Below are 72,089 nucleotides of genomic sequence, written 5' to 3'. Positions count from 1 at the left end.
ACAGGCCTTCTGGACTACGATAGGGAGGCTGCCACCCCGGTGGTGGGGTAGCAGGGAGTAGGGGGACCACTGGACTCCACTGGGTCCCAGCCCAGGGCAATAACAGTGACAGAGTGTTCTGCCACTGGGGTTAGCAGGGAATCTAGCCTCAACACACCGCCCTATCTGCAGGCAGCACTGCAGCCAGACTACAGTCAGCTGTCCCTGTGCTATTTCTTCCCCTTGGGGTATACTTACATCCAGGGGTCATCCTCCATCACCCCAGACTACACCACCAATGGTAGTCCCAGCAGCTCCTCTGTATCTGGAGTGGCTGTGAACTCTGGAAGCTCAGGCAGGTCCTTGGACAGCAGGGAAGAAGCATCTGTCTTCCTCGGCAGCTCCAGCCCAGCTGAGTTGCAGGACTCGCCTTTTATACTTCTGCTTCCTGTCCTGCCTCCTCCACTTCTGTCGTGGTAGGTCTGGTTTCCCTGGCTCTATAACCCATGAGGGGCAGGCTGTGGTCCCTCATGGTCTATCTCTGAGGGAGGCTAAGCTTCCTTGCTACAACTGTCAACAACTCCACCCATATAGCCTGCCACACAACTTTTCTATGCACATATATTTACCCTCTCTGTTACATAAACTATTCATCCAAGGACTGAGGATCTCTGAAGCACAGGAGGAAGCATAATCCTGAAACTGTATAATCTTCTTCTTGTGATGTCATACATTCATAATTCTTTCCGATAGTTGTGTCATGAACCATTTTATGACACAGATAGGGACTGAGCATCAGAATCTGATAAACTCTTACAAAACAAAGATTATGATTTCTTGTAAATATCACTTAATAGAAATCCACTGAAGAAAAAAAGAAGTGAGATATTTCTATAAATTCATAGAGTTTAAAGCGAGAAGGGACCATTTGATCATTTACTCTGACCTCTTATATATCACAGGCTATTGCTGTTATTAAGCCCAATAACTTATCTTTGACTAAAACAAAACCTGTATTTAGCTAAAGCATATCTTCCAGAAAGGCATCCAGTCTTGATCTGAAGACATCAAGAGATGCAGAATCCACCACTTCTCTCAGTAGTTTGTTCCAATAGTTAATCACCCTCAGTGTTAAAAAAAATTATGCCTAATTTCTAAATAGAATTTGTTTGGTATCAGCTTGCAGACACTAGTTCTTATTATGCTTTTCACCACTAGGTTAAAGGGTCCTTTATTACATGATAATTTCTCCCTATGAAAGAACTTACATACTGTAATAAAGTCACCCTTCAATCTTCTTTTTGATAAACTAAACATATTGAGCTCTATAAGTCTGTCACAGTAAGGTATTTTCTCCAGCTCTCAAATAATTTTGTGTCTCTTTTTTGCACCCTCTCCAATTTTTCAATATCTTTTAAAAATGAGGACAGCAGAACTGCACATGATGTTACACTATCTGCCTCACCGATGCTGTATGTAGAGGTAAAAATCACCTCCCTCCTCCTACTCCTTACTCTCCTGTTTCTGCATCCAAGGAGCACATCAGCGCTTCCCAGTGTTGTATTAGCAGTTCAAGTTGGCTTCCTTGCCCGCTACGTCCTTTCAGGGTCACTGAATGTGAACATCTGTCTCCAAAAAGGGCATTTTTCAGTGTTTTTATGACATATGAGTGGGTCTTCAAGTATGTCTGGAGATGTTTATATCATATTAATACTAGTCTGGAGTTCCTTTTGGTCATTAATTGTGGACATATTCTTCTGAAGGGGAAAATATAATTCAAAAATTCGACAGTTTAACCGGGAAGTCTGAAAACCAGCTTTCTCCCCTTTGGAAAGAGGTGAAATAGAGGAAAAAGGGCCAACCTTTGGGAACAGACTGGTGTCAGTCTGTTTATGATTGGTGGAGAAACCACATTTCAGTGAATTCTGTTTTATCTGCTATACGAGATTATGAGAACTGGGGTAGGCTTGTATTTAATGTGCGGGTAAACAACTAAGCAAGTCCATGACATACATCTATCTGCCAAATAAAATACCTAGTACTACCCCCCAGTTCTGTGTAGGTCACTTGTCACTAACAAACACTGGGAGCTAAATCAAATACAGTGTGGGAAAATGTTGCAGACAAACTGATTAGTCCAGCACAAGTTATTTCATACAAATAGTGTGACAGTGAAGAGGTCATAGGTCAAAGAGATAAAACTGCAATGAAATCATACAGAAAAAGTCACAGTGTTTTTCCCACTCTCCAACACAGCCATACCTTTGGGAACAATGAAATTACTCCAGCATTAAACCTCTGTAACTGAGATCAGAATCTAGCCTTAAGTAAATCGAAATTGATATAACTTATAACTTCTCTGGATCTACAGTGTTCATAGTACACAAACTTTCCCTTGGATTCATTTAACAATGTAAATTTATACCACCTTTCATATCAACTTTGAATAGGGCCTTCTCAGCTTTGTTTTTCCATCTGTGAAGTGGGGATGATGATGATAAGGAATAAATTGAGAGAGAAGGTATGAAGTTTCACTTCGGTGACTCTAAGTTTTTACATGGTAATATCTGAAAGAAGGTATAAGCTTTTCTTAAACTCACCTCTGCTATGAATGTTTGCATAGTGCTTTATTATTAAGTTCTCGCACAACAATTGAAAGCAGACTTTGAAAGAGATATTACAAGCTGTAACCTTTATGGTAAACTGCATGTATTTTTTTAAAAAATCAGTCAGTACTTCATGATTTATAAACTCAATTCCTGCATAGTTTCATAAATCATTTACAATTTTGTATATACATGTTATGTAAGAGACAACCCAAGCATTTCTGCAAAGCATTTCTTCTCAGCTCCCTGCTCCTTGGTGGGAACCAGGCAGCCGCTCCGGGCTTCTTGGCTCCCTTCTCCCTGCTGAGAATGGGGCAGCTGACTGGATGCCATGTGTGGATCTCCCTGCCATAAGCCTGGTTGCATCCCTGGGCTGTCAACTCCTCGCTTCCCATTGGAGCATGGCTTTGCCTGGCAGGGAGCTCCGTGCCCTGAGTCCACTCAGCTCCTAGTGGCAAGTGGGGAGCCAAGAGGCCAGGGGTGCAGCCAGGCTCCCGGCAAGGAGAGCCACGCCCGGTGTCCAGTCGGCTGCCCTGTTCCGAACGGGAAGTGGGGAGCCCAGAATCCTGGTGTGGCTGCCCCATTCCTGGTGGGGGAGCGGGGAACCAAGGGAGGGAGACTGGCTCTCAGCCCCCACACTCCCCCTCTTAAGGCAGTGGATGCACTCCTGATGAGGACAGCACCACTATCAGAAGAAGGATAGTATGAACATGAACTGCTGCAGTAATTACTGCAGTGGCTGTAAGTCGACCCAACATAGGTCAACTTAGGTTTATAGTGTACACATGCTCTAAGAAATAATCAACGTTAGTGTTTAACAAAAACAGACAAAAGTAAGATTGAATCTCTGGATGTGCTAGGTCCAACTGGGATAAAGGTTGGGATAACTCAACACAGATCTTATCCCTGTGTGGATTTAGAGTCATATTTTCTCACATAAAGTAACAGAACTAGACAGAGACACGACATCTCTTCATGGGGTTCTCAGGCATTCTGAGTAGCTTTGGTTTGAAATTAACCCATTCTGTGAAACTTTCCATGAGACTTTTACAGACATTTTAAAACCAGGTTTTGGTAAATGGAAAAAAAATCATACATTTTAAATGATTTTGATACAAATTTCACTAAAATATTATTGTAGAAAGTTTAATTAAAATTGAATTTTTATAGCCATTTTTCAACCAAAAAACATTACATGTGAAAATGTCCTACCAATTTTCAATCAGAATGATTTTGGGGGAAAGGTTTTATAAAGAATAAAAATAGTATACAATAAATGTGCCTATACTATGGGGGCTACGAAAGGAAAACTAACCTTGGAATAAAAAGGCAATTAAGAGAAGATTGGTTCAGAAATTGTTTGGAAAAGGAAAAGAGCTTTTTATTTATTTATTTATTATTTATTGCTGCAGGAAAATGGCTTTTATCCATTTCCTCCTCTTCAATCTTTTCCCATTTCAGTGTTTAATCCTGCACACCTGGCTGAAAGATGGACAGAGAGGAGGATCAGGGACAAGTGTCAATTATTATATTTTGAGGTTGTCCAATAACCTAAGATTTCTGATACCTTTTAACTATTATCATGTTAACTATTATTTGAAGTAATTGCACTGGACTTGAACATTCTGTTGCTGAACTGGACAGAAAGTTGTCCATTCTTATATATGGTCCACACAGCCTGACACATGGCCATCTTCATTATGATCAATGGTACTGAAGGCTTTTCACTGGATATAGTATGTAATTACTGCCTTGTGCATTTTGTTATTCAGCCCTTTCTGTGACCAGAGTGATTTTAATCAGCTATCTTGTAACACTGCTTTAGAAGAAAGATCACAGTTTCACTACAGTTATGACCAGGGTGCACAGTCAGATATGCCTTCATCTTTTTCTGCTTTCTCTGAGGTCAGAGTTCAGGTTTTCTCCAAGTATGCCAGTCAGCAACAGCCCTAGACAGCAGCTAGGTAGCAAGTTCAGTATAGTTTAATAGAATACATTTTTATTGGCAAAGTTACTCTGACCTTGTTTGCAGCAGAAAGAATTGAGTTGAACATAAGAACAAAGTCCACTGCTAACTTACGAAAAAGGCACTCCTCACGTTTGCTGAATGTCATGTGCTTTTGATATTTCACCAATTCAGGCAATAGATTGTGTGATACAATTCATTGGTAGAATAGCTATGTTCTGTATTCCTATTAATTCTTGGTACCATGCATTTTGCTTAGGGTAATTACTCTATAATCTGGTGAACTCATAGAATTTTAGGTAAAACTTTGTGTATTGTGATGAGAATGTTCTTTATGCTTGTGCCAGATGGTTCATCAACATTTGTACATGAAATTTCAGAAAACAGATGGGAAAAAATGTACTTGAGAGAATGAAACAGTATAAGCAAAATCATTTTAAAACAGCTGATAGCTCATAGTAAAATAGGGCATCTGATTCTACTTTTACCAATCACTGAAGTTCTAATTGCTTTGATGTAATGTGAGTTTTTAATTCTTATTGTTAAGGCAGGATGTTCACTGAGGATTAGATCTGTGACTATGCCCAAAGAGCACTTTGCAGTCCGGGGGAGGGATTCAAAGGTGCATTGAGTCTCACCTTTGCACTCCCTTGATCCTATGTCTATTGTATGGTGCACATGTTGCGAGGATCAATTAGTAGAACCCTGCAAATCTGAGAATATCCACTTTATATCTGCAGATGTGGATATCCATGGACCATGTTTGCAGATTGTGGCTCAGATGCGGATACAAATGTTGTATCTGCGCAGGGCTCTATCAGTTAGAACAGCCTAAATGCTATCCTAAATTAGGTACTGCCAATGACCTTAATGAGATGTTATGCTAGCTCTGCGTCCCCCTAAGCTTGAGTGATCTTCCTAGGGCCCCAGGTATGCCATCTCTATGGCCCGATTATTCTGTCAGCGTGGAGCAAAACAACCACACAGCACCCAAGAATCTGACCCTGAGAGTTAGCAGAAAAGAAACATATGGATTCTCTTTGACAGGACTTTAGCTAAAAGCCATCTGGACTGAATTTATATTTTCCAATTCTATTATACAGGAAATATCTTTGATGTTTCCTTTAACCAGATTTGTTTAGAGAACTAAATATGAGCTATATGGGGAAACAAAATACATTTCTGATTCAATCATAACTACTAGTGCTTGTTGTTAGAGATCCTTTTTCCATCTTTGGCTCCTTCATATAACATATAACAAGGCTTATCATCAATTGACAATATGTCTATCTCAGTTTTATCTCTTCATTTACAAGGACTTTCTTGTTACTCTCTTGTAGCCACATTTCTTGGACAGACTCAATGCAAGATTTTGTTACTATGGATGTGTCAAACTTGTAGCAAAAAATAGCAAATATGGTCAAAACCCCAGTGGTTTAATTCCAATCCATTGACTCCAATAGGAGTTTTACCGTTGGTTTCAATGGGAGCAGGATTGGGCTGCATGAATATACACAAAGGCAATAGAGAATTTACACTGTTACATGTGGTTTCTGCTGAGCCCCTAATAGGAAATCAAAAAGAACAGAATATACTGTACCTCACAGGGAGAAAACATGTTTTCTCTCTTGAGTTTTAAATGTTGCATTTGATTACAGAACTCATTGTGATGGCTTTCTCTTTTGGTCCCATCTTTAAAAAGGGACTGCTGAGGGGTAAGAAAAGCAAAGGCCACTTTGAAAATGTGCTGTTGTGCTAGTTTATTGCTTCATATGTCATTGGTTCATTTAAACACAAGTTTATTTACTTTTCCCATTGCTGTTTACAGAGCTCAAGGTTTCAGCAAATCCAGGGATACACAAAGAGGCATAACTGATAGATAACGCACTACTCTCTCTCCCTCTCCCCCCCCCCATCCTCTCAGTTAAGCATTATAGACTCAGACCACACATCTAGGCGAAGATAAGAGCTAAGTGTAAGTAACAGGCCTTTTAAATCCTATGTAGCAGCCCCAAGTAAGTTACAGTCCTGATAAACAAGTTTAAGGTTGATCTTGCTGCCATTGAATTCTATAGCAAAACTCCCATTGACCTCAACAAGAGCAGGGTCCTTCATATAAACATTTGTTCCTTCACTTGAATATTTAGTTTTAGGAGTATTAAGAGATGTCAAATCAAGTTAACACAAATATTCCAGGGATACTTTTCAGTAGAGAAATTTGTCTCCCTTCATCACCTCCAAAATTTTCCAATTCCTGTTAGAGAAATAAAGGAGCATATTTTAACATCATTGATATTTATTTTGTTGATATTGATATTGATATTTATTCAGTATCTTATCACTGCAATATTTTTAGACAGTAAACATTCAAAGCCGTAGGGTTTGATCCTGCACTGCTAAAGACGATGAGAGATTTGCTATTGACTTAAATGGAAGTAAGATCGGACCCCAGGAGAACTTTCTGGAAAATTAGAGGATGAAAGAAACTAACACAAGGAAAATTCTGAGGTTTGAGAATAACACTGTTAAACAGACTAAGATGTATGAACTAAAAGTAAGGATAATTAGTGAGAAGTACAATAGTGAAAAAAAAATCTGAAATGTAATCACTGCAATTATAAAGTGCTTTTCATCTGTAGATTCTTAGTTTGTGAGCAATTTGTGTCTTACCTGTGTTTGGATGATGCTGAGCACATAGGGAGTGCTAAATTAATACAAACATTAAACAGTAGGGCTCAAATAACTTTAAAAAAGGTGGATCCATATTATTATCCACTTTTTACAGAAGGCTGAACTGAGGAGTAACTTACACAAGATCATACAGGAAATCAGTGGCCAAGCCAGATCAGGGACAGAATTCAGATTTTCTCCTCCCAGCTGTTTCCACTATCCCCTGTGAGCTACTCTCTCAAAATGTAGGTGGCATCTAAAATATCATGAGATAATTTGGTTTGGACACACTTTCTCCAAAATCTCAATTCTGAAATAACACCTTAACCTAACATAGATAAGTGCTTTGTTGATTTACTCCCTTCATTTCTCAAAGTTAGTTATTGGTCTCCTGCACCAATCAGACAACTTCTTAGTAATGTACTAAGACTCAGCCTAGTGAAAGTACTAACCTGAGCATGCGTATCTGAGCAGCAATCTCTTAACTGACATTTATTCTCTTGAATTTATCTGTTTATCATCTGTTTCAGGATTTCATACTGTCACCCATCACTGTAGTATCTGAGCACCTTCCACACAAAAATTGGTAGCAATAACAAAGTGTAGGGGCCCATGGATTCCCAGGCAGCCCTCACACCCTGGCCACCACTGGGCAGCTCATCCCGAGCTACTAGAAGTGAGCTACTCTGACCCCTGGAGATAATGACCATGAAGATCCGGATTCGGGGACGATGACTGACCCCGCTGGTTGGCCGCATCTGACTGTTTAAGCCGGAAGGAGGCACAGGAAATTGTTGAGAACCCGAGAGGCTTCTTGCCTGGTTGCTGCACTGGACCCGACTTTCACTGATCCCTGGACTCTAATTCTGGCTTTAGCCCTGGCTTGGATGCTGGCTTTGACCACTAGACCTGACCATTAGATCAGACTGCCCACATACTGGTCCTGACATAAAGCTCCTATTAGTGGATAACAGGGCAGTGGCATTTTTAGGACTTAGCATTTTGTGTTGTAGATAGACAGGTGGGGAATTGTGTTATTTACTGTGGCAAGCCAGAGCTACAGTCTTTCCTCCTCCACCTGCGGGAATTTCAGTTGAAAGATGATGTATTCTGTTGATTAATTATCACCTGAGTAGATTAAACTGGTAAAGCTAGAGACAGATATATGCTGAGTAGCAGATAAACATGGTGCAAAAAGGAACAACATGTTCTGTCTTCCCACGGAAAGCTATTACTTAAAATGTCTGTGGGGGAGGCAAACTAACATTGGATGGCTTATGTGCCCCTCCTATACGCTGCACCAGAGGACATGCCCCTGATTGAAGGCTGGGCGCTGTCCTTCAAAGTAGGCAGGCCACTTTTTTGTGGCTGGATATTCCCGTCACTCTCATTAGTCTTGGTAGTTGGAAAGCTCTGTCTTTGCAAGCAGGTCTTCCAGAAAGTCCACAGGGGGTTAATCCAATGGGTGGATGGTTCCCACTCTGCCTATGCTTTCATTATATTATACAGGATTCCAAAAGACAGTTGTGTGCTGTTTGAAGCCATATCCAGAGCACAGCCATGCACATTTGAGGGTAAAGAATAATGATGCTCTCACTTGCACCTTGCTCTGATATTTCTAACTGTTATCTCTATTGGCCTCAACATTAATATTTCACATTCACAAGTTCTTTCACATTGGGGATTCCAGACTTATTTTAGCCTTGATATTTCAATTATTTGCAGGCACACTATAAATCCAAATGACATAATATTTGCTAATTTAATACCTACCTAAGTTATGTGCATCAGCTAGGACTAATAGATCACTGATTTAGGGGATCAGACACATCATCAGACTGCATATTCTGATTCTTATTTTCAAGTTTTTAAAAATACCATATAGTCCATTATCCTAACGTATGGACACTTCACAAAGGATTTTTCAAAAGTCACTTCTTTTTCACTTAGTGCTGAAGCTCTGAATTAGCCCCCAAGAAAATGTCTAGGAAACTATTTTAAATTAGAAATCCCTATTTTAGAATGACTACTAAACACGATTAAAAAGTCAGTGTTTGCCAGCAGGAAACAAACAGTTGCTAACAGTTATCCCGGTTACTTCCTGTTATAATTACAGCGAATGCTATGATTTCTCAGATATCATTTAATGATAACTGTTGGCACATGATAATTTTTGGAATGATGACCATTATTTCTTCATGACTGTCCTCGATAGGGCCCCTCCTAACATTTCATGAGACTGAACTTCTGGTATAGAAAACACTGGACTGTGCCAATTGCTTTATAGCTCTGGAGTCTTACAGGGGAGCAGTGCAAAATAATATGGGCATTGCAAAGGAACTTATACTCTTACCATGGCCTTAGGTACAATGGGCTATAGAGTCATGCCACCTGAAAATCTATCCCTGTAAATGGAATATGGGGAAATGCAGGTCCAAAACGAGATTTGGTGGTAAGAAAAGAGCATTTAAAAAGCAGCAAGTCAAGCAAAGGCATTTTGTCTGATGTTTCAAGGTATTAAATGACAATTTGGGGAATCTAATGCATACAGTCAGCTCTGGTTGCATACAGCAAAATATATCATGTCTTTAGTATTCTGGACACAATTTTCTACTTGAATAATGCAAAACCTTGAGAAGAAGCTGCATATAAATCATTCATGAATAGAGCCTCTATTTTTTTCTTACTTGAAGCTATTTACTGTAAATAGGATGGGATAATCTCTCATGTAATGTGATCATTGCCTAATTGCAACACAAAACAGAGCTCTTTCAGCATGTTGGGCATAATATTGTTGAAACTATGTTTAAAAAAAACAAACAACCCTAAAAGCATATTGCTTGATTTAGTTAAAAAAAAAAGACTAAATTAAGTATTTTGTTCAGTGCTTTCAACACTATCAGTGATCTGCAAGAAAATATAAAATCATTGGTGGTAAAATTTGCAGATTACACAAAATTGGGGGTCTTGTGTTAAATAATGACTGGGACAGGTCATTATACAGATCAATTTGGATCATTTGGTAAGGTGGTCCAATGTGAAAACATGCATTTTAATTGAAATTCTTGTTTGACAGTAAACTAGCTTTCTGACAAAACATAGTTTTTGTGAAAAGTATCTTCTTTCCGTGGAAAATTTTGATTTATCATCAAAACCCCAAAATATTTCTATTCAGATATGTTGTCACAGTCCCTCGTGGGAGTTGTACAATGGTATAGCGAAGAGGGCTAACATGATCTGTGGGGATAAACAGGGAGATATCAATTAGAAGTAGGGAGTTGGTATTTGTATGCAACGAGGATGTTCCAAAACTGGAAAGGGTTAAAAAAAGAACTACAAGAAGAGTTTGAAGACTTGGAAAATATGCCTTACAGCGAGAGACTTAAGCTCAATCTATTTAATTTATGCAAGAGAAGGAGATCAAATCACCTCTTAAAGTACGTAATGGGTACAAGATTTCTGCTAGTAGATGGCTTTTCAATCTAGCAGAAAAAAGCATAATGAGATCCGCCGTTGGAAGATAAAGCTAGACAAATTGAGACTAGAAATAAGGTGCAATTTTTTCTAAAGTGAAGGTCATTAGCCATTGGAACAACTTACCGAGGGACATGGTAGATTCTCCATCATTTGCTGCCTTTAAATCAAGAGTGGACATCTTTCCAAAAGATATCTTATAGTGCAAACAGACATTAGGGCTTGATGTAAAAATTACTGAGTGAGGTTCTCTGGTCTTTTTTATGCAGGAAGTCAAAACAGATGATCATACTGTTCCTTTCTGGCCTTAAAAATCTATTTATCTTTGAGCAATATTTGAATTAGCTTCAACCAGTGATGCAATTCATTTTTAAAAAATAGAACAATATAACAAAGTGATTGTTAACAGATTAATTACAGAGACGGAAATCTGACCTTCTTTCTCTGTGGTGCAGAGGAACCTGAATTCAATGAAGTCTGTGCATTTTCTCTGTGTGAGAATCAATATCTTAGGAGCTTGTGCAGGAACCCACCTTTTGCATCCCTCTAGCACAATTCTGGGGGCCCAGTGCACAGGACACTTTTGAAGGCCCCACTTTAGTACTGGAGTTGTGATTCCCTGTAGAAACCAGACATTTCCCCCCCCTTGACAGTTTGGGGTGTCTAATGCATACAAGGGCTTTATATGTACAACTTCTATTAATTTCAATGACAATTGTGCTTATAAAATTGCAGCTTTGAAAATCTCAGCCTACCTTAAAATGTATTAATTTAATTATGCCTTAGAGTGAATGGGAGAGTTGTTTGAATATTTCAGCAGGGTTAGTTCAATTTAGTAGCTGGATCTGTTTGGTGTGGTGGTTCTTGTATGTTTGATTATAAGAATAAAACAAAATAGTATGAAATAGCACTGTTATTGGTGTTGCTGATAGATTCAGAACTGCACTTTAATGACTATAGAAAAACACCATATACATTCCTCTTTTATTTCTTCTTGGTCTGTTTTATAAATCATCACATTTTATACATGACTCATTAAGCAAAGTAGCATGTCGTGATTATGGCTGCACTTCACTCTGTTTTGTCTTCCAATCTTTGTTCTAGTTCATCTACCTTTTCATCTGTTTTTCTTAAGCTTCATTTTAATTCTGCAATAGAGTTTTCACATTTACCAAATGAATATGCACTGTAGTTCCTTTGTCTAACAGCTTTCATTTCCTTTTGAAATCCTACTATTGCACAAATTGTTTTCCTTGTCATTTCTCTCTACAAAAGGGGAAAGTAGTCTCCTCTACGTGTAAGAATTATCATTGTGACTATTTGGGATTATAGATCGTGTTTTATGGTCAATTACACTCATATGTCTCCAATTTCAGTGTAGATGGTAGCCTTTTGCTAAACTATTGATTTAAATTCTTTTAGGTATACCTCATCAGTTTTAATTTTTCTGGTTAATAATAAATAATAATAATAATAAAATAATAATAATCATATCTTACACTAATATAGCACTTTCCATCATAAAGGATGACAAAGTGCTTGTGAAGAATGTAGTAATTAACCTTTTTTTTTTCTGGAACTAGTATATATCTCTTTGGTGTTAGAGGTTATTGTGTGGCTGGTTCTATGGGACCCTAAGGATTAAATCCAGCTTAAGTTCATCCAGGAACCCAGAGTAACTCTGAAATCTTGAACAAAGGGTCTTTGGAATGGATAAATGCCTATGAGCTGAGGAGGAGAGACAAAGATAGGGAGAATCAGACTCAGAGGTATAGGCTGCCTGGGCAGTCTGCCTTGCCCACCCAATGCTGCGAGCCTACTAAAACAAAGGCCAAGGTTTAGATAAGATAATGTGTCTAGACTTGTATTATTTTAACCCTTACCTCTCTACTTGTGATGTTCTGGGGATTAATAAGTCATACTGCATTTTCATACTGGTCACAAGTTCTTGGAGAGAATTCTAGAGCGGGGTCAAACTGAAGTGACCCTGCTGGAGATGATGTGGTTCTGCTAAACAAGGAGGCTGTAACGTGATGATCCAGTCTGAACGTGAGTACTTAGCAAGGGTGCCCACGACAGAGACTGAGAGTGGAATATAGGTACAGCACACCCCTGGAACCGTCACTGTGCTCTAACAAACAGTGAGCTAATCCTATGTTTTTAAATTGTAGGCATCATTGTCCAGTGGACTCTGCTAAGGACTAGGAGCCATGCACTCTTGAGTTCTGTCTGTCCTTCTAGTTGTAACAACTCAAAGGAAAGCATAATCCCCTGCACACCAGGGAATCAGAAAATCCAACTATTGCAGTCTGAAGAGACCTTTAAAGACTCTGTAATAATACTGCAGTTTCACTTCTCTCCCTCATTCTAGTAGCAACTGCAGAAAGGAAAGTACACAGCCACCACAAACAGCTAGCACCTGTCAGGAGATTAGATCATAGGCAGTCAGGTCTAGTGGTTGGAGTGGGAGTAGTGTTGCGAACAGTCCTGTATTACAGGGGACATCCCTTATTTAAACAGAAAATTACACATACATACTAAATCAGTATGGGATGCCTTTTATCCTGTATTTCAACAGCTGGGGGCCAGTAGTCACAGGTGGATCTTTCCTCTTCCCTCCCAACTCTGGCCCTTCAGCGCTGCACAGAGAAAGTAGAGTGGGCCATGTCAGGGTCCATGTCGGCCAAGGTCAGGCCAGTGGGCCAAAGTTGGGAAGGGAGTCAAAAGATGCACCCATGAATACTGGCCCCCAGCTGGACAGGGCCCTCTGCTGACTCCAGCCCTTGAGCACAGCCCCATGTGCTTTCCCTGTGAAGGCTCTGTCTGGCAGAGCAAGTGGACTGGGTTGTGTGCTCTGGAGCTGCACTGAAGGACCAAGGTCAGGAAGGGGCTCTACCTGGCAGGGGAGTCAGTACTCCTTGGGGTGTAGCCTCCCTGCTTGCAAAATCTCTGCCAACATCCCCAGCAGAGCACACAGCACTGCAGCAGGCAAAGACCAACAACTGCAGCCTCCGATTTGGCTCCTGGCACCTGTGAAGAACCTGAACCGGAGTCACAGCAACTGCTGGTCTAGCACCTGAGGCCCTGGATTTTCTGCAGAGCTGGAAAGAGAGAAACCCTAGGAATCATGGGGGTGGGAGGGAAAGGGACTTGCCCATAGAGGTTCAAGTCAAGATTGGGGACATCTGAGGTCTGTCCCATATTTTTAAACACAATGTTGGCAACCCAAAGTGGGAGTCATGCTAGTGGTTGGCATATGAATGCCAGAGCCAAGGATCAAGACAGGGCCAGAACCAGAAAGCAGTGCTGAGGGTCAGAACTGGAGTCAGAGTCTAAATGCCAGATCCAAGAGTCAAAATAGAGGCAGAGGCAGGAATTGGAGGCAAGGGTCAGAACTGGATTACCAGAAGTCAGGGGAGGCAGGAGCAGGGCTGAGATAATTATAGGAACAAGGCTGGGAGCAGGCCATGATCTGGGCTGGAACTGTGGAGGAGCAGAGCAGGAGTAAGCCTTGATGAGCACAGGGTGGGGCAGAGTCCAAGGGTGGCTGCATTCAGTAGCTAGTGAGCTGGTGCTGCTGAGTTTATGAACTGGCCTGCTAGCTTCCTTAGCCAATCAGGCGTGGTGATCCATCAGGCCACCTAGCTGGCTCATGTTAGGAATACTGAGCAGGTGCAGCTGCAGTGTCTTACTCTTGACAGCATCACAGCTGATACAACCCTTAAAACAAACATATAGCCCCCCGCCGCGCCCCCCTCCCCCCCGTCTACTAATAAGAAGCAGACAGAATAGTCTTGCCCTACTTTGGGGTTGGACTAGATGACCTCCTGAGATCCCTTCCAACTCTGATATTCTATATTCTACGATACCCCCTAAAATTGAGAGCAGATCCAGGATGTGTCTCAGCACCTTAAATTTCTCACAGCTAATCTCCAGAGTCCAGATCCAATACACAGCTGGCTGTACTCTGGACTGGATCCTCAAGCTATGCATATGGACATATGAAGACATAAGGATCAGACCCTAAGATTACCAGTAGAATGTGAATATTACTGTATTTTGTATGCTGCTAATTTCATAGACAAAATTGATGTTCGTGGCTATGATAGCAAAATGCTGAGTTTTTTTCTTCTGTTGAATTGTATGTTTATTGACTGTGCTTCTACTTTTGGTTCATTAATTATTTTATTCCTGGACAAAAAATAAACCTATTAAAATGGAGTAATGGTTTAGACCAATGCTACTCAAAGTGGTGGTCTGTGGACTGGTGCCGGTCCGTGAGCCATCAGCTGCTGGTCTGCGCGCACACTGGAAAAAAAATTGCCGGTCCCCCACATCAGATAGCTTGAGAAGCAGTGGTTTAGACTACATATCAGTAATTTAAGGGTAAGAACCTTACAGGAATGTTGTAATTATCATAAAACCAACAATGAGAAAACCCAGTTAGGTTACACACTTAAAAGAAATCCAAAGATGTTATGGTAGGAAATGTACAATTAAGACACCTAAACAACCTTAACTCTGTCCCTTTGGGACACTGTGCTATAATCATCTTATTAAAATTGTCATTTTAGTGTAGTGGTCCCAAGTTAGATTAAACTGTTTATTAAAGAGATATTAGATCTTTTCCCCCCCTCACCCCCTTTCATTGTGTCCTTACAGGACAGAGGTAAGGGTGTTGAGGTACCATTACTGTGCATTTCTTACCATACCATCTTTGGATTTCCTTTAACTGTAACTATAATTGTGAATTTCCTAGGTTTGCAGTGCTTGGTTTTAGAATCATTATAATATCCCTGTAATGATTTTACTCCTAAAGTTTGGAATATAAATCAGTAATTGAACTGCATTTTAATGTAGTTTTTGTCTCGGAATTTCTGGGTTTTTTTTAAAGTATTGAAAATATCATACACAAGAACTGAATAAGAACTTTAAAGAGAATGCTATCATGCAGTATTTCTAATAATTTGAAGATATCAACCTTAAATAATTTTTACCTGTAAGTTATCAGGAAATTTGTTCAGTAGTCCAACAGTAGGTGCTTTAAACTTGAGCAGGATGTGCTGTATTCTTCATACAAAACAAAAAGGTTGAATCCATGCTTTAAGTGTAAAAACAAAAACAAAAGAACCCCTCAGCCTTAACTATGGCATAATGATCAGCATCTCCATAATGGATCAGGGAAACTATTGAATACTGAATTTTAAATGCTTTATCAGTTCTAATCAAATTCTCTCTCTGGTGTCTTGTTTAAATTGTTCTAAGGTTTCATTGCTTTTTTTTTTTTTTATTTAAAGAACCAGTATGCTGCACCTTTAAGCAATCTTTTTAAGCCAGGGGTATTTACAGCTGTTTTCCACTGCCATCTAGAAAGCATATGTCCTTTTAAATGAAGGCCTATATTTTCCTTTTTTATATAAACCTATGACTAGTGACCATTTTATAAAGGTGTCCACCATATTAAATACAGCCACGGCAGTTCACCAACTGAACAATCCATTATTTTGTAACGCCATTTTTTGCTCTGGGGAGGAATTTATTGAACTTTAAAGCAGAATGCTATCAACAATCCATTTCCTCTAACTGCATAACACTCTTCTACCAATCACCCAGTGAAGCTGTCCTATTTCACTTATTCTGTCCCAGTCAATGAACTGTAAGTACTTTTTTTTTTCTAAGGGTAAGGGCACTGGGGGATATATATAATTCAGGAACTTTTTGATATGCATCAGCCAACTGTCCTGATATGTTAATCCACTCACAGGGGGCTTTTATTTGGTGTTTAATGTAAATCTAGGTTTGTGAGTTTCAACATTGTTACAGAAGATATAATATAGTAGCAGTTCTGGAACCAATGACATCTGAGAATGTCAGTTGTTTACTATGAAAGCTATTTAACATGGTTCCCATGTACAGAGGAAAACAACAAACCTTTACATGCTATTTTTAAAGCACAAAGGAATACTCTGGTAATCTTTTTCTTCATCGTAGCTGTCTACCTCCAAGAAATTAGCTGCCTAGTTACCAGAAATCCAAGCCATCCTGAGTAAAGAAGATTCTCTCACAGTAGGGGGAATTCAGTGGTGCAGGTGCAGAAAGCATAATATATTTGCAGTACATTTAATTGAATCTATAACTACTATTCAGTGTGTGGAATGAAAAACCCTCTGAAGCCTTATGCACACACGAAAAAGGAAGAATGAAAAATCTATCTTGCAGAGAATTTAGGTCAATCAATTTTTACAGTCTTTCCTTAAACTAGCCAAAAGCTTAGTCACTAATAAAACCAGTAAATAGGCTGCTGCTTTATTATAATAAATTGAAAATCTCTTATGTTAGTTAAATTAAATATATCTTTTGACATTCAATGGTCCGTGCAGGATTTTACAAAGTGCCTTATCGGGGAAGAGGGGGAAATTTTTAATTGAAAGCAGAGCCAAAAATAGGCAAGAGACATAGCTTCTGTCTCAGACCAAGGCCCTGAACCTGGAATTTGTTCAGTACACCCATGAAAAGCCCCAGTAACTTCATTGGGGCTATACCTGGGTGCAGGGGTCTTCTCATGCAGAACAACTGGCAGGATTGAAGCCTTAGAGCTCCAATGTGCTTAGCCCAGCATTGATGCATAAGAAAGGGTGGGAGAGAATGTGCAAACAACCTGCTCCCTTTTACACCCCCCGCCCAGTCCTGTTGGGGAAGCTAAGTCCTGCTTTCTGTTAGCATCCTCATGACGAAAGCTACTTGAATAGAATTGGATTATGCACTGACTGATGGTGAGCCTGACCCCTTCTAATAGACCCATCCCTTCCTCATCAGCCAGTAGAGCTGGTCAGGTATGCTACACCCCTTAGCAGAATGTTGGAGCTACTGCTCCAACTCGCATACCCGGAAGCCTCCAGGAGGAATTCTAGTCAATCTTCACAGGCAGTAGAACATTCAGGGATCAGGGTGAGATGTGTGAAAGCCAGAGACAAACCCACCTTGGCTGCTGGCCCAGGCATGATACAACCTGACAGCCTTCAGGACAAAATGCAAAGCTCATCTCTTGGCCAGAATGTATCATTCCTATAATTAGATCAACAGAGGTGGGGAGGGAGGAACCAAATAAATCAGGAAACAGCCTCCCTCCTCTTCCAGCAGTTATGGAGAAAAAAGCTGAGGGACCTGTGAGAGACCATCCGCTAGGATTCATGTAATCTTGTTACATACTTATGTGCCAAATGATGAACACAGTATAAATACGAGAGCGGGCTGGGAAATTAATTGTTTCCTGTGAAATTTTTGAAAAAAGAAAATATTTCATTTTCATGATATTTAAAAAAAGAATATTTCCAGTTTAAGATGAAAACCCTCAAAAATTGACACACAAATGGATATTTTTCACAAAAATTTCCATTTTGTTGAAAAGTGCATAGAGCTCTAATACCTCTCCACACCTTTGCTTCTCCACAACAAGGCTAAAGTCTGCACAACTTTGCATTCTCCCGATATCTCTTGTCGGGTTTCCTTCTACACTCCATCCTGTACCCTATGTTCCATCAATTCCACTGGCCTTGATGTTCACCTCTTCTGTGTCTCCCACTCACAGCTCCAGGCCTCTTTTCATGTATTTCCTCTATCTGGATTTCCCTCCGGCTGTATGCACTGCACCTTCCCCATCCCCTTTCAAATTCTCCCTCAAACCTAACTTTTTTTTTTCAGTGAAAAGTGGAAAGATACAGAAAGAGAGAAGAGCACATAATGGAATGCTGTGGATGGTTTTAAGGTGTTATCAGCATGAGATCGGGGAGGGCCACATCCTTTACTAGAGGTGAAGACATAAATGACTTGTGCAGGCCATCCCAAATGAAGGCTGACAAAACCTTTACCTCATACCCCTGTACATGTGTTCTGTATGTGCCACATATTTTACAGGAAAAAAACTATTTGGGATTTTTTTTCACTGTTACTATTTTCCCATTTCTCAAAACTTGGATACATACCTCGACTCCGAAATCTATGCAGAAATTAGTTTTATTGATTATAAACTCTCCTAGCCTAGTGTTTCAGATGTCATCTGAGACATTCAGATGATCCAGGTGAACATGCAAATAAACAACACACTCTACCAGACATAGGGAATTATTTGGCTAATGAGCACTGATATCCTACATTTCTCCCAGCATTGTAAATGCTCAGAATGAAGAGTGTGTATGTGTGTGTGGGGTGGAATATGGAATAAAAAAACAAAATCACTTAATGCTATACTGATAAACTGGCTGCCTCATTAATAGTGAAACAGGAGGAATTAAACAAAACTGTCTTTTGTGGGAGATCCTGACAAGAAAAAATAATTGATGGATTTTATTTAGCTCCATTTATATTTATATTTTATACATTGAAAAACTGAGTTTAAAAGATTCAGCTTAATGCAAAAATTTATTAAAAATCACATTGTATTTGTCTTTAAATTCTTATGCTCAATTATTAGTCCTAATGTATAAAAGAGAAAAGATTAACCTATTAAATCAGATGCTGAACCTAGACAAATTCAAATTAGGAATAAGGTGCAAATTTGTAATAGTGAGGGTAATTAACCCCTGGAAAAAGGTGGATTCTCTGTCACTTGCAGTCTTTAAAACAAGACTGGATGTCTTTCTAAAAGACATGTTATAGTTCAAACAGAAGTTATGGGCTTGATGCAGAAAGTATTGGGTCAGGTTCTCTGGCCTTGTTATGCAGGCGGTCAACTGGATGATCACAATGGTCTTTTTTAGCTTTAAAAGGTATGTCTACACAGCCCACAGGAACGAGCCTCCCAGCCTGGATTAATAGACTTGGATTGGTGGGGCTTGTGTTAGTACTATAAAAGTAGATAGCACTTTGAAGTTGTGGCTCAGGTTGGAGCTTGGTCAGTTTCAGTCATTTCAATACAAAGCGAGAGGAGTTCCTGATCCAGCAAGGCACTTACGCATATGCTCAAAGTTAAGTGTGTGCATAAGTGCTTTGCTGGATTGGACCTTATGTAGGAGATTTCAATGGAACTTGTGCTCCTAAATCCCTTTGCTGCTTTTGAAAATGGTGTCTTGTCTCATGCAGAACTTTAATAGAAACCATACAGACTTATGAAGAAGACTAAAGGGCATAGATTATATTTTGGAATCTAATTTTGGATCATTCAGTGGCATATCTGTGACGGTTCTCAAAGAGAATTTAGGGGCTCTAATGTGAGAAGATATACCTATAGGGTCATGAAAACCAAAAATGGAACAGTCAGTTTACTTGAGATTTTGATGCATGTGAACTACTACTTCTCAATCAGGCTGAGTATCTCTTGATCAAGATTGCCGCCTAACTAAGCTGTGATTTCTGCAGATCAATAGCAGCCTAAGATAGAAAATAAATGTCTTGATGGATACAGCCAAGTAGTTTTACTTTAATAACAAACAGCCCTTTTCATGAATAGTAAAATATATCAGCCCTAGCCACATCTGAGAACCTCTTTTAACAACACTGGAAGATATTAATAGTTTAGCTTATGATGCTAAAAGAACCATATAAAATCATATCTTGTTACTAACTTCACCCTCAGAAGGGCCAAATTGCATTATTTAAGGTACTGGCATATGGCACTGGGGGCAGTACAGAGACATGCTGTTCCAGGGGAGCTCATAGAGGCAGAATCTCTTCTCAAGTCCCCAGTGCATGTGGTTGAGGGGCAGACGAGAAGAGAACCCAGTGTCAAGCTGAACTGTCCTTTGGTGGGATGCTCTCTCCAGGGGGCTTTGCTGTTGTGCTGGTTGGTGCAACGTGGGTGCAGGCCCAGGCTATACAAAAGGAGGTGAAATAGAGACTGTTTAAGGGAGAGGCCATGCCATTCCCAATCCCCATGCACATTAACCATTGGAGCTGCCAGGCATGAATGAGGTCCATGGAGCGGGTACTTCCTGTACTTTCCCAATAATCTAACCATACTTTTTGCATCTAAGGCCACACACACACAGAGAAAATTAAATTTAAACACTATACCCAGTTAGAAGCCAAGAAATCTGCACCCAGCTGCTGATTTTTTTCTAGGAGGGATGCCTCTAGCAAAACCTGTGTGACAGATAGGGAAAGGTACAAGCACTCCAATCCGATTCAATCTCCACTAAAGATAAAAGGAATCTTTCTGTGAACTTCTGGGGGAGCTGGATTGGGCCATGTCAGAGAGATGCTTAGCTGGTCATTGAGCAAAAACAGTACGTTGTGACTTAGGTGGCCAACCACAGCTAACCATTACAGTTCATTTTTAGGGTTCCCAGCTCTCGTGATTTTATTGCAAGTTTCACAATATTTGTTTGCTCTATCCCAGGCGTGATTCCCCTGCTGAATGCCTTAATTTTCACTCCTTGGCACCGGCAGGGCATGAATAGATATTAGGGTACTGATATTAAGAATCAGACTGGTTTTGTGTATGGTTAGTGGGCTGCTGGCTGGCTTACCTGCTGCCACACCTAAATAACCAGCTATAGTACACATTATCCCCTCTGCCTCAAACCAGGTTTTCTCAATCCCTGGCTGCCCCAAATTCTGGTCTGCAGACCTACTGTATCACTACAATGGGTCTATGTCCTCCTGCCTCTTTCTCAGGTAGAAACACACTCAGTATATCCCTGGCCGCTTCTTGGACTTGCCTTCCCTGGTATCAAACATCAAATCTAGCAAACTTTCAGTGACCATGCAGTACAAAAAGTAGTTATCCGTTAAATGTGGATAACAGATTGCAATTTCCTCTTCAAAAGATATCTGCTAGCATCCATTTCAGAAGCAGAAAAAGAGGCTAAATTCATCAAGTGTATTAAATGCTGTGAATTATTCCCTCTATAACGTTACCATAGTTACAATTGGGCACTTATTCTCACATCATTATTTTTTTCTTTTTATTCATATGGCTTCACTGTAAATAGTGTTTTATTTTTCGGAGCATACCATTTACAAAATGAATAAGAAATGGAGTTCACAGGAACATCAATATTGATATTATATCCAATGTATTTTTTGGCATTGGCATTAATGTTCCTTTGCATAAGTGCAGCATGACATTCATATAAAACAGTCGATCAACATTACTTTGCTGCTTTTTATTTCCATACTGATGTCAACACATACGGTTACCTAATGAAGACATCATAAAAATAATATCAACTCTTATTTTGCCACCATTGCAAAGTACATTACCATTAATATAAAATATTGTTTCGTAGCTGAAGTTACTGCCAACCATATTAGAATAAATGCACTTCATGAGAGTATTGATGGCTTTTTTTTAGAAAAAGAAGTCCATAATGAAACTGCCATACAGATTTTTCCAATTAATTCCCATCTTCCGATTACATTTTTTTCTGGTTGTTTGCCAGCATAATGATCTTTCTCAGGTTGATCAATTAGCTTATTCTCCAGTAATGGAGGACTAGTCAACCAGAGACATTGCAGTTCTTTAGGGGACAAAGAAAATAAATACATGAAGCAACAGGCCATTTACCGAAGCCTCATTTATCAGAATAGCTTCATGTTCTACTCCGGATTGTTTGATCCCTGCAAATACCTGCTAATTTGAAAAGCTTTTCAGTCATGATGCTTACATACTTCTCTGAGCCTTAGACAATATGAGCCTTAACCAAAAAAGAAAAAAGAGCGAGCGAGTGAGCAAGTAACTTAAACCTGTACTGGAATAACTAGGAATAACTGAAATGTGTTTAAGAGAAGTGTAACCCAGCATTTCACTGTAAAAGTAAAACAGAAACAAACAAACAAGCATACCTCCTGAGTCTCATAATGACCTGTAAAAATTGAGACACATACTAATATGAAGCCATGAAATGAAGTTGGAAAAAGCACAATACCTTCATTGCTTTATAACTCGTTTTGTAAAGAACAACACACAACAGGACCTTGAATGTGAGCTACAGTGATTTTTTAAGACATTGTCTGTGGTGCTGGGCAAGGCCTTCCTGAAAGTCATAATAAAAAGAAATTGCTTTTACTTTCCTAGTGAATACAGTACATTTATTTGGAATACAGACCCCCAAAGACAGCAGTAAAACATGAACTAAACATTAATAAAATCATAAAAATAGTTGAAATGTCATTTTCAGAAGCCTCTAGACAGAGGCATACATATTTATTTACAAGTTACAATTTTGGAGATAATTTGGAGGTTTGACAAAACGTCTGATGGAATTATTGTTGAATTTTTGGTCTAATAGTTTTACTCAAGCACATAGGCTACTGAGTTAGTCTACATAATGTTTTTGCTGTTCAATTTATCAAGAATGTTGGCTTTGAAATACAATTTTAGAAAGTACAAGATGAAAATAATCACAAAAATGCAATTACATCATCTAATTTAGATATTAATTAGGGGATGTATGATACAGCTATATGATGTTTATCTGTCTGTCATCTGTCTATCTTCCTTCCTTTTGTTTACTTAAAAGTTGCCCATGTGGAACTTCTCTTAAAAGACCAATTGTTTTTAACCCTTTGAGTATTTTACCATTACAAATTAATACACAAATCTTTCATTGATAATGTATTGAGATCTTTTTTGGAGTCCATGTGTAATTCTTCACTCTATCTGCTCTTACTATCCACTCTATGAAGAAATAAATCCATTCTGGAGATCATGCTTAACACCCTACACCAAGTGTGCAGTTCAGTTCTGTATAGAGGCCCAACACAATGCCTCTGCATCATTTAATGTTGTTCAGTAATTGTGCACTCACAGGCAATTGCAGATTAAGTCTTGTGGGTGCAGATGATAGAATTCAGATATGTAACCACCTGATCAGGTTACTAATTGATGACCCCATCTGTGATTGATCATGGGTGCAAGAATCAAAAGAGTATTTTTGAACCTCTTCCCTTAGGGAAACATACACAGTTGCTAATTTTCAAAGTTAAATATCCAGAGTGTTTCAAATGATTTCTTTTTTAAAACACCAAATGGTTCACATTTATTTTAGAGACTAACATATTGCAATGTTGTATTCATTTAAATTTAGCAATTTTTTTCCCTCCAAATTCAACAATTAAGCCTTGAAACTAGATAAAAAATCTGTCTTTCACAATGAACAAATATAATTCTAATAACTCACTAAGCCAATGATGACTACTAACAATTATACCTGAGTGAATAATTAATAACAAATAACTTAAATGACAAACATCACCTCTTTTTCTGTTTGTGGAATATGTGAATAGCTGATGATTCTCTCAAATTTATTTCATATTTCAAAATGTCCTAAAAGATGTTTCTCAATTTTTGTTTAACTTTGTGGCTTGCTATTTGAAATATAAAATTCAAACTGTGTTGCCTTGTTGTGATTGGTTACATTAGAGATATGTAAAAAGTAAAGGAGTACTTGTGCACCTTAGAGACTAACAAATTTATTTGAGCATAAGCTTTCATGAGCTACAGCTCACTTCATCGGATGCATTCAGTGGAAAATACAGTGGGGAGATGTTAGAGCATAAGCTTTCGTGAGCTACAGCTCACTTCATTGGATACATTCAGTGGAAAATACAGTGGGGTCCACACTGTATTTTCCACTGAATGCATCCAATGAAGTGAGCTGTAGCTCACGAAAGCTTATGCTCTAATAAATTTGTTCATCTCTAAGGTGCCACAAGTACTCCTTTTCTTTTTACGGATACAGACTAACACAGCTGCTACTCTGAAATAAGAGATATGGTATTATCATATTTCCTAATTGGATAATCATATATTTTATAATAAAGTTTCTACAGTAGATACTTACAGAAAATGAATTTAAAATATACTTTCTGTGAATATTCAAGTGAGAAATCTTAAAATGTATTTTCTGTTAAAATTTGTGCTAGTAAAATTTGTGATCACATAGAAACAAAGAGAAAGGATACAACACAGAAAGGCGAAAAACATGATAGAAGGAAATTTAGACCTAAAATGTGAAGGAATATTTCTGGAAATTTGATTCATAGATTCATAGATATTTAGGCCAGAAGGGACCATTATGATCATCTAGTCTGACTTCCTGCACAATGCAGGCCACAGAATTTCACCCACCACTCCTGCGAAAAACCTCTCACCTATGTCTGAGCTATTGAAGTCCTCAAATCGTGGTTTAAAGACTTCAAGGAGCAGAGAATCCTCCAGCAAGTGACCCGTGCCCCATGCTATAGAGGAAGGCGAAAAACCTCCAGGGCATCTTACAATCTGTCCTGGAAGAAAATTCCTTCTCAACCCCAAATATGGCGATCAGCTAAACCCTGAGCATATGGGCAAGTTTCACCAGCCAGATACTTCAGAAAAGTCTTTCCTGGGTAACTCAGATCCCACCCCATCTAATATTCCATCACCGGCCATTGGGCCTATTTACCATGAATATTTAATTACCAAAACCATGTTATCCCATCATATCATCTCCTCCATAAACTTATCAAAAAAAAAAAAGGAGTACTTGTGGCACCTTAGAGACTAACCAATTTATTTGAGCATAAGCTTTCATGAGCTACAGCTCACTTCATCGGATGCATTCAGTGGAAAATACAGTGAGGAGATTTATTTACACACAGAACATGAAAAAATGGGTGTTATCATACACACTGTAAGGAGAGTGATCACTTAAGATGAGCTATTACCAGCAGGAGTGTGGGGGGCTGTGGGGAGGGGAGGGAGAAAACCTTTTGTAGTGATAATCAAGGTGGGCCATTTCCAGGAGTTAACAGGAACGTCTGAGGAACAGTGTGGGTGGTGGGGAATAAACATGGGGAAATAGTTTTACTTTGTGTAATGACTCATCCACTCCCAGTCTCTATTCAAGCCTAAGTTAATTGTATCCAGTTTGCAAATTAATTCCAATTCAGCAGTCTCTCGTTGGAGTCTGTTTTTGAAATCTTTTTGTTGTAATATAGCGACTTTTAGGTCAGAGATTGAGTGACCAGAGAGATTGAAGTGTTCTCCGACTGGTTTATGAATGTTATAATTCTTGACATCTGATTTGTGTCCATTTATTCTTTTACGTAGAGACTGTCCAGTTTGACCAATGTACATGGCAGAGGGGCATTGCTGGCACATGATGGCATATATCACATTGGTAGATGTGCAGGTGAACAAGACTCTGATAGTGTGGCTGATGTTATTAGGCCCTATGATGGTGTCCCCTGAATAGATATGTGGACACAGTTGGCAACGGGCTTTGTTGTAAGGATAGGTTCCTGGGTTAGTGGTTCTGTGGTGTGGTGTGTGGTTGCTGGTGAGTATTTGCCTCAGGTTGGGGGGCTGTCTGTAAGCAAAGGACTGTCCTGTCTCCCAAAATTTGTGAGGTTGGGAGGCTGTCTGTAGGCAAGGACTGGTCTGTCTCCCAAGATTTGTGAGAGCGATGGGTCGTCCTTCAGGATAGGTTGTAGATCCTTGATGATGCGTTGGAGAGGTTTTAGTTGGGGGCTGAAGGTGATGGCTAGTGGCATTCTGTTATTTTCTTTGTTGGGCCTGTCCTGTAGTACGTGACTTCTGGGTACTCTTCTGGCTCTGTCAATCTGTTTCGTCACTTCAGCAGGTGGGTATTGTAGTTGTAAGAATGCTTGATAGAGATCTTGTAGGCGTTTGTCTCTGTCTGAGGGGTTGGAACAAATGCGGTTGTATTGTAGAGCTTGGCTGTAGACAATGGATCGTGTGGTGTGATCTGGGTGAAAGCTGGAGGCATGTAGGTAGGAATAGCGGTCAGTAGATTTCCAGTATAGGGTGGTGTTTATGTGACCATCGCTTATTAGCACCGTAGTGTCCAGGAAGTGGATCTCTTGTGTGGACTGGTCCAGGCTGAGGTTGATGGTGGGATGGAAATTGTTGAAATCATGGTGGCATTCCTCAAGGGCTTCTTTTCCATGGGTCCAGATGATGAAGATGTCATCAATATAGCGCAAGTAGAGTAGGGGCATTAGGGGACGAGAGCTGAGGAAGCGTTCTAAGTCAGCCATAAAATGTTGGCATACTGTGGGGCCATGCGGGTACCTATAGCAGTGCCACTGATTTGAAGGTATACATTCTCCCCAAATGTGAAATAGTTATGAGTGAGGACAAAGTCACAAAGTTCAGCCACCAGGTTTGCCGTGACATTATAGGGGATTCATGTTCTGTGTGTATATAAATCTCCTCACTGTATTTTCCGCTGAATGCATTCGATGAAGTGAGCTGTAGCTCACGAAAGCTTATGCTCAAATAAATTGGTTAGTCTCTAAGGTGCCACAAGTACTCCTTTTCTTTTTGAGAATACAGACTAACATGGCTGCTACTCTGAAACCTGTCATAAACTTATCAAGTTTAATCTTAAAGCCAGATAGATCTTTTACCCCCACTGCTTCCCTTGGAAGGCTATTCCAGAACTTCACTCCTTTGATGGTTAGAAACCTTCGTCTAATTTCAAGTCTAAACTTCCTGGTGGCCAGTTTATATCCATTTGTTCTTGTGTCCACATTGGTACTGAGCTTAAATAGTTCCTCTCCCTCTCCGGTATTTATCCCTCTGATATATTTAAAGAGAGCAATCATATACTAAACTGGGAGGAGTGGTAGATACGCTGGAGGGCAGTGATAGGATACAGAGGGACCTAGACAAATTGGAGGATTGGGCCAAAAGAAATCTGATGAGGTTCAATAAGGATAAGTGCAGGGTCCTGCACTTAGGATGGAAGAACCCAATGCACAGCTACAGACTAGGGACCGAATGGCTAGGCAGCAGTTCTGCGGAAAAGGACCTAGGGGTGACAGTGGATGAGAAGCTGGATATGAGCCAGCAGTGTGCCCTTGTTGCCAAGAAGACCAATGGCATTTTGGGATGTATAAGTAGGAGCATAGCGAGCAGATTGAGGGACGTGATCATCCCCCTCTATTCGACATTGGTGAGGCCTCATCTGGAGTACTGTGTCCAGTTTTGGGCCCCACACTACAAGAAGGATGTGGATAAATTGGAGAGAGTCCAGCGAAGGGCAACAAAAATGATTAGGGGTCTGGAACACATGAGTTATGAGGAGAGGCTGAGGGAACTGGGATTGTTTAGTCTATGGAAGAGAAGAATGAGGGGGGATTTGATAGCTGCTTTCAACTACCTGAGAGGTAGTTCCCGAGAGGATGGTTCTAGACTATTCTCAGTGGTGGAAGAGGACAGGACAAGGAGTAATGGTCTCAAGTTGCAGTGGGGGAGGTTTAGGTTGGATATTAGGAAAAACTTTTTCACTAGGAGGGTGGTGAAACACTGGAATGCGTTGCCTAGGGAGGTGGTGGAATCTCCTTCCTTAGAAGTTTTTAAGGTCAGGCTTGACAAAGCCCTCGCTGGGATGATTTAATTGGGTATGGGTCCTGCTTTTGAGCAGGGGGTTGGACTAGATGACCTCCTGAGGTCCCTTCCAACCCTGATATTCTATGATTCTATGATATCTCCCCTCAACCTTCTTTTAGTTAGGCTAAACAAGCCAAGCTCCTTGAGTCTCCTTTCATAAGACAAGTTTTCCGTTCCTCGGATCATCCTAGTAGCCCTTCTCTGTACCTGTTCCAGTTTGAATTCATCCTTCTTAAACATGGGAGACCAGAACTGCACACAGTATTCCAGGTGAGGTCTCACCAGTGCCTTGTATAACAGAACTAAAACCTCCTTATCCCTACTGGAAATACCTTTCCTGATGCATCCCAAGACTGCATTAGCTTTTTTCACAGCCATATCACATTGGCGGCTCATAGTCATCCTATGATCAACCAATACTCCAAGGTTCTTCTCCTCCTCCGTTACTTCTAATTGATGCGTCCCCAGCTGATAACTAAAATTCTTGTTATTAATCCCTAAGTGCATGACCTTACACTTTTCACTATTAAATTTCATCCTATTACTATTACTCCAGTTTACAAGGTCATCCAGATCCTCCTGTAGGATATCCCTGCCCTTTTCTAAATTGGCAATACCTCCCAGCTTTGTATCATCCGCAAACTTTATTAGCACACTCCCACTTTTTGTGCCAAGGTCAGTAATAAAAAGATTAAATAAGATTGGTCCCAAAACTGATCCTTGAGGAACTCCACTGGTAACCTCCCTCCAGCCTGACAGTTCACCTTTCAGTAGGACCCGTTGTAGTCTCCCCTTTAACCAATTCCTTATCCACCTTTCAATTTTCATATTGATCCCCATCTTATCCAATTTAACTAATAATTCCCCATGTGGCACGGTATCAAACGCCTTACTGAAATATAGGTAAATTAGATCCACTGCGTTTCCTTTGTCTAAAAAATCTGTTACTTTCTCAAAGAAGATCAGGTTGGTTTGGCACGATCTACCTTTTGTAAAACCATGTTGTATTTTGTCCCATTTACCATTGACTTCAATGTCCTTAACTACCTTCTCCTTTGAAATTTTTTCCAAGACCTTGCATACTACAGATGTCAAACTAACAGGCCTATAGTTACCCGGATCACTTTTTTTCCCTTTCTTAAAAATAGGAACTATGTTAGCAATTCTCCAATCATATGGTACAACCCCTCAGTTTACAGATTCATTAAAAATTCTTGCTAATGGGCTTGCAATTTCATGTGCCAATTCCTTTAATATTCTTGGATGAAGATTATCTGGGCCCCCCAATTTAATCCCATTAAGATGTTCGAGTTTCGTTTCTACCTCAGATATGGTAATATCTACCTCCATATCCATATGAAGTATTTGTTTAGATATTGGGCCATGCCTAGATTATCCTTGACCTCCACTCCATCCCCAGTGTTTAGCGGTCCCACTTCTTCTTTCTTTGTTTTCTTCTTATTTATATGGCTATAGAACCTTTTAATATTGGTTTTAATTCTCTTTGCAAGATCCAACTCTACTTGACTTTTAGCCTGTCTCATTTTATCCCTACATGTTCTGACCTCAATAAGGTAGCTTTCCTTGCTAATCCCCCCTTCTTCCACTCCCTGTATGCTTTCTGCTTTTCCTTAATCACCTCTCTGAGATGCTTGCTCATCCAGCTTGGTCTACAACTCCTGCCTATGAATTTTTTCCCCTTTCTTGGGATGCAGGCTTCCGATAGCTTCTGCAGCTTTGATTTAAAATAATCCCAGGCCTCCTCTACCTTTAGATCCATAAATTCTTCAGTCCAATCCACTTCCCTTTCAGTATATGCTCAGTTCTACTGACAACCTAAGTATATATTATAAGTATGTGGACAATAAAAGACCAGTGTTTTGTAAGTGGAAGATATATACTTGATTACTTCTGGATTCTAAAGCAGACTTTCATCTTGGATCTGGAACTGCAAATGAAACTATTTTTGGAGCTACTTGATGTAATTATCAAATCATTTGCATATATAATTACTCTGAAGTGCATCATCGTTCATAAGTAACCTTTTATTTTTGCTGAATTTAAGACCAGTGCTTCTTGTCCTATGCTCAGAAGTTAAGAAAAAAAAATTCTCCCTCCTCTCTGTAACAACCTTTTACATACTTGAAAACTGTTACCATCTCCCCTCTCACGCTTCTCTTTTCCAGAATAAACAACCCAATTTTTTCAGTCTTCCCTCATAGGTCATGTTTTCTAGACCTTTACTCATTTTTGCCACTCTTCTCTAGACTGTCTCCAATTTGTCCACATCCTTCGTGAATTGAGGTGCCCAGAACTGGACACAATACTCCAGCTGAGGCCTAATCAGCACAGAGTGGAGCGGAAGAATTACTTCTTGTGTCTTGCTTACAACGCTCCTGCTAATACATCCCGGAATGTCGTTCACTTTTTCTGCAACAGCATTACACTGTTGACTCATATTTAGCTTGTGGTCCACTATGACCACCAAATCCCTTTCTGTAGTACTCCTTCCTAGGCAGTCATTTCCCATTTTGTATGTGTACAACTGATTGTTCCTTCCTAAATGGAGTACTTTGCATTTGTCCTTATTGAATTTCATCCTATTGACTTCAGCCCATTTCTCCAGTTTGTCCAGATTATTTTGAATTTTAATCTTATCCTCCAAAGCACTTGCAACCCCTCGCAGCTTGGTATCGTCCGCAAACTTTGTAAGTGTACTCTCTATGACATTATCTAAATAATTGATGAAGATATTGAACAGAACAAGACCCAGAACTGATCCCTGTGGGACCCCACTCATTATGTCCTTCAAGCATGAATGTGAACCACTGATAACTACTCTCTGGGAATGGTTTTCCAACCAATTTTGCACCCACCTTATAGTAGCTCCATCTAGGTCGCATTTCCCTCGTTTGTTTATGAGAAGGTCATATGAGATAGTATCAAAAACTTTACTAAAGTCAAGATATACCATGTATACTGCTCTCCCACTATTCACAAGGCTTGTTACCCTGTCAAAGAAAGCTATCAGGTTAGTTTGACACCATTTGTTCTTGACAAATCCATGCTGACTATTACTTATCACCTTATTATCTTCTAGATGTTTGCAATGGAACTGTTTACATGCTTAAAATTATACACATGCCTTGTGCTCCTGAAAAGAAAGGCATCAGATAAATGCAAGATACAAAATATTACAAAAAGACATTAAAGCACACACTTTTGTTACATAACCAAAATACACATTAAATCCATCAAAACCTTTGACACTGTACAATATATCAATTAATTCAAGAAATTGCTTGGGGAGTGTGAAGTGTGTTTCACACACATAAATCCGATTCATTTCAATAGGAGTTACTATTATAGGCACAGGTTTCAGAGTAACAGCCGTGTTAGTCTGTATTCGCAAAAAGAAAAGGAGTACTTGTGGCACCTTAGAGACTAACCAATTTATTTGAAGTGAGCTGTAGCTCACGAAAGCTTATGCTCAAATAAATTGTTTAGTCTCTAATGTGCCACAAGTACTCCTTTTCTTTTTGTTATAGGCACAGAACATGTCTTGAAACCAGGTCTTAAATCTTCACCCCAGATATTTTTTTCAGTGTATGATATGTCACTTTGTACTGAGTTGACTATTTATTGGGTATGTGCACTGCCGAGCTAATTAAATCCCAACATTCCTGGCCTCCCCTCCTCCCAAGAGTGCATAACACCCAACAGGCTATGGAACTGGTGCAGTTCCATTACATGGTGGGTATGATGCTGGAACCTCTGTAAGCCACAGAGCTGTGCTTTGCAAGATACTTTCCACAAAACCATGCAGAAATGTTTGGGCAACTTGGCTAAGTCAACCCGCGGGCCACACCTCACACCTTTTCTCAGGAGAAGCAGCTTCTATAGAAGCTGACCTACCAAATGAATGACAGCAGAACTGCTCTATGTTTGCTACTGCAATCTGAGTTTACAGTAGCAGATATGGAGTAGTTCGGCTATCATATATTGCCAGATGGGTAAAAAGTCCTCCTCCCATTGTGTACCCTTACACTAAGCATATTTACTCAGGTTTGGTGCAGGAAGAACGTGTTTGTCCTGATGCAGATTTCTAGCTTTAAGTATTTCAGGGTCCAGTTCTACCACTTTACTCATAATAAGTAGTATCTTATTTGACAACTAGTTCTCCTGTGGGGCTCTCACAGTAAGGTAGTGCACACTAAGGACAGCAGAATTGGAACCTTAATTATTTTTAATGGGTTAATATAGGGTCATATCCTCACTTATGCTGATTTCTAACAGCAAAGGATGTGGCCCATAATTTTGCGTTGTTAATAGCCCTTACTCTGTCTTGGGGATAATGTGCCTTTTTGAATGCACTGATTCAACTAGGATTTGGGAAATTCAGCTTAGTTCAAAATTCATCATATGCCATCCAAGGGCCTAGTCTTAAAAGGTGCAGGTTGTTGATAACACAGGAAGTGCTTGACACTTTGCAGAATCAAGTCCAAACAGGATGGCTATGGCTAAATGGTGGCTTTGCTGCAAGCACTGTGTATGGGGCAGCATGTTATTATGCTGCCCCAGGCACAAACCAGGAAGCAGATTGTCTCTCCCTTCCCGGGGGTGGGAGGGTGGGGAGTGAGTAATGTACCTTGCTCCATCTCCATACCTGGGTCGGTATATATCTGCCAGTGAAGCTGTGCTGGCCAGTAGGGTGAGTTTGACACCAAGGCTTTGTGCATTAACTGACTACTAATTGCTCAGGTTCCAAGGCAGCAGGGGAAGTGGGTTGGTAGAGGCTGCTTTCCTCCCTCTCTCCTCCCCACTGTCTATATAGCCCGCACAGGTAAATAAGGGGGACACCTTCAGCTCCTTACTACCCTGCCACTGGATGCTGGACTTGCCTTTACACTTGAAGTGGAGCATATAAAAGTCCTCTATGAGACAAGACCTAAGTTCTACTTCAGTAGCTGACTTTTCTGTGAATCTTAGTTGATTATCAGCTATGCATGCCAAATTTCGTTAGGAAAACTGCTGATGAGAACAGAGGTGACTCTTCATTTTTAACACCCTACGTGTGTAGCCCTCCTTGGTACACCCTTAACTCCCTGCATGCAAGGGGAACTGTTGTAGATATGCGGTTCATTTGGGATAAACAATTGTCCAGCATTGTAAAAGTGGACCAATGCACTTGCAAAGAGAGAAGTATGTGTACTAATCAAGAAGCATGGAGCAAGGTTTCATTTTCAGACAAGCCAAGCACCCACAACTCTGACTTCAATAGGAACTGTAGGGGCTGAGCACCTCTGAAAATCAGGCTCACAGCCCCTCTCCCAGAATGGATTTATTCAGCAATAAAATTTTAATAAGCAGATCTTCTAGATTACTTAGATCCAGCTCTAATTTCATGCAGTACTTGCAACATGAACGCTTTGAAACTTCAATAACCTAGGACTCATAGCCATTATCCTCAGTCTGGCCCTCACCACCATCATCTGAATGAAATGTGGAGGACTAGGGGGAGGAAATCATATTTTTATGAACAAATTTATATTGTGTGTCAGGAAGGTATTATAAGCAAGTGATGAATAATTGGCATAATTTGTAACTTTTATAACAAGGTAACTTCTGGACACGACTATAAATGAGATAATTTGTCATCGCAGTAAGCCTGTCCCGTATAAACATTACTGTTAATAATGCTGACACTGGTTGGTGAAGGGAATAAGCTTTTGTATAAGCTCCAACATAAATTTTATTGATGAAAACCGCAATACAAAAATGATTTTGTCTTTTTAATGTTAGAGCTTTTAATGAAGTTTCCAGCTCTTTACAACCAAGCTTGCCTTGACCCTATGCTAAATCACTAAAGTCGCTACTCTAACCTCTATGAAGGTGCAGAACTCTCATTTACATTACTGGGTGTTGCATATTTGCATCAAAGGGGGAACAGGCCCCAAATTAAAGGGTTGAATTTAACAGTCATGTCTGAGAGATCAGTCACACAGAGAAGGTTTTGAAACAAGGGTTCCCTACTCTTTCAGCCTCATTAACAAAAACAGTAGTCCAGTAAAAAAATAATAATAAAAAATTAGCCTTTCACTTCCACAAGGGCCATCTTCAGGTGACTTCATTACAGAACCTCTTTCCTCACACAGAACACAAATCCTAGATCAATGCATTAAAAAATATCCCTGTACAGGACAGCAAAAACAGTTTTTCAGAAAGGTCTGACTTTGGCCAGTACCTGCTATGCAACATCTCTTCAATCACCCCTTTTGAAGTTCTAGATGGACAGTCTTTTCCTTACTGGAGATCTTACCAGATAAACCTTCATGACTAAATTCTCCTCTCACTGATCACAGTATAAATCTGGAGTAACTCTACTGAAGAGAATGGAGTTACTCTGGATTTATACTTGTGTTCTGAAAGCAGAATCCAGCCCTCTGCTAGTGACAAATCCTGGTCCCCTACTCATCAGTGATAAAACTTCCATTGACTTCAATGGGAATAGAGTTTGGTTGTAAGTGTATGAACAGGTGGCTGCTTGTATTCAATCTCCTTTACTATTATAGCATTGTGTCCATTTGCATGGTGAGATGGTTTTACTAGCGCATTGGTGCCAAAGATGGATCACACCTTTACACCACCTAAAAATGTGTGTAACTTTTTAATATATTTTTTAAAAAATTGTATTGAAAGTATGAAACTGCTGTCACTTCATCTACCTTTATTTTGTTTACTAGGAGATTAATGGAGTCAGTGAGCAAAAGCCACTGTGCAAGAGACCAATCATCATTACACAGAAGATTTCCAGAATCATCTCTTTCAGGCATTGTGAGACAATTAGAAACTTGGGTAACTGTATAGTATGTTCTGTTCTATATAGATTTTTATTCCACACTTAGCACTCTAGTATCTGAATGTCTTCCAGTAGTACATCAAGCAGTGTAACTGAGGGCCGGTCTACATTACAGGGCTCAGTCGACCTAAGTTACGCAACTCCAGCTAAGTGAATAACATAGCTGGAGTCAACGTACCTTAGGTCGACCTTTTGTGGTGTCTACACTGTGCTGGGTCAATGGGAGACACACTAAATCAACCGTCAACTTATCTTATGCTTCTCAGCGGGAGAGCGGTCAGCGGTCGATTTAGCGGGTCTTCAGTAGGCCCACTAAATCGACCCCCCGCTGGATTGATCACCACATGTCGAGCCCCCGGTAAGTGGAGACAAGCCCTAATATCTGTCACACATAGTTTGTTCTCTTATCCTCTCCTCAGGGGGAGAAATGTGTGCAGTGCAGTTTTTTGTTTGAGAATTTTTTTTTATACATGCACTTATATGTCTGCCTTGCTCTTGGAGCTGAGGGTGGTGAGGTGTGTGATAGTCCTTGTTCCTGAGCGAGTTCATTCACAATCTCAGTCTGGCCCCCAAGAAAGTTCTATGTCCTGCACAGGTGAGCTTTACCCTTATTGTAGAGAGTTCCATTTTGTCAGAGGAGCAGAGTTGTCAACCAGGGTCTCCATTGGGAGCTTTACTAATTCGTTTAGATACCTTGGGCCCAGGTCATTGAACACTCTGAAGATAAGGACTGAGTCCCTGAACTTGATTCAATAATCTATGGGAAGTCAGTGTTTGTGAAGAAGAGGACAGGTTCGATGCATTTTCAGTAGCCTGTGTTGCTGAAGAGATGTGCTGCAGTAGTTCTGTAGTAGTTGGAGTTTCCTAAGTGCTGAAGGCTTTGTGCCCAGATATATAGCTTTGCTCTAGTCCAGCTAGAGGCGATAAAAGCAGGTCATCCTCAGCTAGCTACCCAGCCAGACGTGGTAGAAAGTATTATTTGCAGATGCTACTATGTGTGATATTAGTGTCAGCAAGGAATCCAGGAGCACTCCTAAGCTATGGACTGAACTGACCAATTATGGGTGTGTACCATCAATCAAAAGAAACTGCATCATAGCTGCAAACTCTTCAGAATGGTTTATTCTACCTACCCGCATTATCTCTGTCCTGCTTGGTTCAGTTTCAAGCAGCCGTTTGTCATCCATGAACTGATCTCGTCCAAACACTGGGCCGTCCTGGTGTGGCTATATATGGTAAAGGATAGGAAGAGGTGTGACATCTGCATATTGCTGGAATTTAAGGTCATGTCGTCTGTCCAGTTCATTGAGTTGTTGCATGTAGGTGTTGAAAAAGTCAAGAGAGATCATTGATTCTTGTTGGAGTCTAACAGTGAAAGTTATAGTAGGGAGATACAGTTTCCCATCACTATTCATTGGTTGCATCTTTCCATGAAGGACTTAAATAATTTGTGCACATTATCCTATACCCCACCACAGTTCTCAAGTGAGACAGCAGTAGCTCATGGTTGAGAATGTTGAATGATGCAGAAAGATTCAGGAGAATGAGTGTGGATGTCTGCCCACTATCCATTAACAGTAGTAAAGTCAGTAAAATCAGACCAGAAACAAAGTGTTTCAGCAATAAAGTGTCCTAATGTGCAATGTTTTATTTTAGTAGTGACAAGCCAACAAAAGGTCATCATTTAAAAACTGATATTGTGTTGAAGTGTTTCTTTTACCTGTTTCTTGGTGACTTGACTTTCCTTTCCATTGTATTCTGGTAAAGGCAGATTAGTTGTATACAGTTCACTGTTTTTCCATTATTTGTTTCTAAAAAACATCGCAAACCAAACCCATACCTTAACCAACCACACAGAACCAAGACCCCAAATCAGCAAGATATTTGGGCACATGTGTACCTTTTTGTCCACAAGTGATCCTATTTAAAGTTAGTAGGATGACTTGCACGTGTAAAGTTATACACATTCTTCAATATCTTATCGAATGAGCACTCAGAACATGACTAGCACATATCAAATATATGATATCAAATACTGGTATGGAATATCAAGTTCTTGCAAAGAACTTGGTGAATAATCTATAGAGTTAAAATAATTACCCAATATCAAATAATAAATGTGCAACTATTGTGATTGCTCTCAGTGTTCCCCCAGCAGAAAGAGGCTAAATCTGTCAGATTCGTAATTAGTTGTGAATTATTTACTTAGCTTCATTTATTTATTTTACCAAGCGATTCTGTTTCTAAGGAAAACCTAAACCACATGAGTTTTGTATGCTTGAGACTGCAGGGACTACTTGCTACTGCTCTCTTTGGGAACAGGTTGCTGAATGAAGGGCAAGGAGGAGGTGGTCATAGCCCCTTCACTCGCTCCGATCACCCGCCTAAAGATTAGCATTGGTATATTGTGGAGAGCAACCAATCATATCCTAATGGATGGAGCAGACTGGGACTTCCTGTACTCAAGAAGCGCACTGGAAGAGAATATGCCCACCTGAAAAAAAAGGTGGCTGGCCTTTTTTAAGATAAATGGGGCTTTAGCCCACCTTTGACAAGATTGGCTCACCTGCCCAGGTGGATAATAATGAGGTCACGTGATTAATTCAGGCTAGGCCTGGGGAGATAAAGGAGAAAAGGACAGAGTCCTGGGGAGTTCCCTGGGGAAGGGAGCTCAAGTGGGAGCTGGTAATATTCCAGCTAAGAAAGCTGGGAGACTCAGGCAGGACAGAAGCTTGCAATGCTGTAGCTGGCTTGAGGAAGCTGGTATAGGTGAGTGCTGCAGTGAGTGAGACTGACTCCTGCAGGGAGCAAACAAAACAAATCCAGCTCTGAGAAGAAAGGATGTGGACTTCTGACCCATGGGGGGAGAGACTCTGAATTGGGATTGCATCCTGGAAGCCAAACTCTGACTCAAGGAGAGAGACACTGAACTGGAGTTGGAATCTGGAGGGCCAGTGTGTCAAGACTAAATAAATGGAACCCCAGCAAGGGAATGTTTTAAATTAACATGAACTGGGTGAATTACTGAAGAACCCCATGGGAATAGAAAACAGAGGCAGAATGTCTTCAGAATGACCTTGGGCCATGAGAGGATGTTTGGGAGGCTGCAGACCCTGTTACAGTGCACAAAAGCCACAATTTTATCCTTTCAATTTTTCCCTCAGACCAGAATAGAGAGCTACAACCACGTTGTTATGACTGGCTGTGTACATATCACCTCACCATCCACACAGAATATATAGTATACACATTAGGAAAGCAGCCATTGGTAAAATACTCACAGAGCATTTTAATTCTTAAAGGTCACACGTGATGGCTGCAAGATTCCTTGAGGCATCTAAGTGATTGAAATTGGTTTTGGTCACTCAGGTCAAAGTTACATTTTTCTGTTTATTAGGTTCTTGTGAATATGTCTGAAGGGTGAAATAAAATTATAGAAAGGTTAACTGACATGTGAAAAGTGTTTTATTAATGTTTAAGAAGGGAAAAAATAATACACAGTAGTTTTATCATGTACAGTATTAACTTTCCTAATGAGACTCAATATACAGCAGCTCTGAACTACAGCTTAGGGTTCACATTTGGGTCCAGACCTGTGAAGTTCACCTCCTGCAAAAAGCTGAGCATCATTCAAGCTTTTCTTCCAGGGTTCAATGCTGCTCACACTTAAGTCATAGGGTGCATCACTTTTAAGTGGGAGTAGATCCTTCTCTTGAACAAGAGTAGTGGGTGCTCAGGCAGACTGTCCAACGGGTATATAGAATTTCTGCACCTGAAGGCCAGGAGTAGAAAGATCAGCAGGAAAACTCTAATAAAGAATTTTCAGAGTGGTAGCTGTGTTAGTCCGTATCAGCAAAAACAATGAGGAGTCCTTGTGGCACCGCAGAGACTAACAAATTTATTTCCCCGTACTGTTACTCACGTCTTCTTGTCAACTGTTTGAAATGGGCCACTCTCATTACCACTACAAAAGTTATTTTTCCTCCCTTGGTCTCCTACTGTTAATTGAATTGTCTCGTTAGACTGACCTCACGCTTGGTAAGGCAACTCCCATCTTTTCATGTATTTATACCTGCTCGTGTATTTTCCACTCCATGCATCTGATGAAGTAGGTTCTAGCTCATGAAAGCTTATGCCCAAATAAATTTGTTAGTCTCTAAGATGCCATAAGGACTCCTCATTGTTTTTAATAAATAATTTGTGATTTCAGTTAATATTAGATATGTATGTGGACTAGGTTCATAATTTCTGTTTGAAGGGTAATCCTGTTTCTCTCATTTGTATTGCTGATACAGCACTCGACCCAAGGTTTAAGAATCTGAAGTGCCTTCCAAAATCTGAGAGGGATGAGGTGTGGAGCATGCTTTCAGAAGTCTTAAAAGAGCAACACTCAAATGCAGAAATTACAGATCCTGAAGCACCAAAAAAGAAAATGTACCTTCTGCTGGTGGCATCTGACTCAGATGATGAAAATGAAAATGCATTGGTCCTCATTGCTTTGGATTGTTATCGAGCAGAACCCATCATCAGCATGGACACATGTCCTCTGGAAGGGTGGTTGAAGCATGAAGGGACATATGAATCTTTAGCACATCTGACACATAAATATCTTGTGATGCCAGCAACAACAGTGCCATGTGAATGCCTGTTCTCACTTTCAGGTGACATTGTAAACAAGAAGGGGGCAGCATTATCTCCCGCAAATGTAAACAAACTTGTTTGTCTGAGCAATTGGCTGAACAAGAAGTAGGACTGAGTGAACTTGTAGGCTCTAAAGTTTTACATTGTTTTATTTTTGAATGCAGGTTTTTTTGTACATAATTCTACATTTGTAAGTTCAACTTTCATGATAAAAAGATGCACTACAGCACTTGTAATGGGGGAATTTAAAAATACTGTTTCTTTTGTTTTTACAGTGCAAATATTTGTAATCCAAAATAAATATAAAGTGACCACTGTACACTCTGTATTCTATGTTGTAATTGTAATCAATATATTTGAACATGTAGAAACCACCAAAATATTTAAATAAATGGTATTCTATTACTAACAGCATAATTAATTATGATTAATATTTTTAATTGCTTGACAGCCCTAGTAATTACTATTCATAAATATACCCTCTTGACCATACCTCAGGATGCATATGCAAAATTTAATAAAAATACATTAGGTTTGTTTCTCTGGAGCTATAATATAAATAATTCCATCTCTATTAAAAACAGAAGGGGAAAATAAACTTTTGACAAATGGAAAAGGACAAAATTAATAACAAAATAATACTTCATCTAATGTCCACAGACTGGACATTAAATAAACATTACATAAATAGAATACAAGGATTTTTCTGATGAAGGAACAACTCTGTTGGTCTCAGTCCTGTAGATTTGGATAGATATCATTTGTACTGGTTCGAGCCTTTCTGTTTTGCAGCCTGATCTGACTGTTTAGGTTGTTACTGGTGAGTTTGACCTTGTTTTGATTTTCATTGCAAAAGTTTCACACAATGTATAACAAGATCCAATGCTTGGAAGCTGAAGCAAGAAAAATTCAGAATGGAAATAAGGCACAAATGTTTTACAGTGAAGATAATTAATTATTGGAACATCTTACCAAGGGATGTGATGGCTTCTCCATCACTGGCAATTTTAATATCAAGATTGGATGTTTTTCTAAAAGACATGATCTAGTTCAAACAGTGATTAATTGAGGGAAGTTCTATGGCCTGTGTTATGCAAGAGGTCAGAATAGATGATCACAGCTGTCCCTTCTGGCTTTATAATCTGTTATTTTAAATCTATGAACTGTTCCCCAAACTTCAATGAGGATGTCTCAGACAGTGAAAGGAGAAATTAAAAATTGTGTAAAATGTTAATTGATACCACTTCTTTAAAAATATAGGACCAATGTATTATGTGAATATTTCATGCTTACAAGGTAACAGCAATTTAATTACATGGTCAGTTCTCTGTAGTTTCGTGATATTTATTTGGCAAGTATCATACATTGCAGAATGAACACTGTGAATTATTTGTTTGGCCATCTAACCTAGAGTTCAGGATAAATAATTTATTTTCTTCTCTGCAGTTTATTTTCCCAAGAAAAACTCATCCTAGGTGCAGCATCTGATTTTCAGTGTGGTGATGTTTTTACCCAATTTTCCAGCTGGCTTGACTGATTCACGAGAAGGTCAAGTGATTAGCTCAAGGTCACAGACTGAGTCAGTGACTCAGCCAGATTAGAAAACAGGATTCTGCCTACTGGAGGACTTTAAGCAGGGAGATAAAGATTGTAATAGGACAGTGACATATTTCAGCACAGAGTGGGGATTATGTATTTTTTTACTTTAATATAGGTTTCACTATCTACAGAAAAAACATTTTTATAAATCCAATATGTACAGGCCTTTCGATGTCCTGCTTTGGCTTTGGCTACTGAAACCCTCCCTAGGTTCTGGTGACTCCTGCTGGGAGATAATTAAATACAGTAAGTCTACACTGTGCTCTGACTCACAGAATACTCACAGAATACAACAGTCCTCATTTTAGGACCCATTTGCCCCAACAACTGCACATTCAGGAACATTGTCCTCATTAGGGCTAATCACAGCTAGACTAATTATGTTGATTGGATGCCTCAAACAGCTGACATTAACCATTTGACCCTTTTACTCCTAAACGTCCTTCCATCCTTCCTCACTGGAAGCTTAGTAATAATGTGCACTTCTCTGAATCACTAGATGGTGCTGCTATTTGCTGCGGGTTGGAGAAAATGCAATAGATGCAATGGTTTAAGCTGAAGGCATTTCATGTTTGTCCTGCCTCTTTCTATAATTTCCTATTTTTAGCTTTCTTCTTCCATTTTTAGTTTAAATAAAGCCACCTCTTGTATTTTAACTATGCAAGTTTACTGATTCCATACACTGTAAGCATTAATGTAATTAGGTTACTCTGGGTTTCCCTTTAACGTTTCCTGAAGGGACTCAAGTCTGCACTCAACATTTACAGACTGTTTCCTGAGGTGGAGGCAAATCTTGTATCTTCCTGTAGAGCTCCCACAAGCTTCCAGTAGATGTTTGTAGCCTTCTCCAAATCTGAGGACTGTTACACAGAAGATGGCGCCCTTGCCCAGAGGCAAAAGGGTGGAGTCCTGGAGAAGGAGACTTTCTACAGTTACTCAGTTCAGGTCTGTGCAACATTTCTTGTGATTTTTTTGATTAACAAAGGATGTATGTGCTCTACCAGAAAATCTTAAACCTACCTGAATTGAGTTACAAATAGGCTGACATATCTTTGGGTTTTTAAGCTATCAAGAGCAGCCAAAAACTTATTTCAGATATGCCTCGGAGTTACACACTTTTGGTATTATAGCTAAGGAAAACAAGATTCTCAGGCTTTTCATAAACCCTGTTTCCCCTGGCCCATAATATAATCCAACATTCCCTTAAAGTTTCAGGCCCAAATTCTTAGCAGTCCATGTACATTTTTTGCACATAACCAAACAGTACATGTGACATGCTTGATGCATGAGGCTAAGGTGTGATTGTGGAGGCCTGTTACAGACCACCGAATCAAACCAGAGAACAGGATGAGTAACTCCTTAACACATATTTGTAATGTGTGGAAAGAAAAATTGAATTGTTATGAGGATTTCAGTTTGGGAGACATACGCTGGAGGCCTCATGTAGCCAGTAGTAAACCATCATTAGAGTTTCTAAAAATTATAGATAATTTTCTAGCACAAAACATATTGCACCCAAAAGGTGGTAACAATTTTGGACTTCATTATGATGGATAAAAATGAATTAATCAATGGATTGGGAAGTAGATTGTTGCCTAAGAACCAATTATCATATCCTGATTACATTCAATATGGCAAACAGAGAACAGTCCCAACCAGTAATGTGTATACATGGTGCTTCAGACAGGCTAATTTTCCAAAATTGAGGGGAAATTATGAGTGAAATTGATTCAGAAGGAAATATTTAGACAGTAAAATGTGAACGAAAATTAGGAATTCTTAGAGAAGAGCTTATTAGATGGCCAAAAAGCCAGAATTCCAAAATCAAGAAAGAGGACAACTTTGGCTAAAAGCTCATCCTTGTGAAGTCAAACGAGCAATTAGAAACAAAAAAGCAATATGTAGCAAATGGAAAAATAAATAAATAGCAATCAACATATACTAGAAGTTATGAAGGGCAGAAAATTTAGAAGGGAAGCTAAAGACATAAGGAAGAAATACATAACTGGAAGGTCTAAGGACAATAAGGAGTTTAAATATATTAGCAACAAGAGAAATCCTAACAACGGTATAGGCCCATTATTATATTCAGATGATAAAATTGTTAATAATGATACAGAAGAGGCTGAGTTCAATAAATATTTCTGTCCTGTATTTGGAAAGAAGCAAGATGATGCACTTGTATCATATGAAGATGATAATTCAGTGTGTTAGTAACTGAGGAGGATGTTAGATGAAATCTGCTAGAAATAAACATTTTTAAATCAGGATCAGATAACTTACATCCAAGAGTCCTAAAAAAGTTGGGTGAGGACATCTCTGACCTGCTATTATTAACTTTTACATAAATCTTGGAAATTCCAGGAGATTGAAAGACTGCTAATTTCTGCCAATAGTTGAAAAGGGCAAGCAGGATGAGCTGAGTATCTATAGGCTGGTTAGACTGACATCAATCCTGGGCAAAATAATGGATAAGCTAATACAGAGTTCAGTCAATAAACATTTAAACATTGGGAATATAATTGATGCCAGTTAATATAGTTTTATGGAAAATAGGTCACGTAAAAAAACTGATTTCATTTTTTGATTAGATCACAGTTGTGGTTGATAGAGGTAATTGCACAGATGTAACTTACTTAATTTTTTGTAAGTTGTTTGATTTAGTACTGAATGACATTGTGGTTAAAAATAAGCACTACACAATATTGATAGAGCACATGTTAAATAGATTAAGAACTCACTGACTGACAGATCTCAAAACTTGAATCATCATTGAATGGGAGTGTTTCTTAGTGGCATTCCACAAGGATCAGTACGCAGTCCAATGCTATTCAACATTTTCATCAAGGAGCAGAAACTAAATATAAAATTTGTGGATGACACATTGATTGGCAGATTGGTAATGATGAGGAGATAGCAGTCAGATGGAGTGTTTTGAACTGATTGCTAAACTGGCCACATTCATATAAAATATCTTAATACAGCTAAATGCAAAGTTATACAGCTAGGAACGAGGAATGGAGGTCATACCTACAGAATAGGGGTGCTGTATGCTGGAAAGTAACTCTGCAAAGTTTTTTGGGTCATAATGGACTAACAACTCAACATGAGCGCCCAGCGTGATGCTGAGACAAAAAGGGCTAACACAATCCTAGGATGCATAGCAGAGTTGCGACTAGAAGTAGGGAGGTGATTTTACGTCTAAGTACAGTGAGACTGATACTGGAATACTGTGTCTAGTTCTGAGGTGCACATTTTAATCAGGATGTTGAATAATTGGAGAAAGTGCAGAAAAGACACACAAAAATGATTTGAGGGCTGGTGAAAATGCCTTACAATGAGAGACGTAAATTAAATAAATTTGTTAGTCTCTAAAGTACCACAAATATTCCTCATTCTTCAATCTGTTTAGTTTATCAAAAAGAAGACTGAGAGGTGACTTGATGATTGAGTATTGGATTTTTTATTTTATTTTTTTAAAGATATGCTCTAGAAATTATTTTGGGGAAGTTTGGGGAATTATTTTGGGGAAGCTTTTGTATAAGGAGGTCAGACTAGATGATCGCAATGGTCTCTTCTGGTCTTGGAATCTATGTATTAGTACCTTTATGGAGAGAAAATACCAGATACTATAGGGCTCTTTAATCTAGCCAAGCAAAGCACAATAAGCCCTGGTCTACACTAGGACTTTAGGTCGAATTTAGCAGCATTAAATCGATGTAAACCTGCACCCGTCCACATGATGAAGCCCTTTATTTCGACTTAAAGGGCTCTTAAAATCGATTTCCTTACTCCACCCCTGACAAGTGGATTAGCGCTTAAATCGGCCTTGCTGGCTCGAATTTGGGGTACTGTGGACACAATTCAATGGTATTGGCCTCCGGGAGATATCCCAGAGTGCTCCATTGTGACCACTCTGGACAGCACTCTCAACTCAGATGCACGATTGTTTGCCGTTGCTCTGATGCAGGGAGGGGCGACTGAGGACACGGCTTACAGGGTTGGCTTCAGGGAGCTAAAATCAACAAAGGGGGTGGCTTTACATCAAGGAGTATTTCAGGCAGGACTTCACGGAGGGTTCCAATAAGAAATGGTGCACCTAAGTTATTGTTCTTATTGGAACAAGGAGGTTAGCCTGGCCTCTGATTGATACATGGCTAGATTTACCTTGCTGCACCTTCTCTGTGAGTGACTGCAGTGTGACCTAGAGGAATGAGTCCCCTAGACAGGGGAGGGGGGGAAGCAAATGAGTACAAAACAAGTCTGGTCTATTTCCTGTTTTGATCCACTCCATCTATCTTTTACATCTTTGGCTGGCAGCAGACGGTGCAGAAGGACTGCATGCCATCCACATCTCATGGCTGCTCGGCAGAAGATGGTACAGTACGACTGCTAGCCATCCTCATCTCTTGCCTGCCCGGCAGAAGATGGTACAGTACGACTGCTAGCAATCCATATCGCCTGCCTGCTCACCATAAGACGGTTCAATAGGACTGACTGCAGGACTAAAGAGAATGACCTGGTCAAGTCACTCCAAATTTAGTCCCTGCGCCCATGTCTGCCCAGGCGCTCCCAGCCGACGTGGCCAGGAGCACCTCGGACACGACGATGACGGCTACCAGTCGTATTGCACCGTCTGCTGCCAGAAGGCAATGGGTTGCTGCTACTGTGTAGCAATGCCGTACCGCGTCTGCCAGCACCCAGGAGACATACGGTGATGGTTAGCTGAGCAGGCTCCATGCTTGCCGTGGTATGGCATCTGCACAGGTAATTCAGGAAAAAAGGCGCAAAACGATTGTCTGCCCTTCCTTTCACGGAGAGAGGGAGGGAGGGAAGGGGGGCCTGACGATATGTACCCAGAACCACCCGCGACAATGTTTTAGCCCCATCAGGCATTGGGATCTCAACCCAGAATTCCAATGGGCAGCGGAGACTGCAGGAACTGTGGGATAGCCACCCACAGTGCAACGCTCCGGAAGTCGACTCTAGCCTCGGTACTGTGGAAGCACTCCGCTGAGTTAATGCACTTAATGCACTTAAAGCATTTTGTGTGGGGACACACACACTCGAATATATAAAACCGATTTCTAAAAAACCGACTTCTATAAATTCGACGTTATTCCGTAGTGTAGACATACCCTAAGATCCAGTGGCAGGAAGCTGAAGCCAAATTTAAATGGGCAATTAGGCATACATTTTTAACAGTGAAGACAATGAACCTTTGGAACAAACTACCAAGGGAAGTGGTGGATTTTCCATGTCTTGATGTCTTCAAATCAAGACTGGATGCCTGTCTGGAAGATATGCTTTACCCAAGCACAACTAATATGTTAGTCAAAGATAAGTTATTGAGCTCAATACAGGGGTAAGTGGGTGAAAGGTAATGGCTTGTGATATACAGGCAGTCAGAGTAGATCTAATGGTCACTTCTGGCTTAAACTCTGATTCCATTAAAGGTGCATACTTTGACAGTAAAGAATCTTAAAATCAATGTCATGTAACTGGTTGCAGCATTAGAACCATTGAATAAATGGCCTTTTTGGAATATCTCTCTGCTACTTTTTCATTCATGAAATAGAACTTATTTAAGTATCTCAAACACAATAAATTTGAGTGGCAGATAATATATAAAATATATTATCTGATTTGGATAATATTTAATTGCATGTTTTGCAAGTACAATCCCAAAATGACTGATGTATATTTGAAAATATAATGTAAATGCTGTAGTGTGACAGATAAGTATTATGCATTATGGCTCTAAATTATCCAACTACTGCAGAATTTTGCAAGTGCAGATTTAATGGAATACAGAAAATGTCTAAGAATGTGAACTGAATATTGCTTTGAAAATTTTTAACCAGTAATGACCTGATTAGCAAATTAACCTGTTAACTTGATGCCAGACATAAAGCATGAAATTTACTAAGCTTGGGTCCTAAGTGGCACCTCTCAATAATGCACAGGTAAGTGAACACACAAATGGACACTTTCAGTTGGGCATGGGAAGATTTGGTGGTAGTGGGTTTTTTCTTTTTTTCTTTTTTTGAAATACAGAAAGATTTTTAGAAAATACAGTTGGGATTAAAATGTTAATGTCTCTTGCCATTGGAGAACTGACAAGGTCTTAGTAGTCTTATCCAATATCTAATGAATACTTATCTCACTCACTATTTATCTGCATCACAGAACCACTGCACAACTCAGAGTAATTGGCATATTTTCATAGAATCATAGCATATCAGGATTGGAAGGGACCTCAGGAGGTCATCTAGTCCAACCCCTGTTCAAAGCAGGACCAAGCCCCAATTTTTGCCCCAAATCCCTAAATGGCCCCCTCGAGGATTGAACTCACAACCCTGGGTTTAGCAGGCCAATGCTCAAACCACTGATTTTGAGGAGTCCATATGGATGGGTGATCTTGTGGTTAATTCACTGCATACTCTGGTTTCTCTTCAGATCATATAAATCTTGCACTGAGAGTGTGGGATCTGGGTTTAATTCTGTGTCACAGATTTCCTGTGTGATCTTGGGAAAAATCACTTAATTTCTGTGCCTCAGTTTCCCCTGTGTGTAAAGTGGGATATTATTTCTTTTTTGTGTCTTTCTTTGTCTTATCTACGTAGACTGCAACTCTTTGGGGCAGGGATAGTCTCGTACTCTGTGTTTGTGTCTAGCACCATGGGGTCCTGATAGTAGGTAGGGTCTATCGGTGCTACTGTAATATACATTATAACAAGAAGAATCAGGATTGGATGAAAGGACATGTTGCCTGTCAGGACTGAGGAAGAGTGACACTGCTGCGTGGTACATGGTCAGGAATGTTTCATTACATAGGCATTTATCATTGTTGTATAGGTTATGGAAAGTCATAGATAAAATTATTTATGATGTGGTTTGTTTTGGAATATTTGTTTGGGTGCCACAATTTAAAGGCTTAGAGGGATGAACCTCTCTGTTATTTATAGGAGAAAAGCCACTTTTGCCTAGCCTCATGTACATGAATTTTAAAGTTGCTTTCCCATAGTTCCACAAACTGTTTTGTTACTGTAGCTGGAATTTTTTCTGATTGTTGTTGTGAGATGTTCTCAGGAAAGGGCATAGGACTTGTAAGAGATATAAGTAGGAGAAAGTGGGTCACCCTGACTTTATAGGTAGTGGATTCTTATTCGGAAATCGGATTCAAGTTCAACAGGACAGGGTAGGGAACTGTGCCCTAGAACCAGGGAATGGGGTCTCTGGGTTCCCCATCTAGAGATTCTGAACCCTGTGAGGAGTGAGTCTGCAGGACTGGACAGAGTGAGGCTGAACTGGTGGTCGTAGCACAGAGCTAACTTTACAGCGAGGTCTGGCCTGGCCAAACCAGCAGTGGCAGCATGGAGCTGACTTCCCAGTGAGGTCTGACAGGTGGCAGGGCAGAGCTGTCCAGACTAGCAGTGGCATAGCAGATGGCACAGAACTAGCCCAGGTAGTAGCACATTGGATCAAGATCTGGTGCTGCAGATCTTTTGGGACTACAGCCGACAGCAAAGGACAGTCACCTCCTGACAACCACTGAGTCTAAGTAGACCTGTGAGTGGGGTTTTAGATGGGAGGGGATTGCCTTGGTAGTAAGAAGGCTGGTCCTCAAGAAAACAAACCATTAATACTTGGAATTGTGGGGTTGGCCAAACTCCTGACACACTGATTGGGTTTTGCTCATATTATTGTATGTAAATGTGTATATATGGTTATTGAATTTCTTTTGTTTGGATTTTCCCTTTCCCCCAAAATAACTGGTGTTTGTGGTTCCATGGTCAAAAGGACTCCAGATCACTTGTGAGTGAGGAGGAACCACCTGCAAAGGTGACCAGGGAGGATACATTTTAATTTTCCAGAGCCAGCAGTAGGAGTGCAACTCATGTTGGGGGCACAAGCCACAGCTGTATTTGTTTTAGAAAAGGACTCTGAGCCAGACTGAACCTGGCCCTTGTGGCTGCCATTGGCCTACATTTATGAAAGTCTTAAGCACTGGTGGGGGTGTTCCCTATTCTTACTTGAGCATAAGCGTAGCTCACGAAAGCTAATGCTCAAATAAATTGGTTAGTCTCTAAGGTGCCACAAGTCCTCCTTTTCTTTTTGCGAATACAGACTAACACGGCTGTTACTCTGAAACATATTCTTACTACGTCTCTCCACTAGGCAAACATTTGCTTAACATAGCTCCTGCCTGAGTTGCTTCAATGCATTGGAAACCTTAAGCAGACATTTCACCACAAAGTACAGAGTTGGTAAGTGCAACTTTACACTGCACTTTCAATAACAAATATATATGTATTCTCATTTCTCTTATGAAAGTTGTAATTAAAATAGGTAGTGAGGAATGAGTGTTTCTAGCTCAGTTTCTCTGAGGACTCCACATGGGTAGCACATGTAACTCTTACAGTGGCAAACTACATACACTGACTTCAGTGAGATCAGAATTTCACCTGCTGTCTACTGTAACTTACCTGAGATATATGAAGTCAGGATTTCACTTCATTGTGGTACCACAAAATGCCAACACAATTGGTGCGGCAGTGTTTACACATACATGCATGTTTTGTATTTCAGCAAAGTCTCCTCTCTACAGCATATGTTGGTGACTTGTCTAAACCTAAGTTCAATAGCTTACTTCAATGAAGTTAAATAGGAGGTTTATTATGGATTTCAATGGCTGTAGGATCAGGTCTCAGGGACTAAAACATACTGAGGAAAAAAGTCAGAGCAGATAATTCAATAGGCATGTTACTGCCCTTGGGGTTCATATTCCCACAGCCTCTACATTTTCACCCAAAGCTCCTTTGTAGATTGCGAATACTTTGCCGCTATCCATTTTCACTGAAGTACTTTCCACTGAAAGAACACCTCCTGAACACATTGAATATTTCAGTACTGGAGTGCAATCTGATTAAAACTGATGCCAAACAATATTCAGGGACTGCTACTTATTCTTTCCTTTCTTCTCAGTTAGGAACTGAAAGCTCTTAACAGGGAAAGAACTCCAGAGCCTGTGCCAGATGATATATGCGATGGCAATGCATGTTACATTTTCAGTTTGTGCCCATTAATTCTAGCCAAAATAAGCACAAAGAGTAAGGAATGTTAGTTTTGAGGGTGTGAGAGGGTGATGTTTCTGGCTTTCCCCATGAGTCTGTGGTGAAGATGGATTAATGCAGTAAATAACTTTCTGGGACAGATTTCTCCAGAAATAGTCCCTAAAATGCACTTGCATAATAAACATACACAAACAGCTAATTGCATATGTAGAATTACTGGATGCAAAGCAGTTCCTTGCACACACAAATGTATATTTTGCACACACAATTATCATGTCTAAATGTTGTGGGCATAATTTAGGCATCTGTTTTTGAAAATGTGATCCCCTGTATAACTGTGATTTAGGGTTTCCCACATAATACAGGGAAGGTGGCTGCTCCAATTTAACTAGGAAATAAAAACATAAAGTTTGTGTGCTTAATATCTGCAGATGCATCTTTGCCCTTGTTGATCCATCTGAGCTACATACTACTTATTTTGCTTGTAGCTTCATTTTCAGTCCAGTAGGTAGCATAAGGCTGGATGCAAAATAAATGAACGAGGTGGGGGTTGGGAAGAAGTGGAGTTCTCACTTGCCCCCTAAGCTGCAGAGTGTTAGCAGAGCTGCTCTGCTAAGCCTACACCAGCCCCATGGTGGAATATGTGCCCAATATTGGGGGAGGCAATCAGATACATACAATAGTGATGAGTAAACTTACAAAATCTTAAATAAGTAGAGAGTCCTCCAGCTGCATACCTGATACCCCAATGGTTCATCTATGCTGCACACCTTTGTGTCTCCATCAAGCTGATCTCTGTACAGCACAGGGAACATAGCCCTTGCATGGGCTGCTGCATTCAGTCTTCTCTTTTATGCACTAAAACCATACCGACTTTGCCACTTGTGGCCCTCCGGACATACTAAGTAGGAAAAAGGTGGACGAGGCTAAATTTGTATCTAAGGTTCCCCCCCACCCCCCCACACACAAATAGTACTCTCTAGTGATGTGACCCGTAAATAGGAAAGTGTAAAGTGTGGCATGTCTTTAGTAGAGCTGGTCAAAAAATGAACTCTAATGAAAATTTTGAAAATTGCCAATATATTTTATTTTGAAGGGCCAATTTTTCATTTTTAATGGTTTCCCCTTTTCAATATTTAAAAAAAGCTTTTTAGCAAAAATGTTATTGAAGTTGTTATCAAAATATTTTCATTTACCATCACCTGCCCCCCACAAAAAAGATTGAAACAAGGTATGAAATTTTAACAAAATCAACAATTTTTCACAATATGTGGCTTTTAAAACTCCATTTTTAATGAAAAACTTTTCATTCAAAAAATTCTGAGTGGGATATATGCCAAGACATTGAGGCTTAGAAATGACTGTAATGTGCACCTGGTTTTATAACAATCATTAGGACACTATAAATACTGGGTTTGTGTTCTTGCTCTGTGTTCAGCTGTGGAAGTAAATATTCTATCCACTTATCTGGCAACTGAAAGCTTCAGAGTCCAGGTGGTAAATAATATTTTTGAACTGTCAGCATGGTCTGTGGCAAAATTACTGTGGCCTCTACGTTGGTGTAACCAATGCCTGATATATAAACTGCAGTTACACGTGAAACCTGATGGAGGTGGTCATTTGGGTAATTGACCTGCCATTATTTTCTTACTCTTCTTGTTACTGAGTGCTTGCTTATGAGCAAAATATATTGTTATAAACATAACATAGAAAAAATGTACCATATCTGGTAAATTAATTATGAATAATCCACTCTGATGTTTACTTGATGTGGATTATTTGGAAGTTTCTATAACTTTCAAGACTTGTCACAGAGATTGAGTATTCTGTTAAGCATAGCAAATCATTTTTCATGATAATTTTTATTTTCCAGTTTTCAATCAATATTTTTTCCTACAGCTACATGTGCTGTGCTTGAGCTCATTTTTGTGTGTCCCAATAAAGAGCACTGAACGTTTTACTTTCATTTTACATTTGTATATTACGTTTTACATTTAACTAGAACTGGTGAAAAATGGGGAAGTCTTTGTTGCGTAAAAAAACTTGAAGTTGTTTCACTTTCCCAGAGTTTGAAATGGACCCATTTTCCATTTTATTGTGAAAATGTTCATGATTTTTACTGACTTTTTTTAAAACTACAATCCTTTTCATTTTTTTAAACTATACTGATACCTACGCTCTTACTGAAACGTATGGTTTTGATACATAAATTCAAAATGAGAACAATTTTGATAAAAAATTCAGTAACATTTTCAAAAGAAGTGCCTGAATACAAAAATAGAACATTTTGACAATGTCAGCAATTTTAAATGAAAAGTTTCATTTCAGAAAAAAAAATGATAAAAATTCTCTTCTGCAAAAAAATTCAAACGACTCTCATCAAAACTTGTCTGAGGTCATTTTAAAGTGTTTTGCAAATGTGGTTTAACCGAAGAATTTTTGTAATTGCCTCTGCATGTTACATTATATCTACATAGATCAGATGGTACAACATTCTTCAAAGTTTCTGTGATAAGGTCTTTACTGCTCCATGCTTATGTATAGCCTGTTTGTCCCCTGTAGTTGTGGTTGTTGGTGACTCAGCAAGTGTAGTATTCAGATTCTGAAAGAAACTGATGAGCTATTTTGTTGACTGTCATATAAACAAGATATATAATTTGGTCAATATCATTAGATAAATGCACCTTAGTTGAGAAGTATCTTATATCAAATTGATCTAGAGGAAAGCTTTTATGCTCATTCAAATTATTGCTACTCACTTTTTCACCTTTTGATTACTGGGAAGCCCATCACTAAATTGCAGTTTGTGAGGATTTTGCTACTGTTCATTTATAAGATCAAGAGGTTAAAACACTGCCTCATTTTTTAAATTAAAACTTTATTTGTTCCTAGCCTAATAGTTCCAGAAAATTGTATTTGATAAATCTTACCTTTCATTTTTAGGTCTTCTCTACAATGTATTCACAATCTAGATTTATTTTAAAGTTTTCATCAAGAATGAAATCATGTACTATTTACTCTAAAATGAAACCTAGACATTATAAAATTAGTTATTTTAAAATAAAACAAACTGCTATTTAACATGCTTGAACTCTTCAAAATCTAAAAAATATAACTATAGGATTTCAACTACCATTTAGACAGGTTTCAGAGTAACAGCCGTGTTAGTCTGTATTCACAAAAAGAAAAGGAGTACTTGTGGCACCTTAGAGACTAACCAATTTATCTGAGCATAAGCTTTCGTGAGCTACAGCTCACTTCATCGGATGCATACTGTGGAAACTGCAGAAGACATTATATACACAGAGACGATGAAACAATACCTCCTCCCACCCCACTCTCCTGCTGGTAATAGCTTATCTAAAGTGATCACTCTCCTTACAATGTGTATGATAATCAAGGTGGGCCATTTCCAGCACAAATCCAGGTTTTCTCACCCTCTCCCCCCCCCCCCCACACACACACAAACTCACTCTCCTGCTGGTAATAGCCCATCCAAAGTGACCACTCTCTTTACAATGTGTATACTTTGGATGGGCTATTACCAGCAGGAGAGTGAGTTTGTGGGGGGGGGGGGAGGGGGGGGAGAAAACCTGGATTTGTGCTGGAAATGGCCCAACTTGATTATCATACACATTGTAAGGAGAATGATCACTTTAGATAAGCTATTACCAGCAGGAGAGTGGGGTGGGAGGAGGTATTGTTTCATGGTCTCAGTGTACATAATGTCTTCTGCAGTTTCCACAGTATGCATCCGATGAAGTGAGATATAGCTCACGAAAGCTTATGCTCAAATAAATTGGTTAGTCTCTAAGGTGCCACAAGTACTCCTTTTCTTTTTGCAACTACCATTTAGGTGGCCAAATTCTGTGCTCAGTGTAAATCCAAGGTTTATAGTAACCTTAAAGCACCCACATGGCACATGAGGATAAATTTTAATAACATATATGGGTGTGTAAAGTTATGAGGGTAAAATTGGGAGCTTTATTTGCATTGTAGGGGACTTAAGGCCATTGGGTCATAGAGGGCCAGATTTTCAAAAGCACTCGCCACCCAGCAGTTCCTATTGTGACACTTTCTTTGAAAGAGCTCAGCAGTCAATGTCTTGAGCTTGTTTGAAAACGTGGCTGATTCTTTTGGCACCAAAGTGGAAGCTGAGGACTTTTGAAAATCTGACTCTAATTATGGCTGCTGAGTAAAACTGGGCAAAATTTTTCAGGCAAATAGTTTATTCACCAAAACATGTACTTTTGGTTTAACTGAAACTATTTGCCAATTAGGGTCGAGTTTGGTGAAAAGTTTCAATAAATAATAAATAATAATAATAATAAAATCAATTTTAAGTCCAAATATTTCATTTAAATATTTTCGAAGCAAAATATTTTGACTTCTCATTTTGTTTTTAAATGTAACTAGATATTGGTTTTTTTTAATGGGTTTTTAAAGTTCTGGCCACAGTGTCCTTTTTTTTTTAAGCAAAGCTCCCTATTGAAGTAAATGGAGAATTCTGCATAAAAATCAGTGACAGTCTCGGACAGATGCCAGGACAAATCCTTTAGCTACCAGCACCACTCAGGGAGGTGGGAGTCCCAAGGTGGATGTAAGTTTGTTTAGTCCCAAGGAATAATTTAGAGCAGCCCACAAGTGCTGCTTTCAAGGTCTGAAAGAAACTGGTGAGCTATTTTGTTCATTGTCATGCTAACAACATATATAATTTGAACATTAATACAATAAATGCACCTTGGTTCAGAGGTATCTTAGATCAAATTCATTTCAGGCAAAGCTTTTATGCTCACTCAGGTAATTGACACTCACTTTTTCAGCTTTTGGTTACCAAGGTGTCCATCACTAAACTGGAGTTTGTGAGGGTTTCACTGCCTGGTTTATTTCTGTGTCCCACTTCCAGAGTTCTAGAAATGCAGAAAGAGGATTCCACTGTGTCTGCAAATAGAGGCATTTCAACAGACATTAGGGTTGCCAGGTGTCCGGTGGGTAGAGCAGCAGCTGCTGCTGGAGCCTGGAGTAGCAGTGGAGCACTCAGGAATGGCTCTGGCAAAGAGAGGTACTGGTGGTTCCCCCATCCTTCCCCAAGCACAGCTTTCCCTTCCCTGCCCTGCCCACTCACCCCCCACCCCAGGAATGCATCTCTCCTTCCCCTACCCTGCCTCAGTCACTCTCACCCCCAGCCCCTGAGCCTGGCTTTCCCTCCCCCATCCTGGCCCGCTCACCCCTCCACCCCTGGAGCATGGCTCTCTCTCCAAGCCCTGCCCTAGTCACCTCTCCACCCCTAGAGCCCTGCTCAACTGGCAGGGGAGAGTGGTGGAGAGAGTAGAGAGTAATGGTGGTGGTAGTGGGGAGATGAGAGGGGGAATGGCTCTGAGTGAAAGAGGTGGAGCAAGGGTTGGGACCTTAGGGGGAAAGGCGGAGCAGGGGGTGGGGGAGGTTCCAGTGCTCGGTGTCCAGTTTTCACAAGTGAGAAAGTTGGCCACCCTAAGTTCAACTCTATCCTTCATAAGGGTGAGGAAGGGAATTGGCACAGGACAGTGAATGCTACTCTCTCTGGGTTGAGGGGCTGTCAGGGTAACCTCACATGACCTGAAAGGTTGAGGAGATAGCAGTGGTGTGGCCCTATGCTTTAACGTATGGGGCAAACAGAGAATGGAAGAGTCGCTGATTGGAGAGAGGAGGAAATAAATCTGGAGCAGCCTGATGGAGCTGTGGGAAAGGAGGGTGGGTACAAAGTAGAAGATAGATGGTGGGATGGGGTGGATTAATCCATAATTGGGCCCTACGGAAACATACACTTCTGAGCCCTTACCTTGTAATCTGAAGAACAACAAACGACGTACAGTACGCTCACCGCAGCTGAGCTGGCTATGCTCTGGATGCACAGGAAATTTTCTGACCGGTTCTAACTCAGGCTGAGAAGATGTTGGCCCAAGAATTAGAGTGTAGGAACAGTGCCTCTGGTGGGTGAGTTCTCTGTGCTCACTAAGTCTGTTCCACCAAAAGAGCAATGGAGGTGAAAACTCAACAAGTCAAAGCATTCAGTTTCCAGTACCCTATGCAGGAAAGGACTGCAGTGAGGATTATCTGACCCTTAATTCATAAATGTCTAACATGCTTTTAGCTCTTTACATCACAGGTGCAATGTAAGTTCAAAGTGTAATTTTAAACAGCAACTCTAAAATGTACCCGTTTGCGCTAAATGCTTTACCTGGAAAAGTTCTTGAAGTGGAAACTGGAGCTTGCTGAAGCTTTTTCATTCCCTTTTGAAGGCCCTGCCTAAATGCTGAATGTCTAGAAATGCTACTGAAGGAATGCCTGAGCAATATTGCATAATAATGCTGCTCTTTAAATAATGCCTCAGCTACTTTACCTCCATCACGGATTTCTGCCTACTGTATGATGAATTCAGTATGACAATTTGTACATCAGAAAGCTAACTGTGTATGACAGTAAAGTAGTGACTAACTTGGAAAAGAAATTATCCATGCTATCTTTCTCTTTGGTTTGTGTTCAGGCACTTGGGAGCTGATTCTCATTTTCATAGTGAATTGCATACCTATTGTCTTAATAACTTTGGCAGAAGATCAAATTCAGACAGGGAAAAGCTAGTGGAAAGTATAAAAAAAATCCAACTTCCCTTCCCCTTCATATACTTTATTTTGATAATCTCCCTCATCCCTCACCAAAAAAGACATTGCCAAGAACTAATGTTTGCTGTGGAACTGTGTCACAGGAAATCTTTCAAAACCAAGTGTCATTCTGGATCCATTCAAGATTACTAGGCTCATAAGGAGTACTGTAAGTTTTAAAAACTAACTTTTAAGCCAAAAGTTTTATGTCTTCTTCACAGTTTGTTGTTCTTGCCATAGCAAGTAAAGAGAACTTAATGAGGTGCCATATGTCAAGTCTGGAGTCAGATTAAAAACAAATAATTAAACTATATCCTTCCCTATCAAAACAGATTGTGGTATGATTGTGGAAGGAAACTGAATCTGACATATCATGTTCTGACAGTTTTTCAGGATAATCCGTCATATTTCAGCAGTAAGAAAGCAGCATTTAAAAGTTGCATATCTATCTGTATGAAATACAACTGCCAAGCCGTAACTAATTCATGCTTCCATAACTACCCTCCACTGGAAAGAAAATCAGAGACTTGCATATTGCTGCACATGCAACAGGATCTGAAATATTTTTACTTGTACATTCATTTCACTTACCAAGTAAAATCTCTCAAGGTTTTGTTGAGTAACTTACTACCCAGGTGAGTTCAGGTGAGAATGCTCCACAAATTTTTTCATGCCAAAAGGACATAATTTTCCATTATTGGGTCAGACAATGACATGCAAAGCCTTGGGAAGTATAATTTGTTTTTGTAACGCAGAATTTTTGACAATTTAGCATATGTTGCATAATATGTGACTCCATTGTTGGCAAAGTGCATCAGGGAGTAGCACATGTAAATGATGAGTTGTTTGTCTCATTCCCGGTGGATCACACTGAAAATGTACCTTGTGTGTCAACTTTCTGTTTATCACATATAACACTATTGTATTTTCTGTCTGAGGGAAGGATCCTCTTAACTGATCTTAATCTCACATCTGTGTGCAATGGGTATTTTGGTAGGTATAGAACAGGGAAAAGGTAGTGGAAAGTATAAAAAAAATGCACCAAAATTCATCCAGAAATGAAATAGGGAAGGTTCTGGCTAACAGACTCCATGAACACAATGCTTAAAAGAAGTTATACATAGATTTTTACATTTTTCTTTTGTCCTGATTCTGGTATGTACAGTCTGTTTCATCAAAGAGAGGACGTAAATGAAAGCTGGAGTAATTAATATGTATGTAGCTATACTGCATAAGGAGGTCAGTATATATACTGAAAATATGGTTTTAAAGTCTCTATCAAGGTAGACACCTTTTCCCTCACTCAGTATGAAGCCCTCTTTGAAGCCTTCACCTGTTTTCAGTCCACTGGTACGTGCCAGGGTTCAGATTCAGACCAATTTGATTTACTGTAGTTTTTTTAGTAGGATTTCAAAAGATGAGGTTGCATTTGTAATATCCAATACTATCTATTACATCCCCTTTCATTCACTAATTTTCTAATTCTATCAAAAAAGGGAAAAAAGTTTGCCTGCCATTTTTATTAAACTAAGGTGGCTAGGCACTCTTGAATCAATTATCCTGTAGTTGTCTAATAGTTTGGATTCTCAATATCTGTTCCATTATTTTACTAGGAATTGAAGTTAGATTATCTCCCAAATTCTCCATGGCTTCCCTTAAACAATTGTCATAGGTGCTATAAATTCATTTTGTAATTGATTTAACACTCCCTACAATGCACGTCTTCCAGATCTATTGACTTGTTCATGTTTAAATTTCCCAATTATTTCCTTACCTGCTAATTATAAATAGGTATTTTTACAAGATCTTTATTATTTCCTAATTTCCCAAACTTCTTTTCTTATTAAAGACCAGTGCCCTAGTCATGCAACACCGTCTGTCAGGATGGACTCATGTACCCATACACAGTTCAAAATTAATGGAGTGTAATATCTTAGACCCAGAACTTCAAAGGTATTTTACGTGCCCAACTTCCATTGAACATTTAAGAACCTACAAATGGTTGAGGATCTGGGCCTAATTTTAGAATTGTCATTAATTTTATTCACTGCCTCATTTGTTAACCTGTACTTTTCCTCCGGGTGTTGAAATTTCTTATTTTTTTTCCATATTGTTTTTCTGTCCACCATTACAAGTTATCAACCCAATCCTATAAACACTTAAGCACATCTTGATTCATGTAGATAATTGTACTGAATTCAATGGGACTACTTGTATAAATACACTTATGCACATGCTTAAGTATTTGCTAGATCAGAGTCAATTTATGTTTTGGAAAGACATTTATATAAAAATAAATATAATTTTAAATGTTACCTGTCAATGACTTAAGTACCATATTTATCATTTAGAGATTCATTATACTTTATCACGAAGTAATTAGATTTTCCTCACATCCTTTAGATCTTTTGACCACAGAAACATTTACAGTTTTATGTATTAAACAGGTATTATTCAGTCATTTTGTACTCTACGTCCTGTGTTTTATTGTCATTTTGTAATTTATGCTGCAAGCAATGAATTCCGGTAATAATTTTTTTCTTACAATGGAAACCTCTGTTTCTAGGCTAATAGAGGATCTACAGCAGACTCTGGATTTGGATTTTTTAAGTGTCATTAAATTCCTTTTTATAACTCCCAAATCATTAGTAGCTAAAATAGCTGACATAGACCATTCAAAGTAGTTTACATGTTATGAGCAGGGTAGGTAAATTGATGCGTATTGTTATTAATTAATGCTGTCATGATGGTTACAGGTTCTCCAGGTTCCTATTGAATGCTGCGTGTGATTCCCTCAGACGACAGAAATAGCAAGCAGCAGCAGCAAAACCAGGCAGCATGTATATATGGTAAAAATACTCTGAATACAAGTGGAGCACTTTCCATTGTGGAACAACTGAAGTTATCATTTACTGATCAAAGCTGAATTCAGAGAGTGAATCGTGAAATCTCAATGCGATTATTTAAAGGGACAGTGAGGGAGTGAAAATTATGATGTCCTACTTTGTGCCAGAAGGTATACTGAACATACAATGGTCCATTTCATTTGGCATAACTCATATTACAGTAAAACTCCTCTGAGCCAAAGTAAAAAGAAAAAAGAAAAAGAAAGATTTTTGCATTAGTGAGCCTGCAGTTACACCCTATTGACTGGGGGAAGGGTTTATTGGAGATGTGTCAGATTTTCCAATCCTGGTTAAAGCTGCTGTTATAGGCATAGATGAAGGAGGACTCTTTACATCTTGTAATTAGCTGGCAATTAACAATCCATTGCTTTGTTAATTATTATTGGAATAGAGGTAGCATGTTAGAGCACTAATCAAAGAAAATGACCCCATTGTGCTAGGCACTGTACATGCACAACAGAGGGCCCTGCCTCAAGTTCTAAGTATAAGAAAAGAGACAATGGATGGATACAATGAATGGGGGAAGCACATGGCACCAGAAGACAGTGATAAATAAAGTTCACTTACCCTACAATAACTGTGTCTTTTGAGGAGGTGCTGTTAGTGTGGATCCCACTGTTGGTGAGCATGCACATGAGACTGGATTTTTTTTATAGCAGTGTCCATCAGAGCTACATATACGCCCAATGCCAAATTGTGCTCCTGTTTGATGGCATAAAAGGTGGAGTGGTCACGACCTTCCCCTCAGTTCCTTCACAATTTGAATCTCATGGTCGCTGAAGACTTCAAAAATGGGAATAGAGAGCCAGTCGTGGGATCCATACTGACAACAACGTCTCAAAGAACCACAGTTACTTCACACATGATCTGTCTTTTCCAGGGATGGTACAGAAACTGCACCCTTTTCCATGTGTTTGTGGGTTCCAGACACAAAGTCAATTCTGACATGATCTGATATGGCAATGAGACCTTCTGCCTAACCAATGTCTTGCTGGAAAATAGACAGACTGGAGCCAGCATTTCAAGGGCTGCCGGTGAAGTCTGGCAAGCAGCTTTACATACTTGCACACAAACATGTGACCTAACACATGGAGGCATATCCATACTATCTTAGCCAGCATTGATAGCTGAAGTATGAGTGCTTATAGCAACTGGAACCTGTCCTCATCTGGCTCCTGTGACCTCCATTGTCTGCAATGGGGTGAGGAATGATTTTTCATAGCTCCCAAGGAGGTTCAGCCAGGTAAATAGAGAGAGAGCACTGTCCAGGCATCCTGGTATATCCTACTGGGATTTGCCTCTGATCAGCCAGTCATCAAAGCAGGGGTAGACATGAATGCTCTGACTTCTCAGGGGTGCCACTACCACTGCAAGGTGTTTTTTTGAAAACTTTCAATGTTGTGGAGGGTCCGAATGGTAGTACCTTGTACTGGTAGTGATTTTGACCTCCCATGAATCTCAAGTACTTCCTGTGGGCTGTATTCTTTCAAGCCAAGAATCAGAAATCATCCCGGAGCCTGAACAGATGGAACGATGGAGGCAAACATTACCATCCTGAATCTGAGGCAGTGTATATATTTGTTCAGTCTCTTCAGGTCTAGGATTGGACAAAGGCCCCATTTCTTCTTTGGGATAAGGAAATATCGGATATACAAGTCTTTTCCTCCTTTACTCCTGAGAAATGTCTTCTATGGCTCACAGACAAAGGCAATGAGGCCACTTTCTTTTGTAACAAGTTGTCATGAGAGAGGGACAGGGAAGAGGGTGGGTAGTGGGGAGAGTGTGGAAATGAATGGGATAGCTGTGAGCAACTATGTCCAACACGCATGCACCACCTTCATTCAAGGTGATATTGATCTTAGTCTGGTGGAACGGAGCAAGGCAGTTCCCGAAGGTAGTTACTGGCTCATGATTGGCTCTGATGTGTCTCTGGCATTCTTGTCAAATCTGTTGTCTGGGTGATGGAAGATGCAGATGATGGCCATCTCCTCAAGCATTGTGATTGTTTTTGGAGGCTACTCTGGCTGATTGTCCAGAGAGTAAGGGTGAGCCTGCTTTCTTTTTTGGTCACAATAATGGCCATTGACTTTGCAGCCATGTCACAGGCATTCATGGCTACCTGTGGAGCTGTTCTGGCAACCATCTAGGTTTCTTTAACAATCTCTCAATTCCTCCTAGTGTCCTGTGGTATTTTTGACAGGAAGGGAGTCACCCTCTCCCACATCAGGAAATTATATTTGGGAAACATCTGGTGTTTGTCACTCCAAGTACCAGTGAATAGATGAGTAGATTTGCATCCAAAGAGGTTCAACTTTTGGGAGTCCTTGTTCTTCGGCAGGATTTCCATTGATTTTAACTTTACCTGCACTGATGCAGCTACTGTGGGTCCTAGGTTTGGGTGGGATAAAAGCACTCAAAGCTTTTCAGGGCCATCTGATAATGCTTCTCTGCCCATTTATATGTGGCTTAAGTGGTTGCTGGGGTTTGCCAGAGCCCCTTCGCTGCCTCTAATTGAGGGTTAGAACAATCATGTATTTGGCATGCTTTACTGGTATATGATTTTGTGGGTATGTGTATTAAGCAGCCTGATTTGCCGGGGTATGGGGGGGGGGAGGATGTGGAGAGGAGGAATCAATTACCCAGTTATTGCACTGATTTTTTTTTTTAAAAAAGGAAGAAAGAGAGAGTACTCTGTTACCCCTCATACCTGAACCCAGTATATTATTTCCTTTTCCAAGCCACTTCCCCAGTCTGAGTCACTCTGCCCTTTGCTGCAGCTGGGTCAGAAATTGTTTTGGCTGGGATTAGAAAGATGCAGGGATCTCAGGAATTCCGTGTCTCCATGCTTAATATCTGTTGCATGATTTTTAATTGTTATCCCTCCAAGATGTCTTGATGTTTTAACTGAATTTATTAGATCAACTGTACGGCTGATTTTCTTAGGCTGGTGGTCTGCATTGGCATTAATAATGCCTTGCTGTTTTGTGAGGTTTTCCGTTACATATTGTTTTGATGTTCACTGGACATAACAGTAACAGAGACAGTAACAGCATCAGCCTACCTACTTTAATATAGCTTTGGTTGCTATTACAAAAACTACATTGACTTGGAGACTATTCGCAGCAGTAGCCATTAACGTCCTCTTTTGTATACCATGCTGATTACTTCAAGGAGACAAATATCCAAATTAGTCAGAGCCTACATAGGTGTTTCTGGAAGGACTATAACACACTTATAACACTAGTTAAAAACTAGTGATATCTTATCAAACTTCAGGTAGTATTTACAGTAAGATTTTAGAAACTGTAGAGGTATAGAAGATTGTATCAGAACTGTTAGACTTGTATGGCATAATCCAAAGGCTGTTCCAGTCAATTGGAGTCTTTTCCTGATTTTAAATAGTTTTTAGGGAAAAGAAACAATGTGACTATGATTAGTCACAACCAACAAGTGTAGTTCAACTTGTTGATATAGAGGACTAAATATTCACAGAAAAATATGAGTGATTAATCCGTAGAGTAATTACATTTTTCAAGCAAATTTGAATAATGAATAAACTGAGGCTATTGCTATCTGCTAACCATCATTGTGTGAGTAGGAAAAAAGGAGAATAAAGGCCAGAATGACCATTTATTTAGGTGCCTAAATAGGGGTCTAGAATAGACGTATCCAAGTTTTAAAATCATGTCCTAATTTCATGGAGTAAATTATTCACTGTGAATTATTCCCTCTGCTCTCATCCACACTATTCTGTAACCTGGATACAAGCAGGCCTTTAATCTGTTCACACTCTACATTGGCTCTTGATTTTCTATTGCTGTGTGCACCTTTTGCTGACATTTCTCCAACAAATTTGACAAGCCATATTTCCTTTCAGTGAAAGAAGTGCAAATTCACTCAGAGTCCAGATCTATCACTCATCCATACCACTCTTGTCAGCCAGATGAATTAACAAATGTTCTTATTTCTTCTTGTGATGGGGTTTGAAATTATATTGTGTATAATTAATCATCTGTGCTGAAGGATGTTAAGAAACTAAAATTAATTTTAATTGTTTGGTTTTTTCCAAGTCATAAAAGCAAATCATTCTGAATAGGGGTCATTTGCAATGCTGTTTTCTTTATAATATCCTGAGACCAATATAACTACAAGGTGGGTGAGGTAATATCTTTTATTGAACCAACTTCTATTGGTGAAAGAGACAAACTTTTGAGCTACACAGAGCTCTTCTTCAGGTCACTACTTGTACCCAAAGAAGAGCTCCAGGTAGCGCGAGAGATCGTCTCTTTTACCAACAGAAGTTGGGCCAATAAAAGATATTACCTCACCCACTTTGAATAAGGGTCAGCCAGCCAGCTAACTATACATACCACAAATAAATACAGGAGTAATAACTTGTCCCTGTAGCTGCAGTCCAACTTGTCTGCGGGTACAAGGAGAACAAAAAGGGAGTGGGATATATCCTTCATGCTCCTCTCAGTGATGACTCAGGGTGTCCTGGAGAAGGGATCAGGGAAGGGACCAACTGGGTCACATGGCCAACAGTGGGCTCTGTTGATTGATCTGCTTCTCCTTGCACCCTGATTGGCTTAGTTGTGAACTAGCACAGGAGCTGCAAAGCAGAGAAACTAGCCCTTTCTTGCTGCTCTGTGGATGAAGGTAGTGCTCTTAGAGCAGCATGATCAGGGAGTTTAACACAAGGCCAGATGGCTGGGCTCTGTGTTATCAGAGGATGGTGAGGTGATTGGCAACACCATGTTTGGATCTTATCAGAGGCCAGATAGGCAAAGACTTTCTGAACAAATGACCACCAAGAGATAATGGGCTAAGGTGGAATGGTCAACAATAGTGGTGGTCAGGACAGTGCCTGACTGAGCAGATTGACAGGAAAAAAGTGACCAAGCAAACTCATGTTGAAGGGGCAGTGGTTCTTACCTGTGAGGAAGTGGTGCTTGGCAGGGCGTTGGATGCAGTGCCCTCACAGGGAGCATTGTGACCATGCAGTGTTCAGATAGGCATATGAAGAAATCAGGTAGTGGCCCACCAGGCTAATTACCCTATTCCTGACAGCCCTGACTGGCCTTAAAGGCAAGCGGTGAGATTAGTCTGAAGCAAAAAACTGGAGGGCCACTCCAGCTCCATCCAGTGTGAAAGTGAGTGCTTCTAAGCTACAACCTCTTGGATGGTGGGCCTGAGTGGCTTCACCTGCCCAGTTTGCTGTAACTAGCAGAACAAATTTGAGACCAGACCTTGAGTTACTGCTCTCCTGCATCTGACTGACCTTTTCAGCCCCCTCTCCTGTTGTACTGAACTGAAGTCTGAGTATTCTTTCCCCACATGCTGCAGCTGCTGTTGGCACAAAGGCTTGTGTGGCCTGGTGTAGTCATGTCTTATGCCTTCTACTGCCGCGGCTTTGAGCGAACAAGGAAATGTGTCAACAGCAAGATGGACAAATTTACCACAGAGCTGAAGCTTACAGAGGTGTGGTGCGTCACCTGCTTTATAATCATATAGCTGCTCCGGTTCACTTAGGCAGAGTGGCACATGCTTGCCACTGGGGTGGATATTTTCTTGTTTGAACTCCAGTCTTAGCTGAATTTGCCTGTGAAAGTTTCCAGTGGAGGAGATGTGAATTAGCAGCATCTGGTGGTGGCTAGTCCTTATAAAGGGTATAGGAAGTGAGGGACAGGGAGTTGCACCAGTGCAATATTTGGTCACGTGGAGGTGAAGTACCTTATCTATCTCCCAACCCTGGTATGGTTGGGAGGTGTAAATATAAGCACCTAGGCCCAAATCCTCAAAGCTATTTAGACACCTAACACCCAATGGATCCTACCCCTTAGAAGATCTCTGTAGGCTAGCTCCTTGCAGGCCCAATATTTTTATTTGACATTTGGGGTGCTTTGTGGCATGTGTAAACCTCATGTGAGGGGTCGGCATGGTGGCCCCAGGGAGCCTAACGTAGGCAGAGGACAAGAGATCTGATAATCACCTCAGAACTGGATGGCAGGTAACCTTCTCCCTGTTTGTGTGCAAGGATTATCAGTTTAATACTAGTTTTGTGGTATGCTATGTGGTCATAGTTGAAGACAGGAAAGAAGATGTCATCAAGATAGGCACTGATCACATCAACATCGACTACCTTGGCACTCCAGCCTCCATCACCAGTCCCTGACACAAAGATACTGACACTGATAGATCCTACCAGCACTGATTGCTCCATCATCAGCACCTGGAATTAGCAATGTCCTTTTTAGAGCCAGCACCAGTGCCCCAAAAGAAGGGTGAAACTAAAAGGCAGAGCAGAGTGTAGACCAAACACAGCTCCAAACTTTGAGGCACTGTCCCAAAAGAGGAGAATAAGCATCAGGTGCAGAGAATCTTTCTTTGAGGCCTGTAACATCTCTAAAATCAAAACAAACTTTTTCAGCGCATATTTCATTGTATTGCTTATTTTATCTCTTCGCCTGTTTGTGTTTTCTCTCAAGTGCTGGTGGAACCAGTCATATCTAGATATTAAAATAATTTACCATATCACCTGTCCCTGATTAGACAACCTCCCAGTGAGGATTTTAAAGTACAAGTGTTTTATAACTGCCACCTGTCTTGGAGAAAAAGTCAGAGTATAACAAAACTTTCTCCTAATACAACACATTAAACAAAACAAGTCAGGTAATACATGCAACAGATATGCTAAGCATGATCTTCATAAATAGTAATGATGCTTATACACCACGTACTTAAATCTCACCACACACAGTTCCCATCATGTCTCCAAAACCCAGTGCTTTCTACTGATCAACACTCCTGCTCCAAATTAACGCAAATGTAAACATAAAATCAAAATATAAAAATATTGCATCCCTCCTCCAAAACTCCCATACATACATTGGAAAAGCAACTTATGTCATGGCCTTAAATCTTATCCCTCTCTTACCCACCTCTTCTTCATTGTAATAGCAGACAGCTTCATCCTGGAAACATTTCCTCACATGGAAAGTCCTTCCAGTAGTAATTCCATTGATATCAGTGGGGCTATGCCTGGGAGGAAGTACTATCCAGGTGTGAAATTCATCCTGTGCACATGGCCAGCACAATGTAAGTCCCACTTAAACCCTATTTTGAAGTTTAAATGGTTTGGAGGGCTTGAGCAGTCCTTCTGAATCTCATGTGAGGAAGAGTTTGCAGGCCTCATTTTAAGCCCTAATCATGGAAAAACTTACTACTGGGCACAGTCCTATTGTAGTAAATTGGACTATGCTTGGTCATGAGAACAGTGAGTGAAATCCTGAAATTTGAAGTCACTGGAAATTTTGCCATTGAGTTCAATGGAATCAAGATTTCACCTTATGTCCAGTAGTGAGTGTCCACATGATCAGGCTGTTGGATTGTAAGATTTCCAGAGCAGGGACAATGTCTTATTTTTTCTGTAGATCATGCACAGCTTTGGCATTGTTAAAAGAAAAGAATCATCATACACCTCAAACAAATATTTAGCACAGCATAGAATATAACAAAGTAACTAGTAATGTAGACCTACTACTACTACCAAATTTTGTGCTGGAAATGGCCCAACCTGATGATCACTTTAGATAAGCTATTACCAGCAGGACAGTGGGGTGGGAGGAGGTATTGTTTCATATTCTCTGTGTGTATATAAAGTCTGCTGCAGTTTCCACAGTATGCATCCAATGAAGTGAGCTGTAGCTCACGAAAGCTCATGCTCAAATAAATTGGTTAGTCTCTAAGGTGCCACAAGTACTCCTTTTCTTTTTTTGAAAAATGATTATGACCAGTATGGTGGTAGATGGTTTCTACCCAAGACTGACAAAGTGTCCAACAAATCAACTGTTTCAGAATGGCACTAGATCGTTCATTCTAGTGAAATATAATAGGAAATATGACTAGAAGTCATTCTGAGAAGTCAGTTGAAACTAGTGTCCATAACTCTTTGCTGCACATTGTCTTCCTCGTGTTCTACATCCCTGCTCTTTTGCTCCTAGTCTGCTTGTCTGTGGGTTGATTCTTCACTTGTGCTGTCCCATCTATCTGTAAGTCTTTCTTCCTGCAACCTACTGAATTACTTCCTCTCTCCCCCTTTTTTAAAATTTTGTTTGTTCCAAAAACAACAAATAACTTCACAAAATTTGCCGGGGGATATATTTTATTTTCCAGTTCCCAAGAGGCTTAGGAGGGAATAACAAAGAATGGAAATTTAAACAATATAATTTAAAGCTAATAAAATATGGTTGATTGGTCCTTTCAGAGGACTCTTTACAAACAGATAAATAGGCTAGCAGATACAGCTTTAAAGCACCAATATGACATGGATAGTGCCATCTGCTGGTTACATTTTAAGGGCTTGAAAGTCTGTGAAGTCAATGGGAATCTTTCTATTCAGGGGAAGGATGATCTTGTGGTTAAGGTACAGGTCTGAAAGTCTTACGATTCTTGTGTAATATTGAGCAAATTATTTCTGTGCTCCAATTCTTCCAGGTGTTTGTACAGCACATAGCACAATGTGGTCTTGGTCCATGACTAGACCTCCTAGTAATACTGTCATAAATATAAAGGGAAGGGTAAACCCCTTTGAAATCCCTCCTGGCCAGGGGAAAGCTCCTTTCACCTGTAAAGGGTTAAGAAGCTAAAGGTAACCTCGCTGGCACCTGACCAAAATGACCAATGAGGAGACAAGATACTTTCAAAAGCTGGGAGGAGGGAGAGAAACAAAGGGTCTGTGTGTCTGTCTTATACTGGTTTCTGCCGGGGATAGACCAGGAATGGAGTCTTGGAACTTTTAGTAATTAATCTAGCTAGGTATGCGTTAGATTATGATTTCTTTAAATGGCTGAGAAAAGAATTGTGCTGAATAGAATAACTATTTCTGTCTGTGTATCTTTTTTGTAACTTAAGGTTTTGCCTAGAGGGGTTCTCTATGTTTTTGAATCTAATTACCCTGCAAGATATCTACCATCCTGATTTTACAGGGGGGATTTCTTTATTTCTATTTACTTCTATTTTTATTAAAAGTCTTCTTGTAAGAAAACTGAATGCTTTTTCATTGTTCTCAGATCCAAGGGTTTGGGTCTGTGGTCACCTAGGCAAATTGGTGAGGCTTTTTACCAAACCTTGTCCAGGAAGTGGGGTGCAAGGTTTTGGGAAGTATTTTGGGGGGGAAGACGCGTCCAAACAGCTCTTCCCCAGTAACCAGTATTAGTTTGGTGGTGGTAGCGGCCATTCCAAGGACAACGGGTGGAATATTTTGTACCTTGGGGAAGTTTTGACCTAAGCTGGTAAAGATAAACTTAGGAGGTTTTTCATGCAGGTCCCCACATCTGTACCCTAGAGTTCAGAGTGGGGGAGGAACCTTGACAAATACAAACAATAATATCAGTGGATAAGCAGCTGAACATGAGCTCCCAGTGCAGCTCTATGACCAAAAGGGCTAATGTGGGAATCTCAAATTGGAGTAGAGAGGTAATAGTACCTCTGTATTTGGTACTGGGGTGACAGCTACTGGATGCTGATAAATTAGAGAGGGATCGGAGAAGAAGCAAGAGAATGATTAAACGATTGGAAAATAAGACTTAAGGAACTCAATCTGTTTAGCTTAACAAAGAGAATGGCCATACTGGGTCAGACCAATGGTCCATTTAGCCCAGTATCCTGTTTTCCAACAGTGGCACGTATCAGGTGCTTCAGAGGGAATGAACAGAACAGGACAATTTTCACGTATCCATCCCCTGTCATCCAGTCCCAGTTTCTGGCAGTCAGTGGTTTAGGGATACCTAGAGAATGGGTTTGCATCCCTGACCATCTTGGTCAATAGCCATTGATGGACCTATCTTCCATGAACTTATCTATTTTTTTAACCCAGTTATACTTTTGGCCTTCACTACATCCACTTGCAACGTATTCCATAGACTGTACACTGTGTGAAGAAATACTTCCTTATGTTTGTTTGAAACCTGATGCCTATTAATTTCATTTATGACCCCCTGAAGATTAAGGCGTATCTTGATCACAGTCTGTAAGTACCTATGTGGGGAAAAGAAATTTGATATTAGAGGGCTCTTCAATCTAGAAGACAAAAGTGTAACACAATCCAATGGCTGGAAGTTGATGCTAGACAAATTCAGTCTGGAAATAAGGTGTTCATTTTTAACACTGAGAGTAATTAACCATTGGCACAACATACCAAGAGTTGTGATGTATTCTCCATCACTGGTAATTTTTAATTGAGATTAGATGTTTTTCTAAAAGATATGCTTTTGTTCAAACAGGAACTAATTCAGGGAAGTTGTATGGGCTGTGTTATAGAGGAGATCAGACTAGATGATCACAATAGTTCCTTACAGCCTTAGAATCTATTAAAACTTTGGGGATGCTCAAAATCTGGATCCTGATTTTATGGTTTGCATGACCCATTATCGATGAGAGACTTTGCATGCCTGCAGTTCTGGAAATTCCCACATATTGGCTACATGTCCTTGTGAGCAGGTAAATAATATATTCAGCATAACTAATTGAAACATTTGTTTTTATTAAGGTTAAATAGACCCCAATCAAATATACAATACATTGCAATCTATTCTCAAATACAATGCCTGAAGCCTATAATGAGAGCTGTCATTAACAGAACTTGAAAGGTGAATGTTACAATATAAACATCTTACCTTCTAAGACAAGAAGAATACATAATCAGCTTTTAAAACAAATCCTCACAGCAACCTGAAGACACTCTAGTTTAAATATTTCTCTGTGATTTATGTTTTAAAAAGCTTTCAGAGGATAACAAATTCAAAGCATTTATTAAACTTAAAAAAATCTTCAGAAGCCCCGAGGCAGGGAAGGAGGCCAGAGGTTAAATAGCACACTAGCTGAATAAAATATGAGTATTGGGAAATACTAATCGAAAAATTGAACAATTCGATTTGAAGGCAGGATCTAAGAGTCACCTCATTGTAAATGAACCAACCAATACATTTAATTATATATTTTGATGTTAAAGGCAGCTTTGTCCTTTCATAGCCAGGGCAACTTCTCCTTTGGCCCTCGATTCTATTAATTTTTTTAAAAGTGATATATAGACATTAAAATAAGTGAGTATATTTCCTAAGCACTGTTTTTCCTGGTGGCTTTGCCTCCTCAGTTTCTTCATAGCCCTTCTCACATGCCTTGTACTATGCCAATCCCATTTCCTTCTGCATTATATCTCCTTGTTCTTTTTTTACCCGAGCCCTGATCTTTCAAACAGACGCGTAGGAATAACTCTCCACCCACTGAGGTCAGTGGGATCTTTCATGGGTGTAAACTAATGTAAGTACAAAAATGTTTGCTGTATGATGAGTGGAACTGGAGAAAGAGGGTCAGGTTTCAGGAGAGATCTAGTTTGGAATGCACAGGGGGCTCAGAAATGCAAGTGTAGCAGAGAAGGATGGTACTAAGGTAATAATAATATATAATATATAATATAATTCTATTATTCTACCTTTTTTCTTGCCCCTCAGCAGGGAACTGCTACTGAAGCATAGGACAGAGTTTTTCCTTTCATGAATTTTCAAAGGGAGAAAAATGTATTACACAGGGTTAAACCTCAGGGGTATGATACGCAAAATCCTGCATGTAGATGGTAATAAAAACTGCCAGGCAGCCTGAGAGAGGAAGAGAGAGAGAACCATATAATTTCTTAGTGAATAACTTTCTTACACCAAACTATTGGCAGTACATCTATAGGTGTTCTTTACACACTGTCCCCATTTTGCTGCAGTTGTATATATTTCAGTGTGAGGCTTGGACAAAACCATTACGCTTTTATACTTTAGGGGACGTATACAGACATAGTCCCCTCTGCTCTCCCACAGATGATGTCTCAGTCTCTATTGTGCATGTTTGTGTTGTGTATGTCACATGGGTTCGCCAGAGCCTGAGGAGAATGGCAGCCTCCCAGTTCTTCTCCAAACACTCCTCAAACAGCCTCAAGATCCTCACAGTCAGCAGCAGTTACACCACACCAAGCTAATAAACTGCTCCTAAGATTCCAGCAAGGGTCTGCAGCCTGTCTCCCAAAGTGGTCCAGGTATTGAGCTCTACAGCCAGAGAGTCTAAGGCCAGAAGGGACCCCAGATCATGTAGTCTGATCCTGCTGTATAACACAGGCCACCAACACCACCCAGCACCTGTACACAAAATCCCAAGTGAAATTGGACCAAAGTATTACAGGAGACTAGACTATAATGTGTCACAGGCAGAGAATAGGAAGAACTAAGGTGCACCAATGGTTGGGGTTCCCACAATGGCAGGGAAATTATTGAAGTGAGATATTCCCAGATAATCCTG

The sequence above is a fragment of the Lepidochelys olivacea genome (assembly GCF_965140295.1).
Source record: "Lepidochelys olivacea isolate rLepOli2 genome assembly, chromosome: 3".
NCBI classification, from domain to species: domain Eukaryota; kingdom Metazoa; phylum Chordata; order Testudines; family Cheloniidae; genus Lepidochelys; species Lepidochelys olivacea.
Note: the sequence above shows the minus strand (reverse complement) of the source record.